Source organism: Bemisia tabaci, chromosome 9 (assembly GCF_918797505.1).
Source record: "Bemisia tabaci chromosome 9, PGI_BMITA_v3".
Taxonomy (NCBI): domain Eukaryota; kingdom Metazoa; phylum Arthropoda; class Insecta; order Hemiptera; family Aleyrodidae; genus Bemisia; species Bemisia tabaci.
In genome coordinates this window covers 38,289,092-38,361,180 of record NC_092801.1, presented here as the reverse complement: position 1 = coordinate 38,361,180, position 72,089 = coordinate 38,289,092, and the positions used below count along the sequence as shown (strand labels likewise).

Sequence of the window (72,089 nt, the reverse complement as noted above, 5' to 3'; positions counted from 1 at the left end):
GGAGCACCACTACAAATGAGACAAACGTGACTAACACAATAAGAAAATAGAGCAAATAGAAAGACGGCGCAGAGATACAACTATTCGTACATGATGGATGTCCGTGTTGCGTGTGCGAAATTGAAGGCGCGATGGCGTGAGGCGTGAACTCCCAACGCTCCGCTCTATGTTGCCAGTGAGATATCACACCTGTTCGGGAGAAATATTAAAAAACAAGGTCAGATTACGTCTCTCCTGGCTTCGTCTGTGTTGCTCACGTAGCCTTTGAAGCTTCCCTACAAATAAAACAAATGGAAACAAACGCGTAATGGAAGTAGAGCAAGGACAGGAACCGGCGTTGATGACGGCGCAAAGATATAACTATACTTATTTGATGGATGTCCGTGTTGCATTTGCAAAATTGAAGGCGCGATGGCGCGAGCTTTAAATTCGCGATGTTCCGCAGCTCCGCTTTATGCTGCTAATGAGGTGTCGTGAGAAAAATTAATAAGAAACAAGGCTCGGTTATTACGTCCCTTCTATTCACGGCTGTGTTGCTCTTACAGCCTTTAAAGCACCGCTAAAAATACAAATAAGACAAACTGAAACAAACACAGTATGGAAATAGAGCAAAGTTAAAACGCATTGATGACGGCGCAGAGATACAACTATTCGTGCATGATGGATGTCCGTGTTGCATCTGTAAAATTGAAGGCGCGATGGCGCTATGCGTGAACTCGCAATGATCCTTTCTATGCTACCAGTGAGGTGTCGCTCAGACTCGAGAGAAAAATTTAAAATGCTCGATTACGTCTCGACTCAGTTGTTCCTCAATTTTTTCTTCTTTTTTCAATTTGAGGTTTGATTCTTTTTTTAATGCGCAAATATGTATAGATCTACATCTACGGCTTGTGTGCACTGCGGTCCCTCACAACTCGCATGCCTAGTTTTTTAAACGATTTAAACATTTATTTGAGGCGACTTTGAAATTCCAATGTCCCAAAGAGAAAGAAAGAGATGGTCACATTTCGGGGATCTTGGATTTTGTCAATGACGTAGGTCGATGCGGACGGTTTTCATCATCGATTTCCTTGGAAATGGTGACGTTTACGGAAAATTCATTCGATATGAAGAGTTCAAAATTATATTTTGAGTTGATCCAAGCAAAAAAAAAAACGGATGTTATAGTCCGCTTTTCATACTTCGGGTTTTGCCGGAATATTGACGCCATGTTGTACCGACCTACGTCAAGGGGCAAACAATCATCAAGATGCAACCACCTCCTTTTTTGCCTCCATCACTGAAAAAAAAAAACACATTGGATGTAGAGTCCAGACTCTGAAAAACATCGACAAGAAAAAATACTCTTGATTCAATCGGATTTTGCTTAAATCAAGAACAAAGCCTCTTAATTTGCGCGGATTTCCTTTGAATTTAAGCTTAAATCTGATTGAATCAAGAGTCTTGTCGATGTTTTCAAGAGTCTGGACTCTAGATCCAATGTGTTTTTTTTCCAGTGATGCCAGTTTGCCACCTCAAAAGTCTAGAAAAATAGAAGGTAAGATAATAGTGAGCTGCAAGAATACTTAGATCCCGTGGCCGGCTCAGCGTTGACTCAGCGTCCAACTTCCAAGGTTCGCGAGGACTTGGAGGTGGACCCAGAAATCTCGGTTGCTAAATCTGATAAAATATTTCCAATTCATGCTGCATGGTGAATGACTACATGAGAATAGAATTCGCGACAAAATGTGTGATATGGCAACCCTGTCTTGAATGCATGATGCGTCTGGTTACGCATAGCCGTGCAGAGAGCGTGGGCGTAAACACGGGTAAAACATGTTTGCCGTGCATTATTGAGTTTCAGTTTGAGTGGATGCAAAATGCGCGCAGGGGAATGCATACTTGCCGGATTTCTGATGATTTTTCGCGGGGTAAACTCGTTGATCAGTGAGATTATAAATTTCAAACACCGAAGAGATACTTAAATACCGGTATCTCACAGAGCAATACTGAGATTGCCAAAGCCGTGTCCCGAACTCGAAGATGTTCCTCCATTCCAAGGATCAAAATTGACACAAAAGATTTTTACAATTTTTTACATCGCACTGGAAAAAAACACCGTGGATCTAGAGTCCAGACTCTCAAAAACATCGACAAGAAAAAATACTCTTGATTTAAGCTTAAATCAAGAACCAAGCCTCTTAATTTGAGCGGATTTCCTTTTGATTTAAGCAAAAATCTGATTGAATCATGAGTACTTTTTCTTGTCAATTTTTCAAGAGTCTGGACTATAGATCCAATGTGTTTTTTTTTTCCAGTGTGGTATGACAGTCCAATTTTCTTCGGAACTACTGCTAATTTTTACTCGTCTTCAGAAGACAAGGCAGAGATGTATTAAATTAAAACTGCTTTGAATTTTCCTGGCGAAAATACAAATTGCAATTCAGAATTTTGCAAAGTTGAAATGTAGCTCCGTTCATTCGCAAAGCAAACAGTTTGCAAACCTCAGCATAACCAAGGCCTCGTTCAATCGTTATTTTTCAGGAACAGTCTCTGAAAAAACAATATTTTTTTCAGATTTAAAATTTTAGTAAGAAAAGTGCGATCAAGGCGTAGATACGCAAAGAAGATATGAGAATCTATTGTTGCTAACACATGAAATCAAAAGTGAAGCAAGGGCAATGCTCCCGATGTTGATCAGTGGCGTGGCGTGAATTGCGATATATCGATTTTTATGCATTTAAACCTATGGAAAAGGATCGATAGACAGGGTGTTCGCAGCATATACCTTAATAATCGATTCTTTACCATAAGTTTCAATGGCATAACAATCGATACATCGCATTTCACGCCACGCCACTGATGTTGATCTATCTTCTTGGAGTGATTTTATGACGCAAGTTGGAGAGAAACTTGGCAAATGTTTTCATTCTATGACTCATGACTTTACATACAGACTCCTTGAGATTTTCAAACGCTCTAATGCTAAATTTGCGTAAATTTCTGGCATAACGATGATGATTTGCGTTCCAGGCTGAAGAAAATGTTGAATGCCACCAACCGCTTGCTTGCTTGGCAGAGAAGATTGGACTCCGGCACTTTGAAAATTGTTCGCCGAGTGTAGCGAGAGCATTTCTAGGATTCAGTGTTTTCAAATCTCCTCTAATATGTACTCTCCTTTCGGTTGAAGAACAATAATGTCTAATTTCGCGCGAATTACTGAATATTATTACGATTTGATGATACTTTCAGTGAAATATTTAAGTATTTTCCCGAACTTTCACGCCGCGCCATTAGAATAGTCTAGTGGTATATCAGTGGCGTGGCGTGGCGGCCAAAAGTAAATTTTCCATGAAAATTTTTTCCAGCACGTTTTCCGCCCCTACTAAAGAAATTGCCCACAAAAACTTTGGAGGATATCCGTGAACTTAGGCCCCCCCCACCTCCCCCAAAAATAAAATATTCATCGTCAAGAAATTGCTCACCTTTTGCTCAATCGTCAAGAAATTGATCACCTTTTGCTCAGGTGGAAAAACGGCTTTTTAGCAATTGCTCACCCTACCTTCCCCTTCCCCAAAATTCAATTCGAAATTCCCCATGGACTCCCAAAAATGCCAGCCCCCCAACATCGTCCGATCGACTTCAAACCGGTTGGAGGGGCCTAGTGGACCCATTTCCTACTGCAAAAACATTCCTGAAAGTCCCAGGTTTTGTATATCCTGTTTCAATTCGTCAGTAGTATATGCTTCACTCTATCGCGAGTAATTTCTCCTGCAACTATCTACTTTTCTTGATTTCTTCCGATTGTTCCTAATGTCGGAAGAGCGGAACTTCTCAAAGGAGGTGTACACTCACGTCTCAAAACCGGCTCTTTGATCTCTCGACGGCACGGAGGAATCAGTACCGAAAACTTGCAAGATAATTCCCCAAGTTCGATTCCGACTGGAGATCAAGTTTTCGCTTCACTGGAGAGCTTAGCCCCCGAAAAAAGAGAAAAAAAATCAAAGGAGCGTCACAGTACTCGAGCAACGGCTCCAGTGGCTTGGCGTGAATTGCGATATATCGATTGTTATACCATTCGAACCTATGGAAAAGGATCGATAAACAGGGTGTTCGCAGCGAACACCTCAATAATCGATTCTTTACCATAGGATTAAATGGCATAACAATCGATACATCGCAATTCACGCCACGCCACTGGACGGCTCTGATTCGAATCCCCGGGATAATCCTCACTTTTTTTTTTCCACCGGACTAATTCCTCTCTCCTATCCGTTTATAAAAAAACCGGAGAGCGTGAAAAAACGGGGGAAAATAAAAAAAAAAAAGGTGGCTGTCGAGTCGTCGTCGGGTCATTCTACGCGGCGACCTTGGGCGAGTCGAATCCCCGGACGGTTTGACAGTGACCGATAAATTATCGTAAACAAACACAAAACCCCCATTTTCCACACTTTTTTCGGCCGCCCTCGCCCCCCCCTCCCCTTCCCGCCCCCACCCGCGCTTAGCCCCTTTCTTCGGAAAGTCATCCGCGGTGTATCCGGTCCATTCAGCCGCTTCTTCATTCAGGATCGTGGGTGTCAGCAGCCCCCCCCCCCCCACCACCATCGTTAATTCAGGAGACACCTGGGTCATAGGTGCGAAGGGGGGGGGGGGTAAGAGGGGTTTACGATACTCGCCGGAGAATCGGAGCAGAGTATCGTAAAATTTCTTTCAAGGTCCGGAAATCGGTGACTCGTCTTTCTGTGATGGGCCTCGAGGTGCCACCGCGCAGCACGGCGCTCAAGGGACCAATAAGGGATTTTTCGGTGGGATTCTCGATACGAAATTTGGGCGGAATGCATTTTTTGCACAAAATCTGGGATTTTGATATTTCCGCACAAAATATTTCCCATACCCATCTGATAACTTTTTTTTTGCCATAAAAATAAGATGGAAAAACTTACGTTGCTAATAAGAGAAAAAAAACACTAGAGAAAGAATTAGAATTAGAGAAATTGTACTGAAATTATACTAGAAATTCACAAGAATTAGAGTTAAAAATTAATTTTTGACCCTAGTTATAATTTTTGGAACTTCTTGGCTTTGTTTTCCCCGCGAAATGGTGTGGACCCAGCACCATTTCTCCACTTTCTATGTGGTATCTTTTTTGCAAAAAGTGAAGCGAACCCCGATTAACAATAGGTTAGTAAAATGTTTCCTTCTAATTTATGTAAATTTTTTGTATGTGGATTAAGCGAAATACTATTCAAATATCTGCGCGGTGTTGCCAAATCGTGCCAAAAACTGTGTTTTGCGGACTGATTTTGTGCGGAAATGTTAATTTAGGTTTCTGTGTGGGAATGGCAAAATCGGAAATTTTGTGCGGAAACGATAACCCACCGAAATATGCGGCTGTAAAATCGATAACGATGTAACTTAATAATGATGTGATGGTGAAGGCTTCCACCACGCGCGCATGCAAGATGGTATTTCCCACGGCTATATTTTCAAAGATGCACATACCAACCACGGTAAATTTCACTCATGAATACTGATTGATAAAAGTGAGAATGAGGTGAAGTTATATCATGGGAACTTTTTCGGTGTGCACGCGTACTTATGTCAGGACTTATATCACGTAAACCTAGACTGGGACCGAATATCTATCGATAAGTTTGTTTAAAAAAAAAAAAAAAAAAAAAAAAAAAAAAAAAAAAACTTTTGTTTGAAACAGCAATAAAAAAAAGAAATGCGCCTGAATCCAGAGGCTTGGCTCTCGATTCAATAAAAAATCCTGTTGAATCAAGAGCATTTTTCTTGGCAAATTCTTTAAGAGTCTTGACTCTGGACCCAAGAAACTTTATTTCCCCAGTGATAACACTAAAGAAAATCCTAATTTCAACATAGAAAAAAGTGGTATGGTGCGGAAACGTCTATATTCCCTGGAAGATATTTTTCCTGTTTTTGTAGATTTTAACCATCAAAAATCCATATTGTCAAGTTATTTAGGAGTCTTGACTCTGGATTCAAGAAACTTTATTTTACCATTGATAATACACTAAATAAAATCATTTTTTCAAGATAGAAAAAAGTGTATAATGCGGAAACGTCTATATTTCCTGCATATATTTTTCTTGTTTTTGTAGATTTTATTCATCAAAAATTCATATTGTCGAGTTTTTTAGGAGTCTTGACTCTGGATTCAAGAAACTTTGTTTTCCCAGTAATAACACTAAAGAAAATCCTATTTTCAACATAGAGAAAAGTGGTATAATGCGGAAACGTCTATATTTCCTGGCAGATATACTTCTTGGTTTTGTAGATTTTATCCCTCAAAAATCCATCTAGTCTACTTAGCGACGTGCGGCGATATATGCCGGCCTCGAATTTGTGAATGAGCGCGGTTGTAAAAAAAAAGAGAAAAAGCAAGCCAGGTGAGTAGAAGAGGAGGAACTCATGAATGGGCCTCGGAGCATACGATCATCACGCATGCGTGGACGGATGTGTTGACACGGAGTGGAAGGGGATTTAACTCTCCCCGTAGCTCCCTTTTACTCTTTATTTATTTTTGTCCCCTCCGATATTTGTCATTTTTTTATACCAATAAAATGTTCGGTTAATCCCCGCCGGTCCACCAAAGCGTGAATTGTCGGATAAAAAATAAGCTTCCGGCTAGAGCTGAGGCACAATCGGTTCTACATCATAAATTCATTTTTGAATTTCGGGAAAATATTCCGATGGCCATTCTGCCGCGGTAAGGAAGAACGTCGTATAAACCTCCGAGAACTGCCAAATTTCCCCGAATAGAACATGTATTCTTGACGAGAGTTTTGCATATTTTTCCTTGGAATTTTCAGATATTTTAGATTCAATTGTGAACAAAATGATCTGAAGAATTGGAAGAAACATATTCAAAATTATCTCAGTTTATTCGTTTTTACTGAAGCAGATATGGCAACGCCTGAATGCTCATACGGCGTTTTTCCCTAGCACGGCAGCATTCGATTTGACGCTGCTGGAGAACTGGTTATTCCGACTAGAAATTCGAATCGGCTTGGACTTAAAAGCGCGCGAGATGCCAATTTTTGTATCTTATTCTGAAATAAAGTAAGGGAAATTAAAATTGTGACCATCGGAAATCTAAACGCCTAGCGGACCGATTATTGAAATTCATAGACACAGCTATAGACAAAGAAGACAAAAGAGCTATGGAGAGATCCTCTTGGTGGTTGCAATGGACAAAGGAAGTAGGTAATAGACTAAGTAACTGCAACCCACGAGGGACCCGATATTTAGTCCATCATTTTCTCCCCCAGTCTATAAGAGCCAACCATTTCAACCTATAGGATAGCTTCATACTACTTACGCCTGATTGTCTATAGCTTTGTCTATCAATTTCAATAATCGGGCCGCAGTTTTCGTATACAGGTCGATAAGCTTGTAAATCGCTAAAAATAAGTCACTGCTGCAAGGCAAGGTGTCCTTCGAAGGAGAGTCAAAATACGTATGAGCCCTCAGTGAAATCTCATAACCTGGACACTGATTTTTTTTTCTTCGTGATGATTATTTACTGTTCTGAGACAAAGAGTTCTTCAGATTTCCTTGTCACTTCAAAAAATTAATTTCATCAGAAAAACTATGGATGAGACCATCAAATTTGAATATGGGTTTTTAAGTTCCATAGTAGAGATTCATTAAAAGTAAGTGCAAGTGGGGAAAATAACGAAACGTTTTAAGAAGTTTGTATAAAACCAAACGGCTAATGCGGTAGATATTCCTTTTTTCACATTTTACAGAAAATATGGATACAAAATTTCGTCCGATCACATTTTCTAAATAGAACCTCAAGATTGACTGTATGACTACCGAATACAGCAAACATGTGCGTAAATACGCGATATACCAGCCTCAGAATAGACATCGAAAAGGTGACAAGCTTCGATATCTATTCCCGATTGCTTATCAAAATCATCCGGTCCACAGACTATGGAGCATGCACCGTCAATTGGACGTATTTCTGCCAAACGGAGCTATGTGCATTATGACGTGAGCCATTTTATGCATGTATTCTTATGGTTCTCAGGGATCATGTCTTAATGCACATAGTTCTGTTTGATTGTAATACGTCCAATTAACGATCACAAACAGGCAACAAAGTTCGTTAGCCATTTCATAGCCTGATGCACTTGTCAGATTTATTCGGTTTCCTGATATCCGTCGGTAGTGCATTCACCTTGACTACTTTAAGTTTCTATTTTGATTGGAAGACCTGACTTTATCAGCTTGATCATTGCCGTTTTCCACCACATACAAACTATCAGTGGTGTAGTTAGGAAAAAACATGTTTTCATGGGGAGGGGGAAGTACAGAAAATCGCGAAAAATGACCCCTTTTCGAGTCAACTGGACCACATTTTGCAATGAGGAATCACAATTTCTGCCTCATCTTAGAAACAACATATATGCTATTGGTTTCCCTATGCAGAAAAATTTCATTATGGAAGAGCCAAAGACAGTGGTTCCCTTTTGCAAAATTTAATCCATATTTCCAGACACCCCCCCCCCCATTCCTGGCTTCGCCACAGCTGACGTGTGATCATTTTCCCTTGCAAAAGTGCAAATGAGGGGCTTGGAGGACAAGGCGCACGGGTGCATCCCTGTGGCGGAAAGAAAGTTCAAACTGACTTTTTGATGCTTAAAAATTGGAATTAAGGAGCGAATTTTCACAAAAAATGCATTAAGACAAGTTTTACTTAAAATCATAATTATCTCATTATTTTCAAAAGCTGCAATCATGCGCTTCGCCTTCCAAGCCCCTCAAATCCGCTCGAAATAAACTTGTTTTGAAACTTCAAATTTAAAAACACGTGACCTAGTCTCACGATTTGACACACCCACGTTAAACTGAAACAAAAAATTAAATTTTCTGTCCGGTATTTTCCCCATCGGAACATTTAAAAATTTAGTCTGAATTTCCAAGGACGGGGGAAGGGGGGGGGGGAGCTCCCATGAAATTATACAATTTTTTTCTTCAATATATTTATCTTCATATTTAGTGGCCTTCACAAAAATATCCGACGTCATTGGGAAGCATGTCCGATGCACCTGACTCTTAAAACAATGCTTTCGGATCGAGACTGGAGATTAATTCGGTTGAGTCATGTACATTAGGGTAGGACCGCACCCCCTCTTCCCCGCTATCACTACCACTACCCCTCCCCCCCTCCTGCCAAGATTTCGTTGGACGACGCTCATCACGAACGAATCAAGACCTGGCTCCAAATTATCTGTTTGTACTAATGAATTATCCCTAAGAACTTCGGGAAAAGGAGTGGGCAGCCGACGACGGTGCGTCCCATCCCCTCCCCCTTCCCCATACAGGATCTTTTCCCACCACCGCGAGAGGATAGGGGATACATCCGTGTTGAAGCCCGAGAGTTGAGAAATTAACAACGAAAAAAGCAATAAAATAAAAAGCGGAATTAAATTAGATGAATTAAAGATGCATTTGATTAAGAAAAACGAGCGCGGTGTGAGGAGCCGTAGCCTCGCGCCATGTTGCCAGATCGCGAGAAATTTTCCGCAGGTGGAAAATTAGCGAAAATTATTGGGAAATTTCGAGCCTTATCCACGATATTGATTTTTCGGAAGAGTTATAAATAGTCTTATCCGGTTTCCGTATAAAAATTAATAGGTTTTTTACGATTCCGGGTTATAGATTTCGAAATGTGGCAACGTGGAGTTCGGGCAGGACGAGGCGCGGCTAGGAAAAAATAAAGAACATGGATGGATAAATAAAGTGTCAAATGTAAGATATCGGCTGCGGGGGGAGGGGGAAGGAATTACGGATTGGAATCACTTAGGTCTATGCCTTGTGGGAGGCTCATGGACATAAAAAAGAAAAAGTATTGGAACATCGCTGCGTTGCCACTCTCACGATTTTCTGTCTCTGAGGAGGAATCAAAGGAGCTAAACAGAAGCCGTTCATTCATCCTCATTCTATAATGGTTATTGCCCACCGATTCAGCTCTTGGTCGTCCTTTTTGACAGAACGCTCAGAAATAAATACATTTTATTGCCGCTGAGTTAAGTCTAATTCTGCACGTATTACCCATGTTGTTGAGTTTGTATTAAATACACGTCCCCAATTAATAGTATTAAAAAAATTGAAGGAGGGTATCAGTTTTTGTCAAAATTAGAAATCTAGCCAGCAATCCCCCAACTTTTCTGAAACGGCATGAAAGATTCATTCGATTTTACAGTAGTTTGTAATCCCATTTCTTGACACTGAGGCGGAGCCGCTATATGAATTGCACCGAGTGTAACTTACTGGACTTTATTAAAAATTAAAAGGAAAGAAATTCATGATGAAAACTGCCACAGAAGTTTCGTGTCTGGTCAGTTTTAGTTTACGATGCAGAATGAAAATTGGGAGTTTTCCAACTCCTACAAAATCGTGTGCTGCTCGTATGATGTGAGAACGCTAAAGGCAGCCTCCTAAATCCTGACCACGTTTGGTCGCTCATCTTCTCCGTTTTCACGGATTTGTATACTCAGTGAAGCAAAAGGTGGGCACTTTTAAGAGTTTGTGCATGTGAGGAACACCTGAGCGCCTTCAATTACTTATGTATGCAATTTGGGCATATTCTGAGCAGGAACAGTTGCAGTCAAACACTGTCATCAAAGTCACCTTGTGATTACAGTGAATTTCTGAATCCTTTACAATATTTCGCTCAGTACTCTGTAGGTAAACCCTACTTCTGTCTCTGACAAAAAAAAAATGTAAAACCATTATAAAAGGAGCGGGCTGACTAACACATGAACCGTTGCAGAGCGATTAAAGAGAAACTTAATACTGAATCGATTTTCAGCGATAAAAAAGGAGCTCGTTGAATACTCCATCACCCAGCACTTTGATCTACGCCTTCATTCATGCTAGGAGTAATAAAATAAGTTCATTCATTTCTGTTACGCTCTTAAGAAAAGAATGCAGACCAGTGGCGTGGCGTGAATTGCGATGTATCGATTGTTCTGCCATTTAAACCTACGGCAAAGAATCGATTATTAAGGTGTTCGCTGCGAACACCCTGTTTATCGATCCTTTTCCATAGGTTTAAATGGCATAACAATCGATATATCGCAAAGCACGCCACGCCACTGATGTAGACGTGAGCGTGATTATAAGAAGCATCTGAACTTTCCGTGTGCTAATGAGTGACATTCTAAAATGGTTTAATGCAGCTAAGGCCTCCACGCTATGCCATGCCTCAGAGATCTGCAAACATTCATCACCGATTTCGCAAACTCGTGTCGTAACCGCGAACTTTTCTTCAGATAGTATCTGAATGCACATCAAATTTTTTGGAAGAAAACATGGTGAATGCATGCGTGTATCATTTGCCGCAAAATACCCGCGGATTTCACACTCAGCCACGGGTGGAGAATGTATTTTTCATACGTAGAAGGAGCGTGGCAGCCACTTCTCTGTGCCCCCCAGAAAAATACCAATTTTAAATGAGTAGTCGTTCACGTAAAAAGGAACTCGTTGCAGTGTCATTATGATAGAGCTATAAAATACAGTTTGCCTTGAGACATTTTTGGATGGGAAAAAAGCCCAATTAGTTTCTTAGAGAATGCATTTGTAGTGTAAACGAAGCATTGAAGGGATTCAGTCATTTTTGATCCTCTGTGCTCCCGACTGCCGCTGCGCTGCGGATCTAGCTGAAGCGATGAGTGCCGGGAGGATCAAAACGCCTTCATATCCGTGCGTATGCAACACAGACATCCGCGGAGCTCGAATAGTTGCTTCCAGGCGTTAGAATGAAATGTACGTTGCATGCTATATTAACTGAAGGCACTTAACCTGTTTTATTTGCATCTTAACTCAATTCCAACGTTACTTGCTGTGCCGATGCGATTCACTCAAACTGATTTTTATCGCGACATTGTTAATTTTCCGACGGTCAAAAAAACTGCATTGTACGAATGAATTACACCCAGTTTCGTTTAATTGCACTTGAAAAAAATCGCCCGACTGAAAATTTTGTATCTGCATGTGGATGAAGCCCCGCTCCCCTTTTCAAATGCCCAAAGTGCGAAACTACGTATCTTCAATTGACACGTCGCAAACTTTCGGTCATTCCTTACTTTTCTTCGAGAAACTTGCGAACTTCCTCTAATTTTTCTCTCTATTAAGGGCCGCTCATGAATTAAATAGCGCTATAAGGGAGGCTCAAGGTAAGCGTTACACCATTTTCTTTTTACGTGTTAAAGGATAGAGCCTCACGTCACAAAACCGTTGCGAGAGGGGCAGGAGCGTCAAAAACGCCGAAAAAATGCGTTTTGGTCTTTCAGTAGATTATTTTGTAAAAATTTCAAAGTATACAATTGAATTACTTCTGTGAGGAAAAATGGAATCGGCGCTGAGATTTCGAAACAGCGCAAGCAGATACGAGGTTTCGCACCTTAGTTATCGATTTATTCGTCTTCAAAATTTTCAGAGGTATACGATCCTTACACTGAAAAAAAATTATCGGCGTCTTTACCGAGGTCCGTTGGTACCTTTACCATCTCACTTTTTTTTACCAATTATTGGTAATTTTACCAAGGCAGACTGGTAAGCTTACCTAAAAACCGGTATTTTTACTTTTTTTCAGGTAAGAATACCACTTTTATTGGTAATCAATTCCCGGTAACTTTGCCATTTTATCTCGGTAATTCTTCCACAGTCGATAAAAAATATTGGCGTGTTTACCAAGGTCCAGTAAAATTACCGAGGAAGTTCATTAATTTTACCGAGATTTCTCTGTAAAATTACCAATTCCATAAATGGTTATTTTACCGAGTAAAAACTGGGATCAAATAGAACCCTGAATTCTTGGTAATTTTACCCTTTTCTTAGTAAACACACCGAGATTTTTTTTCAGTGCATAGCACGGTAGTATGCAGGCTCGTTTTTAAACTCTCCGAACCCTGAATTCTTGGTAATTTTACCCTTTTCTTGGTAAATACACCGAGATTTTTTTATTCAGTGTAGAACTTTAAGGTGTCTAAATACCTATGACTAACCGCGGCTACGATCCTAGCGTATTGCGTAAATCCCCAACACGAGCGGCCTTATCCCGGTTCCCGCGACCGACTCAGAGTTCAAGTTCGTGATCACACGACTTGGCAACCGCGGCCGGACGCCGAAGCGGGGGAGGGCGCGGTGCCCGGGGAGGAGGGGGGGGGGCAGTGCGAGAGGAGCGAAAGACTGATGGGTGTAATGTCCAACGTAGGAAACACCGAAAGAAGATGGCCGTCTCGCTACCAGTGTTACAAGAAAAGGTGCCTCATTCACAAAGAACGGTTCCTCTCTCGCGCCGTCTCACTCCGGCGCGGCCCTCTCTCTCGCTCCGGTCACGGTTGAGGGCCAACCGAAACATGTTTGCCCGCTTTCGCCGAGCCCCCACCCACCGCCGGCCAAACCGCGTAACCCAATGACGATTCCCTATACGTATATGTTGTTTTGAATTAGCGTGAAGGTAAACGCCGGTAAAACGCCCGATCGCGCGACGTGGCGAGAAGCCTCACCGCGGGACTCGAGTCGAGTACGCCAGCCGTGCCCACCGTCGAGTCAGTCCGTTCAGGTCTGAGCTCGTGGAACGTCGCGTCGTCCGCTATATCGCTCTAAACCGATTTCCGAACTTCAAAGCAGTATAATCGATTCGCTTTCCGTGAACGAGTTGGAAAAAAAAAAAAAAAAAAATTCCGCGTTCCCTCTGTGTGTGGAATACCTCTAGTGATTCATGTGCGGTTATCGATCCGGTTTCTGCGTCACGCTACCTATGAGTGCGCTGGATCTGTGGAAATATTTACTCTGATCTTCAAATATTGTGTCGCGGTTAATTGTGTGTGGTGCTTGAATTTTATACGTTGTTAAAGTTCCGTATCGAAAGTTCTCATTTTTTTTCGTCGCCGATTTTTTTTCGGAACGCACGACCGAGAGTCATGCCCTCGTCGGAGTGAAGAAAGTTTACGACCGCGGTTTGTTTTCTCCTCGGCGGGTCAAGCGATAAATTTTATTAACTGTGCGCCCTCGAAATAAACGCGGGTTTTCGGCGAAAAGTTCACTCGCGAGCTCGTAAAACCCCATTCGCGGGATGTAGTGTTTCCCCCGTCGTGTCATATTTTTTGTGCGCGGTAAAAGGTTCCGTGTCCGTGGAGTGTTTTTTCCCTCTTCGGAGTGACTTTCTTGGATTATCGCAGCGCGGGACATCCCATGTCACGGATTTAGGATACGGCGACCTGCACGATGCACTTAGCTTACGTAACCCTCACCGTCCTCTTGGTCGTGCACGAAATCAGGGCCAGCCCCGGATACTGCCCGTCCGTGTGTTCCTGCAAATGGAAGAGCGGGAAAAGAACAGTCGAATGTATCGACAGGGGGTTGATCACCATCCCCGAAGGTATCGAGAGTGAGACGCAAGTCTTAGACATGTCCGGGAACAACCTCCAAATCCTCCCCCGCGACACGTTCATGCGGACGAACTTACTCAACTTGCAGAAGCTCTTCCTGCGGAGTTGCCGGCTCGGTCAGGTCGACGCCCACTCTCTCCGAGGCCTCACGAACCTGGTCGAGTTGGACCTGACCAACAACCTGTTGACCTACGTGCCGTCCTCGACGTTCCAGGACACGCCCTACCTCCGCGAGCTCTCCCTCGCCAAGAACCCCATCCAGAAGATCGACTCCTTCGCCTTCCACCTGGTGCCGAACCTCCTGAAGCTGGACCTCTCCAACTGCCAGATCAAAGTCGTCTCGCCCAAGTCCTTCCAGGAGATCGTCGCCCTGGACACGCTCAAGATGAACGACAACCAGCTGACGTACCTCGGCCCGGACACCATCGGGGACCTCAACAAGCTCCGCCGGATCGAGCTACACAACAACCCGTGGTTCTGCGACTGTTCCCTCCGCTGGATGAAAGTCTGGCTCAACGAGAGGAACGTACCGTACTCTGTTCCGCCGATGTGTGATGGACCAGACCGCGTCCAGAACAAGGCCTTCGCCGAGCTCCATATCGACGACTTCGCCTGCCGCCCGGAGGTCAAGTACGACAACCGCTACGTCGAGGCCGTCGAGCGGGGCAACGCAACCATCTTCTGCCGCGTCCACTCCACCCCCGAGAGCCACATCACCTGGTACAAGGACGGCAAGATCCTCTTCAACGACTCCTACATCTACAACCTCAACCAGAAGTTCGTCATCCTCGAGAACGGCTTCACCGACAAGATCTCCTCGCTTATCATCCGGAACATCGAGGAGTCCGACGCCGGGCAGTATTTCTGCGTCGTCGAGAATCGAGCCGGCAATACCGAAGCCAACTTCACACTCTTCGTCTCGAAGCGACTCATTGGCGCCTCCGCCCTGGGTGACGGGCGCATCAACACCCTCAGCCTCGTTCTCATCATCATGATCGTCCTCATCCTGGGTATCATCGCCTTCCTCATGAGTAAGATCAAACGCCTCCCGAAGGCGACTGAAATCATCAACGAGATCAAGATCAAAAAGGACGATAAAGGTGAGAAAGACAAGGAGTCGAAAGAGGACGACGACGAGACAGACGAAGAGAAGATGTCGCATGACACCATCAGCTACGTGAAAGCCCCGCCGTATACACCAGCCACCCACCCGGCTTACTACGACCAGTACGACCCCAAGCCCTTGAACAAACCACCCCCGCGACCGGTGAGTCTGTCGCAGTCCCAGACGTCCGAGTACCTGTACCCCCCGGGCTTCTGGGAGAACTCCCAGAACGAGTACCTGAAGAACACCGGGCGGCGGTTCGACGACCGGACGCCGATCATCAGCGACGTGCTGAGTGTGAGCGGCCTCTCCGAGGACGACTTCAGCTACCACAACACCCTGGCGGCCGACTACCCGCCCGACTACGGGCTCCCGATCATCCCGCCGGCGACGAACCCGCCGGTCCCGCCGCTACCCGACGCCAAGACCCTGCGGGTGTGGCAGCGTGGTGTTCCGGTCCTCCCGCCGGTCATGAGGCGGCCGCCGTCGGCCATCAGCGAGGAGACCTACCGGGATCGAGAACGAGACGAGCACGGCACCAACGTCTGAGCCTCGCCGCTGTAAAGTATGTATAAAGTGTATCTAGACCGACTCTCCGGAGTCCTTGTTGTTGTATTGTTGTTGGATGTTGGAATTTTAGTTATCGTTTCAGGGACTTCGATTTTTTGTTTGGCGAGCGAAAGCACGTCGGTGCGAGGAACGTACGATTCCTGGACGAGGGATCGTAACTTTATTTCAATGTTGCCAAATTTCATTTCATAAACTTTACTTATTCGGAAACCATTCTGCCGTGCCAAGGAAGAACGCCGTATGAACCTCCAGGCGTTGCCAAATTTTCTTTGATAATATAATAATTCCCTGGTAAACTTATGAATATTTTCTTTCAATTTTTCAGAGAATTTTGCTCGTATTTTTGTTAGTAAGCTCCTGAAAATTTCAAGGAAAAATATTCATAACTTTCCTTAAAAATTAAAATTTCAGCCGAGAAAATTCGGCAACTCTTGACTGTTCATACGGCGCTCTTCCTTAGGACGTCAGTATTGGACATCTTACATTGAAAATTTCAAAGATTTTGTGATCCCCTTAAATATCGTCAAAAATCAGTTTGATTTTGGACATGTCTTGCACGGTCATTGTCGTGTGACTAAATCCTCGACCGGGGGTGGCTACCGCCACTCTTGATAGTTGCGTACGTAGATTTTGCAACATTGGAATGGAGATGCGCTCCTTCGTCTAGGAGCCGATGAGTTGGCCTCCAGCCAGAAGTAGCCGAACTGCATCGGACGATGCCTAATTTCCTCGCATGTTTCATTTTTTTCAAGATAATTAAACAACATTCTGCCTTTAAATTTTCTTCAGTATATTATTTATACTTTTGGAGAAATTCAGAGAAAGTTTCAAGGTGTAACGTTGCTGAATGTTTCAGTTCAAACGTGAAATATGATAAGAAATTAGGTAATGTCCATTGCAGGCAGGCTCACCGCGGTTAAATCCGTCCAATTATGAGTAAATGTACTTAATTCACTGACCACTAAAAATACCCACTATTGATCAATCTCAGCTCCTTGATTTTGAAACGTGCCCTCCTTGACGTACTTAGTTTCAATCATTAGTATCCAACTTCTCAGAGGTCAGAAATTACAAAAGATCTTGAGTTCTCTTTGAGGATCGTCCCTTTAAGCAGCCTCAAAAGCCCTCTCACCTCTCACCAATTTGCTTTCGCCAGTCTTATTTTGTTGCTTGTGTGTCAGCGCCTCAGTCGGAAATCCTCGTATTACTTATCACTGAAAAAAGAGAATTGCAATTTTTACGATTTTTTCCGTTCGTTCAGATTCGACGGTGACTTCCTTCACATTTAAATTTTTAGCTATTTTTCTTTTTCGTTGCCTTTGCAAAACATTTTCTTGCCAGCTTTGATTTCGTCTAGCTGGGACTTTTTGTCTATCTGCAACAAGATTTGACTATCTTGTTTCAGAGGCGCATAAGCATACTTACGAAGTACAAATATTTTTCCTTTTCATTTTTACATTCACAAATTTAATCATTTTTTGCAAACTGTGTAACATCTTTGAAGGTGAACGAATGATTTTCTGGAGCATCCATTTTTTCATTGATTAAATAGCATAAATGTTACTCATTGACGTCCACTAACATCGTTTGACGTTTGACAAATGTAAAATTCCTTAAAAGTAACAATGCTTTTTTGGGGTGCATTTTTCTAAATGTAGTGAGATATTTTGGGGGGATGATGCGCCGAACTTTTGTATCTATTTTTTGTGAAGTTAGCAAGTTAATCTGAAAATATATTATCGATATCTCTTTTATTTGTCTCCAGTTCTAACACACTAAGTAAAAATTCTACAGGAATTTTAAAGGAAAACTTAGTTTCTGAAAAATGTGACCAGGGTTAGAGTATTCTGTAAGCACAGCATATATTCCAGGATGAAAAAGATGCAAAATCATTTTTCTGTAGTTATGAAAAATGGTTCAAAATGGATGACATTTTCGTACGTTATGCCGGGTTGTATTTGATTTTTCGTCATGTAATAATTACGGTAGAAATCATTTTCAATTGATGATATCAAATTTAAGGGCAACGTCTGGCAAAAGAAGTTCGTACGTGTTGGCACTTTTCCGACCAGATTTGAGTGGCTCGAAACGACTGTCGTGAGATTGCATACATCCCTCCTTGAAGGCGATTTTTGCGCCCCTGCCTGAATGGCTCACGAAAGCGAAATGACCCTCTCGTGCTTCAGTGAAGCTCGGTGTCAAAACATGTCGTGCTAGTCTTGAGCGACTAACGATTCGTGCCAATATGTACCACCTCTCTTGCTTCACTTAGTCCCGAATTCGTCTGCTGAAAAATTGTATCGTTAGCCGGCAAACGACCTTAAAAAGTGAGCTTGCATTAAATTAGTCCACTCATTTAGTCATAAAGATGCATCACCCTGTAGTAAACATATAAATCACTTTTTGAACTAATTCTTTTAAGTTAAAATTAGCACCCTAATCGAGGTAGTTACCCTCATCGCATTGAGTGAAGTGCCTTGATGAATTACTCCATTAATGCGTGCGAACTCTTGTTTTTGGCCACTCTTTTTCTGCTTTATTAAGAAAGGCATTTCCATTACTCTCCTCCATCATCATAGTTTTTCTCATTGGCGGATCCAGCAAATTGGCAACATTGTTTTTTATTTTTTTTTTTTTACTACTTCAGAAAGCCAAAAAGGGCTAATACTGTGCTTTTAGTCCCATCCCCCCTCCGTCCCTACAAGCCACATTGGTAAAAAAAACACATTGAATCTAGAGTCCAAACTCTTGAAAACATTGACAAGAAAAAGGACTCTAGATTCAATCAGATTTAAGCTAAAATCAAAAGGAAATCCGCTCAAATTAAGAGGCTTGTTTCTTGATTCAAGCTTAAATCTGATTGAATCAAGAGTATTTTTTCTTGTCGATGTTTTTAAGAGTCTGGACTCTAGATCCAATGTGTTTTTTTTCCAGTGCATTGTTTGAGACCATCAAACTCGGGTCGCCTGGCCAGGAATCGAACCTGGGACCTCCCGATCATAGAGGAAGCGCTACAACCACTACACGGCCGACCTAAACCTATGGAACCTATTTAAGCCTATGAAACCTATTTAAACCTATGGAAATGTATCGATTCTTATAGGGGCCGGGTGCTCCGATAAGAATCGATTATTTCGCATAGGTTTGAATAGAGGAAATCCGGTGTTGCCAAATTGCTGGATCCGCGTCTGGTTTTTCTGCTTTTATAACGTCTACAAGTCGATACTACCAAACTCCTTTTTTACGCATCGAGATGCTCTCATGAATGTAAAACATTTATCTCTTCAAATTTTCATACCGAACGACGCAAGTGCCGGAGAAATTGATTAATTATTAATTGATTAACAATTGATTAATTTGAAAAATGAAGCTGACCCGCTTGACTGATCATGGTCATTGACAAAAGTCCAGCTCACATTTGATTGGATTACATATTGGACGGATTAATCATCGTAACTCCGTCTGATGTTGCCAAATTTCCTTTTAAGTTATACTTTCTTAACAGGAATTCGAGCAACATTCTGACTTGGAATTTTCGGATTATATTCCTTAGAATTTACTTGGGAAAGTTCACAGAAAGTCCCGAACGATATGTTGTTTAGTTCTATGTTCATAAAATAAAACACGAAAGAACATGGAACGCAGTTAGGTTGATTCTGATTTTGCAAAACATCTTAACTCAATTGTGAATTATTTGTAAAGTAACAATATAGAAACTAACAAAAAACCTCGACGGTCAGTTAAGTCGAACGCTGCATTCTGTGGGTCACCCGGTATGACTACTCGTCTAAAATTTACTTTGTTTTGAAGACTTCTTTTCAATGTTTGCTTTGATTCAAGTTTTTATGAATTCAAAGTATCGGGAGAAATTTTTTCTAATTTTAACATGATTTATATCCGAGGAGACAGGGATTCCTCTAAAATTTTCTCAGTGCCTAATAAATATGATACCTATCAAAGGAAATCTCCCATTTTCGAAAATTTAGTGATTATTGTGTAAAAAAATCAAAAGGGAAGGAATCAACGCTCTTTATCATTTCAAGACGGAAAAACCCCTAAAAGCCACCTCTATCTGAATCTTGTCATCGTTAACGGAACGTCCTTGAATCGTTGTCATTTAGGAGCTCGAATTACGAAGCCTTACAAGCTTGTAGTTTGTGACCTGTCTCATTCAGGGTTTTAAGTTGAACTCCATTCACTCGTCCGCATTGCTGCGCGGGGTTTTGCGCGAATCTCAACCTACGAAACATCAATATCGTGTCCTCCTTTGAAAACGCACATAATTATGACACAAAAATCCGTTTTGCTCCATTAAATGCCTTCGCTTCTTATTACTTTTTTTTTTCTTTTTTTTATTTAGACTCGGGGCTGAAAACTAAATGAATTTAGCCAGAATTTGCGTAACTGAAACATTGCCTAATTGTCCATCTTATCGTTTGTTTTTAACAGAAATTGAGCAAAAATCCTACGCGATTTGGTGAGTGTGTTCTTCGTAATCCTGAAAAATTCGAAAGAAAGTTTCAAGGCGCTCTGATTTTTTTTTTTTTTTTTTTTTTTCTGTGAGATGGCGTATAGCTTAAATGGTAGAGTGGCGTCGCTCTTCAAGTGCAGGCAGATACGCGTCACAAATTGAAGTGCTGACACTATGCGTCGCAAATGGAAGTTCTGACACTATGCGTCGCAAATTGAAGTGCTAGCACTGATGGAGGATGGACGGGAAGAGGCGAAGACAAGAAGAGACCAAAATTGCGATGAGACACACTGTCTAATTGCTGATCGATACAAGGGCACACAAAATCATACACTGGTTGAATCCGGGTCGAAGGGATGAGGAGTAGACAAGTGCCGCTCGATCGTCAGTCTCCCCAAGAATAATCCCAGGGCCCAGCTTTGGTGAGCTCCCTGGGTCTAGGGCTCTGATAACCTCCTCCACGCGTCGCAAATTGAAGTGCTGACACTGTGCGTCGCAAATTGAAGTACTGACACTGATGGGGGATGGACGGGAAGAGGCGAAAGCAAAGAGGAGACCAATTGCAAGATGAGACAAAATGTCAATTGGTTGATAAACACAAACAAATGCACAAGATCATATACAAGCTGGATTCAGGTTCGAAGGGATGAGGAACGGGGAGAAAAATGCGGCAACTTGAAATGTAGTTAGGTTCATTAGGTAGACTTATCAGGTCATTCGGTAGAAATCTCACCAAAAAGATACTTAAATTAGGAATTAATGACGGAAGAAAAATAATTAAAAATTAAGAAAAATTAATGACAAAATCATCACATGGAACATTGACACTTAGAATTTTGTGTATACTGAGCGCTTTAAAAATATATATTCGTCGGACGGAGTCTGTTGGTATAGCACAACGCAGAAGAAAGTGGTTTCAAGGCCAGGCGTTCTTTTTTTCTGTTCGTAAAACCTACCCTTAGACCCCCATCGAGGCATTCAGTTATCCCCGAGGAATGCCTTTCAAGGGCGTCACATCTCGGCTCACCTGGCGAGTAGTCAAAGAGCATTGTTGCCGTTTGGTAATTTTTAACCGGGGATTTTTCTTCTTTTTTAGTTATCAATCCTTTTTTTAGTTGACCCTCTATGTTTTCCTGAATGTTATTGAAACATTCCACATGAAAATTGAAGAAGAATCCGTCGCCGAATTCTCGATGTTTACGGACCAAAAAATGAAGAAGAATCCGTCGCCGAATTCTCGATGTTTACCGAGGGACCAACTTAGTAAAAAACTAAGTAGATTTCTCAACAGCACGAGTGTCAACACGAAGATCGTGTCGAACTGCCACTCGTACCGTGTAAGAGAGTAAAATCAGGGGAGACAGCCCAGAAGTCAACTCAATCAACTTAAAATTAAAGTTAAATACCCAACAAAAATTCTATTTTCTTAAAAAAAGATGGCAGCCCTGGATGAAGAGTCTGAAGCAAACTTTTACCGCGCAACTTTTTGAACTTTGTATGGTGGCCGCGGAGTAAATTAAACGCGAAGATATTACGGTTATGAAATTAATAAGATATAATTTAATTCGGAAATAGAATTTATTCAGTTTTGCAGCAACGAGACAAACACGGCGTAAAGCTACGGAGAAGGATCTGAACTGACTGAAACAGGTGCAGTAGGGATGGTCCTTGTGCTGCGTTGTTAGATTAATTTTTGCATATCTCCAACAAAATGTGTGTAAATTAATTTATGAACCTGTTTCTCACCACTTTGTTCGATGATACAATTCGCTGCACCTCTCGCTTACGAAGGAACATCTCGCTTTGAAGCCTCCAGACTCAAAACCTAGAAGGGAGCAAAGCTCCTCCCTTGGTCACATGCTTTCTGTGTGGAGAAATTTGATCTATGAGTTCCTTACAAAATTCTAACCATTCAGTTTCCAAATTTTCTGGTAGTAGCTCATCCTAGTCTAAGACTTCTATCCAAAGTTTGGGTTTCTTTACACTGCAACAACATCATGTCGAGTGCTGATCAGCAACCGCCATCTCATGAGATCCTCTAAAGATCGATAACATCCTCTGCTATTTTATACTACAAGGATCACGTAATGACAACTGAATGTAATGTTGATCAACAATCGTATGATATAGAATTTGAGATAATTACACTCGTTTTTATCTTCATTTGTCTGTCGTTTCCAATTTTCGAAAATCTCCCTTTTAGAATATCTCTGTGCGTTTAGTTTTACTTACTTTGTGTGCGACCGTGGCGAAGAGAGCGTAAATGATTTTTTATCAAAAGGAGAAGCCAAGGGCGTGGAATTCCCGCTATTGCCACGAACTCCCGGTTTCGCAGGTCCCTTCTGCTTAGCCGGCGGAGTTGGAAAACATCTCTTCAAGGGCTGCTGTGGTCTCTCGCGTCTAAAACAATGATTAACGGGTAAATTTAATTTACGCTGTAGGAACTCGTTTTCTGGCAAATTAAATGTTGCAATAATTGCATAAGACATTCCCATTGAACGGGAACCACCAAAAACATAACATAAATAAACAATAAATAAAAAATGAAACTCCCATAGGGGGTTTTTGACGTCCCTCAAATTAATGAAATAATAGTAAAAAAAGAGACGATGGTCATTCAGCGCGAACTGATCGGCGCATCAAAAACGTGCCAAGTTCGTGCCGGTATAAATAGAGTACCACAGAGTGGTGAATATACCTAAATAATATAAACAATGAATAAAAAAATAAATATTTCCCTTGGGGGGGGAGGGGTTGACGACGGGCACGTACCTCAAATAAATAAAATAATAATAAAAAAAGAGAAGAAGCTTAAAATTAGCACAATAAAGTCGATTAAAACCTTACACTCATGTAGTCCTTGCCGGAGATAGACTGACCCCAAACAAATATTCAGGTTGGCGCGAGATAATTTTGAGGGTCCTCAAGGGGCTCCCCTTCAAAATTATCATAATTAAGTCGATTAAATTATCATAATTAAGTCGATTAAAACCTTAAGTGGACGGGTCACTCTTAGCTGACTCCTGTGGTCCCCATGGGCTGGAGTTACTTTTCAACATCACTTACTGCTATAATGATTACAATGATTATACTTATGACACAGCGACAGAGCCACAACTTAAATTAGTAGCTTTGATCGGAAAAAATCGAAATTAACGCCGGGTTGAAGTTTTCAGATACTCATACGCCCAGCGGCGGCAGACGACATGCCCCGTGGCTTGGCAGCGTTTTAAGAGTAATTTTTAAGGGATGCTTTTGCTTTGGGATTCCGGTTGAAGATCATTGCCAGAGGCGGATCCAGAAATTTGGCAACACTGGCCTACGTCCATTTGAACATGTGTAAAATAATTGATTCTTGTCGGAGTACTTGTCCCCTCCAGAATCGATATATTTCCATAGGTTTAAATGGAGGAAAGCCAGTGTTGTCAATTTGCTGGAACTGCCAATGATCATTGCATTTATAGCGAATAAAGTTCTGCCGTCTCAAGAGAAAACGCCGCATAAACATTCGAGAGTTGCCAAATTTCTATCGATAAAACGTTTATTTAGAAGGAAAATTATGAATATTTCTCCATAAAATTTTCAGAAATGTCAGATCAAATTGCAAACAAAATTATCTGAGAAATTGGCAGAGAAATATTCAACAATTTTCCCGAAAATTAGTCATTTTCCAGGGGAAATTCAGCAACGCCTGAAGGCTCATACGGCGTTTTTTCCTAACACGGCAGAGGTATTCACGCTCACTTGAGCAACTTGACGCGTTTTAAACTACCGCACTGAAAAAAACAGTGGTGTGGCGTGAATTGCGATATATCGATTGTCATGCCATTTAAACCTAAGGTAAAGAATACATAAAGGTACCTCTGGTAAAGAATCGATTATTAAAGTGTTCGCTGCGAACACCCTGTTTATCGACCCTTTTGCATAGGTTTAATAGGCATAAGAATCGATTTATCGCAATTCACGCCACGCCACTGAAAAAAAGTAGCTTGGATCAAGCACGATGATTCTTGAATTTGCCGCCAAGAATTTTTTTTTATCTTGCTTTAAGCTGACTTTTTCTTGATACAAGAAAAATAATGTCCGGGTTAAGCAAAAAAGTAGTGTATATCAACCAGAAAAATTCTTGGTTTAAGAAGAAATACTTCTTGGCGGCAAATTCAAGATTCTCTTTTTCCGGTGAGGAGAGGCAACAAGGCCCGGGAGACCGGCGCTACCCCGCGGCGCGGAAGAACATCGTAACTGCCAGCGACTTCCAAAGCGACGTAGGCGGTTTTTACCCGGGGGAGACGAACGTGGGGCCCCTTCTCCAGCCGCGGGCACAGCGTTCCCTTGACCCACGATAGCGCGGCTACGTCACCGCGTTCCATTCATCCATCATCAGACTCGGACTTGAGCATTCGGCTCGGACTCGGAGCAACAGGTCGCCACCTAAGGATTTGCGCGGGATGTCGTAATCCCCGAGGATTCAGCTCGAATAAATGTCACGATAATTTCTTAGCAGCGACTATTTCTGTTAAACAGAGCTATGTGCATTATGACGTGAGCCCTGTTATGCATGTATACTTATGGATCTCAGGGATCATGTATTAATGCACGTAGTTCCGTCTGGCAGAAATACGTCCAACTGAAACTCGACGCCATCATCAGTGCGCCCGTCTTTAGGAATAACGCCATATGCGCCTTCAGGCGTCGCCGTATTTCGATAAAATTCGAATTTTCAAGGAAACTGTTCGATATTTTTCTTTAAATTATTCAGACAATATTGACATCTAGACAACAATAAAAACACACTAAAATACAAAAAAACAAATGGGGATACAAGGCTATAGAGGTAAAATTTTTGAATTTTACACAAGAATTTTCCATACATTTTGGAACGAAAGAACCGGATAATATTTTTTCACATAAAATGCTCGTCTTCACCCGACACCCGCAACTCTAATTACGAGTGAATGGAGAGGTTTTTCGATTCTTTCAACATATTAGTGACATTTTAGTAAAATTTAGAAACAGAGCAGCTGGGACCTTACACCAAAGGGAGCAACTTTTGGGTGGCGATGGCCGATGCCAACGCGAAATTCATTATTTTTTATTCATTCTGAAACATTTTTAATTTAGAGTCTAAATTAAATCCATGCATTCTGAGATTATGCTCACTTTTTCCCGATGAAAAGCTTCAGTATGCAGCCTCCTGCTCCTGCATCATACCTCCTCTAAATTATAAAAGGCATGCCTTACTATTCTGCTTGTTTCCTCTGAGTTACTTCCGATCTCGATTTGCTGATTGGATGTAGATCCATATTTTGTGGACAGAGCTGCAGCTACAGCATACGGAACTTGTGGGTTGCAGTCCGTCTCATTTGTCAGTCTCATTTGGCAGCAGTAGCTTCATCCAGGGAGCCCATTTTCCTACAGCCCTCTGTTTTGCACATGTACATGCTATTTTAGTCATGTGCTTTGCTAAGTCGTTAAGAAGCAACTCCTCAGGCTCGAGAAGAGGTATCCATTTCACAATATAGTTCAGATTAGTGAGCTCTGCATGTCTTAGCAGATTCACTGTAACTCTTGCACGTACTGCGAGAAGATCCCAACAAGTCGAATACGCATATAGTGTTATGAAGTGGAGTCTCCTCAACTGCCAATGTATGTGTATCTACGGAAAGCCTGCTGTGTGGACAATTCATGGCTCCAGAGGGCTGGCGGGTTGGCATTTTATCATCAGTTAATTTTAATTCCCACTCATAAGCTGTTTTCTCATCAATTTTAGTCAAAATCAAGTCGATCAAGGGAACACTCCATTGATCAATCGGAGTGTCTAAGTTTTTCATTGCTCTTAAATTGACTTTAAAAAAATCAACTAAGTTTCCTAACGTCGTTGGGGTATCCTTCTGAAGTTTTGGATAATCACGTAAATTAGCATAGTGCTGACGTAAGGTGCGTCGTGGACGATTAAATGTGTCTTTTAAAAGATCCAGGGCCAATCGGTAGTTGTCATCAGTTGTTTTAAAATTGGTAAGGAAATCCGCAGCTTTACCAGTCATCGCAGTCTTCAAATAGTATAGCTTTTTTACGGCTGTAAGTTTCGGGTTCTGATCATTTAAAGTGGTGAATATGTCGAAGAATGAAGCCCATCCTTCCAGGGACCCATCATAGCTAGGTAGTGTTATAGTTGGCAGTTTAACTGAAATCAAGGAAGTTGATTCATTTTCCGCGGAAGTGGAACTATCGGATTTTGTTCCGTTATCCGGAGATTTGGCAGCATCGCGCTAGTACCTACGTGCACGCACGACGGCTTTGTCAAAAAGGTCAGTGAAAACTTCTCTTTGCTCGATCTCTGTTTCATCGAGCTCTTCAAGTTCATCCTGAATTCCATCAAATTTGAGAACTGTTTTTTGGAGAGATTCCAGGCTCTGCTCCAAAAAATCAGAATTCCAGCATTCGGGTTCTCCTTCCAACCGTCTAGTTTCTTAAAGAATTGGGTGATAGCACCCTGAACATTGCCTCTCTGGCGGCGCAATGTTTTAAGTTTTCTTGTCATTTCTTCTTCACTCATTGTAGAAGAAAAAAATCGCGATAGCGTATAATTAAATGGAGACGGACCAATCATAGCGCAGTAGAGGATCGGCGTTCAGTTTGACTATATACAAATAAATATACTAATAAATATATTAGAATAAATAGGATAAAGTTGACAACAGGGAGAATACATCGGGGTGAATCAATAAATGCGCAGTAGAGTGTTATTATGTAGTCTGAATACATAAAAATATACTGTAGAAAATTGGCTGCAGCTACATTGTAGTGTTGCCAAGTCGTTCGGTGCGAAAATTTCGGAAGAATTCCGGTGTCCGGAATTGACTGGTGCCTCCAACCTCGTTATGTCCAAGGGTGATGAAAGCGACCATTAAACAAATAGTCATGAATTCCTTTGGATTTTTTTCTTTTTTAATTTTTAAAACCCTACCATTTACTTTATTTTGAGCATTGACCAAGTCTCTACCGCGAGCGCCACGCATCGTGTTTCTCCGGTGCAGCAAAACAAGTTAACAAATGGTTTATATATGGTTTATTGTATCAATAACTAATTTTTATTGAAGCAGAAAAAGATTTGCCAAAACAAGAGTGATAGCATCATAATTTACCCACACAACCACAACTCATCTGATTAACATGCATCACACTATACATATGTTGAATTTCATTAATATGCCTTGATTCAATTTTGTCACAAATTGTGCCCTCTAAATGGACGGTGAAACTGCCAAAACGCGTTTCTCGCTTGCGATGTTTCTAAATTCCTGCTTTCTTTTTTTTTCTCTTTTTTTTAAAGATGATTAAGCCAAATGTTGCTTGAAATTTTCACGGAATCTGCCTCATCAGGAGCAGAAAAACCCGGGACGTTTTTAAGAAAGGAAGTTTAGTATTTTACCGTTTAGAAAATGAACCACGAAAGGAAGTTAGCAGCGACGCGTTACGCCTTTTTGAAGTTTCACAGTCGATTTTTTAAAAGTGATGGACAAATTCATCTCCTTACTTTCAATCTTCATCTCAAACCCTGAAACCACTTTTTTATACAGGAATGTAGATCGTTCAATTTTCCATCTAGATGAAATCACTAGCTTTCATGTTTTTGAAGTTACCGATAAAAAATACTTTTATTGTCGCTTCTTATTTTTTACGTAGGTATAGGATTTCCGTGCTACATAGTTCTTTTTAGCATAAATACATCCAAATATCAGTATTGTAACGAGACTCAAGCTGCGCGCGAATGTACACATCATATGAACTAGAGAAGTCTACAATTTTTGTAGCAAACCATACCAAAGAATACTCTCTCTTATTTTATAAAATGTAAGTTTGTATATAAAATAGTTTCTTTTTCAACAAAATTTTCGTGATTCTGTTGGGCCTTAGAATTTTTTCCTTATTGTTAAGTTAGACTTGATTAATGTTCGTGATCATGCGGTTAATCGCATGTTGGTTTCTTTGTTAAACATATGCCACTAATATTTTTAAATTTAATTCAAATTTATTTTTAATACTTTATTAATTGGCAACTTGATTACAATTTTCTGACGGATATGCCAAAAGTATGTAGTGTATGAAAGACAATTTGTGCAGAAAATGACCACTATGTTCAAGTTACGATTACTACTTTCTGATTACTCATACCGTGCCTTAAAAAGAAATTTCCCAAGTGTACTTATCCATTTTTTTTTTTAAAAAAAAAAAGGAACAAAGAGAGACCTGTTTTTCTTGGTCTCCAGGGCATCATCACCAAGTAATGAGGTTTCTTTCAGTTTACATTTATTTTATTTGTAACTAAAAGGGCAAATTAACAGCTATCTGTTAATTTTCCATCTTCTGTTTTGTCTAAAGATGCAATTGATGCGGCGGATCATGTGAAGAGGTGAAATTCAAAACATCGTAAACGACATTGAGTACGTTGCTAAAATACCACTGGCGAGGCGTAATGATCGATAATCAATGTTTTCCCATTTGAAGCTGTGGTAAAGAATCGATTATTAAAGTGTTCGTTGCAAATATCCTGCTTATCGATCCTTTCGCATAGGTTTGAATGGCCGATCGATCGCAGAGCACGCCACGCCACACAATGAATCGAGTCAATAGGAGAGGTCGGACAAAATTTGGAAACTTTAAACGCTTATAACTCCATTTATACAAAACTTTGAGGTTCTGTAAGTGGTTTTACTGGTTTTCTCATGAAATTCTCTTCCAAAACCACCCCTTACGGTTTAAATTTTGACAAAATAAACATCAAAATTTGCAGTTATTTGGTGAAAACTTTCATGTCCGACCTCTCTAATTCACTCGATCCACTGTGCGCCAGTATAAAATGCCGCTGTCTCACTTATTCGATAGGAATCTAGTTGTCCAAGGATAACATTTCACCTCCTCAAATTGAGGTTTAAATTTTGAGGAAATTCTCTCGGTTAAAAGTTCAAGCGATGAAAGCATTAAGATTTTTTTTGCAGGATTGGAATACCCTGCTTAATTTTAGCAATTTCTCATGGCGTTTAGGATGCTTTGAATCCCTCTCTTCGAATTTTCGTTCAGCGCGTTCAAGAATCGTTTTGGCACTTGGGAGCGTTTAATCCGGTGCTCGTATTTTTTTGTCCAGATTCCTGCGATTGGGAGGTCTAATTCCCGAACCCTTTACCAACCCCCCTTCCCCTCAGATCGTGGCCGTACGAGGCCCTTACCCACGGTATTTTCACGCCGGGGAAAAAAAGACAAGAATGTGGCCGTACACAGCTCCCAGCAGCCAACGCGAGGTTGTCAGATAGGTACCAGAAAATCCTCTTTTTCTCATTGAAATTCCTAAACGAGGTGCCAGTTGGCAACTGCCTTCGTAGTATCGCGGAGTTTTTAAAAGTAGCCTATCTGCAACGATTTCCGAACGGAGCGTTTGTCGTTTTACGGGTGTAGTTTGGCTACAATGCCACGGAGAGGGAAGACCTGCGAACAGTTAACAATTTATTCGGCTCCGAATGGTGAATCTGTCGCCACAATTATCAGTACCATTACTGGAGTATAATAGTGAGATTGCATGGTTTGAGCAGGCCATTTTCGGCGATTATAGGCGCTGGGATGTGCTCTGCCGTCATGGACGGTTTGTTCATAGATGGCAAGAAACTTCCTCACGGTGGTGTCAAGTTGAAGAGGAAATATTTAAAATTCGCAATGATTTCCTCCTCCGTTGGATTTGTAACGAATGTTTCCTCATATGTCACCTCGCACGCGTTTAAATCGAAAGGAACTATATCCGTCCTGACATGAGCTCTGTGAAACATGAATTTTCATGGGTCTCAAGTTCATGCCCGAATGGATAAGTCACTTTTTACTTCAATTCTTCATTTCGTCGTTTCTCAGAAGAAGGGGCGCACCACCATTCTGTGATGATATGTTCAACTTAAAACATTATTTCTCTCACATACAAATTTGAAAATGATAGTGCGGGATGGTTACCAAAAATGTCGCCAAGGTTTCATGGTAATCTCTGGAAAAATGTGTGTAATTTTCAACAAAAAAAATTCGAATAGTTTTCGAGTAAAATTACAAATTTTGAACGAAAATTCGGTCATGTTAAAATGGAGTTACGTTATTTCGTCCGAGGATCGATGATACGTTTTATGCCAATGATGAATATTCAAAGTTCGAAACCTGAGTTTTGGTTCAAAAATAGCTAGGAAATGGCCCTACAGTATCCATTCTTAGAATTCAACGTTGTTGCCATCTTTCAATCCCCCTTTTTACTTCAGCAAATGATAATTTTTTTTAAAAAAAATTAAAAATTGGGAAATTTGTGTAGCTTTAAAATTTATCGTAAGCTCTTATCCATTAGTTCTAATCCATTTGACAATAAATTAACTCTGATGTGCCAAATTCACTAAGTTTTGACTCATGGCGCCTATATTTCTGTGAGGAGAAGAGCCAAAATGCCACCCTCAAAAAAATTAGCTATCATTACTATTTTCGTAACGTTGGAATAAGAGCAGGAGCACCTTTGCAATAATCCGTCTTTATAACTCCTTTTCACAAAAGTAACATCAAATTGCAAGAGCGCGCTTATGACGACTTACTTTAATATCCATAAGCCTCTCTTTGTTTCTGAATTGTCTCATTATTTACACACTTGAGTACTAAGGTACTTATTCGTTAGGCATAAAATAAAACGGCGGAGGATCAAAACATACATCTTATTACTTACCTCTGCACCTGTCAATCAAAATTCTTCCCTTTTTCTTTGTGATAATTACTTAAAATTAAAGACGTAATAATTAGTTCCGTCCATCGAATTGGCTGTACCGAGGACTTACGTGTCGAACGGCGCACGGTGGATCGAGGCAATAGGAGAGGTCGGACAAAATTTGGAAACTTCAAACGCTTTTAACTCCGTTTAAACAAAACTCTGAGGTTCTAAAAGTGGTTCCATTGGGTTTTTCATGAAATTTTCTTCCTAAAGCACTCCTTGACATGCAAAATGTGACAAAATAGACACCAATATTTGCAGTTTTCGTCAAAAATTTCGTGTCCGACCTCTCCCACTGACTCGTTCCACTGTGCGGCGTGAGCATTTCCGGTCGTACATCGTGTTCCACGATAGGTCGATCTCTCATATGAACCTATGAAAAGAATCGATTATCAGGATGTTCCAACGAGCATGTCACCAATCGATTTTTTAACGTAGCCTCAAATGGGAAAAATTCGATATCTGATGATTCACGCTTTGTCACCGGTCGTACGCCTCAAGGTTGAGCATGAATCAGAATCATGAATCGACCAACGCTCAAAAAGTTCGACAAGTTTGACCTCGGTATGACCTTTTCAGAACTGTGAATATATCCTGAACTGTAGTACTTAGTTTAGCGTTTTTGGTTCCTACGTAGTTTACTCCTTCAAACTTCTCTGTTTAGTCTTAGTTCTCAACAAATTCCGTGTAAATTCTTGTAAACTTCTTTTTGTATCGAAATGTGTTATTGTTATTGAGAAATTCTTTTTATTGTATAAATCTTTTGTAAACTGAATTTTGCTACCATTTTTGTTAATAAAAATTGAATTGTTAAACCATGTCCTTTTCTTTAACCTGAAGCTCAAATTCAGAAGTCATTCGCATATTTCATATATACATATACAAGTATATTTCTTCTCATATCATAAAAACATATTATATTGTTGGTGGGTTTAGCTCTAAAAAACTGGCAAAATTACCACAGTACGATATCTAACAATACGTATGATAATAAAAAAAACTCTCAACATTTTAAAATACTCTCCCAATGAAGGGATTAAAATCCTCGATAGTAATATTCACTTTACTGCCGTATGTACTATGTTGCCATGCTAAGGAAGAATGCCGTATGAACATTCGAGAGTTGCCAAATATCCCCGAATGAAACATGTATTTTTGAGTTATGCGATGCATATTTCTCCTTGAAATTTTCAGATACAGATATTTTAGATTAAATTCTGTCCAAAATTGTCTGGAAATTTTAGAAAAAAATATTCACAAGTTCTCCTGTAAATTTGGTTTTTATCGAAGGAAATTTGGCAATGTCTGAAGGCTCATACGACGTTTTTCCTTAGGTAGGCACTATAGAAAAACGTTGAATGAGTATTCGAAGATTCTTTTTCTTCCGATGAAATATTCTTATTCGAGAGAAGTTGGAAATGTTTTTCTCAAAACTTTTTGAAGTATTTTCCTCGCGATATCATATAGTGCTCCTGAAAATGGCAAGGAAAAATATTACACCTTTTCAGGAAAAGAAACATTTTGTTTTATGAAATTTGGCAACTTCTAATACTGAGGTCCTATCCAAAGTGAACTAGAATCAAGAAAAAATCCGTAGGTATATTTTTTTGATTGTCATATGCACTATATTATCACCACAAAGTTAATATATTAGTAAAAGTAGAGGGAGAGGTTAACTATATTTGTGAAAGGAGGATTGAATATATTAATCATTTAAAAAAAGAAACACAGTCAAAAGCGCTGGCAAGTTATTTTCAAAATTTTATAACACTGGTACGTCAACTCTGGGTTAGGTTTGTCCAAAAACTGCCCAGTAATTAATGAAATAGGTGCGGCGTATTTTGACTCAGAACTTTCACATCTTGTCATGTCAAGTAGCGTGAGATAGCGCATAATTGTCCTCACTTGAAGCGGTAGCCAACAATTAAGTTTCTAATAAAATAGTTTCGCACTCTTATTAGTGATATTAAAGGAGGAAAAAATTAAAATATTACCTCTGTGATTCGCTTACTCTTGGAATTGGGTCATGTACTGAAAGTGAACCATTTTGAAACCGCCACAATGAAAGGTTTGAGTTTATTTCCTCTTAAAGTCAGTAAACACTGAGGAACTACTAATCAGATTACTTAATACACTAAGATTATAGTTACTCAAAACATTCTGAAAATAAACATGGAAAGATCCGTAACACCAGTGAAAAGAGACTCAAACACTATACACGTATAATTGTGAATTTTTAACATACATCCTACTTATTGCCTCTCGGTTTCCATAATTATGAACTTTCCCTGGTAAACATTTGCGATAAGAGCTGCGTTTCAAAATACCATAGGAATTCTTATAGCCGGATAAAGAAGGCTACAGAAAATCATATAGCGGGCTGTAGAATGCGGAGAAAATCGTACGGCCGGGATATACGAAGCGATAAAAAATTATGCAGCCGGGCTACAGTTCTTATCGCTGGGCTTTACACTTTATCGCCTGGCTGTTGCTTTTTCGCCATCGATTATAAAAGGCTATAAGAAATTGTGTAGAAATTCGTGTGCTTTGGAAATCATTAAGTTTGATACGGAACCACCTTAAATTAATATTTACAAAACACACATTATATTTTCCTTTAATACATATTTTTTTTCATCAATTTAAATGAAAATAATTCATACAGGATGTGCAAACATTTCAAAATCATGAGTTGAAAAACGCTGATTCGGCAAGATTAAATATTAGAGCCTAACACAAAGCGGAGCGGCGACGCACTAGCGCCTACAAACCTATCAGGGATACTTCACGCATTGCGTAACGCGTGAAGTATCCCTGTTAGGTTTGTAGGCGCCAATGCGTGTTTCGCGTTGGCTGCCCGCCTGCCACGGCGCTTGAAGCAACTATTTCACACCAGAGGTATTGCACAGTGTCATACGAAGCTGAAGGCGCTCTAATATATTAGTAATGGCAGGCATCCATCAAAAGTACGGAGCTTTCCTCGCAAAATAAATCAAGATACTACGGCCCAAAAAGAGAGCAGTATTCCAAAAACTCACTAAGTCCTAGCATCCGTAATTAGTAACGTTTATAGCATACACTTTATCGCCTGGCTGTTGCTTATTCGCCATCGGCTATAAAAGGATATAAGAAATTGTGTAGCCGGCTATAGAAGCTATTGGAAATCTTACAGCCGGCTGTAGGTCTATGGTATTTTGGAACACAGATTCTACTGCCAATTTTTACCAGGGTTACCACCTCAGTAGGGTTCTCCTCTTATTCCTATCTTCTTGTATGTATGCAGACTTCTGTAACGACATCAGAGGCAGATCCAGCAATTTGGCAACACTGGATTTCCTCCATTTAAACCTATGCTAAATAATCGATTCTTGTCAAAGCACCCTGTCTCTCCAAGAATCGATACATTTCCATAGGTTTAAATGTGGGGGATTCCGGTGTTGCCAAATTGCTAGATCCGCAAATGAACGACTTAAAGAACTTTTATCAGTTTGAAACAACAGAACAAGAGGGAATCAATTTTAACCTGAATTGTCTCTCGCTGATACTGCGCACCGTACAGTGAAACTTAGTAGAAAATACAGAACAAAGTTTTTTATAGCGAATATCATATTCTATGGACAATTTAAAGTCTTAAGAGTAACGAATAACGCCAGAGGCGTGAAACGTTCCAGGGGATCGGACCGCAAAGCGGCCAAGGGGCGTATTGCAATTATCGCATGTATGTAATGAAATTTCATTACTTTTTAAGTGGGGTAATTTTCAAATTGATTTTACTTCAGCTATTGAGGATGTTCATCCATTTCGGAGATTCTGGAGTAGGTATCAACGGAAGCCGAACCAAGACAGAGGATAATGTCCTAAGCGAGGTAAGTACACCTACTTCAGCCACGCAGAGACGTTCTTCACTGGAAAAAAAACATCTTGGATCTAGAGTCCAGACTCTTGAAAACATTGACAAGAAAAAATACTCTTGATTCAATTTGATTTTTGCTTGAATCAAAACGAAATCCGCTTAAATTAAGAGGCTTGGTTCTTGGTTTAAGCTAGATTCTGAATGAATCAAGAGTGCTTTTTCTTGTCGATGTTTTTAAGAGTCTGGACTCTAGATCCAATGTGTTTTTTTCCCAGTGTTCTGCAATTGAAAGAATGCAAACATTTGCGCACTCCAAATATATCCGTAGAAGTGATCATTTCATTCAGTTGAGTGATTCAGGTGAAACTCATTAATGGTAATGAGTCAACTGCCAATTAAAACTCTTTGTCAAGAGGGATTCAATTAAATATTGTTCCTTAAGTCCTCGTCCAATGTTTGTAACACGAACGGGAAGAAAATAAAATGAATCAAAAAAGTAAAGCTTTAATTTAATCTCCCAAAACTTTTTATATTACTACTGCTCATTTTATTAGTGATATCAGAAACCCATGAAAAACTCAAGAGGAGCTTTCGTAACTCCTTATCGCATGCTTCCTGACAAAAGACTTTAACGCAAGGGTGGAAAGCGAATCCTGGTTCCTTTCAAGGTAATAGGTTCAAGATTCATGTGACACTGTGAAGGCCTAAAACACGGGAACCAATCAGAAATGGATTCGCATTGTCTTTACTCTCAGTATAAAGGGACTCTACTGAAAAACCACCTGAAGCAGGGAAAACATTCCAAGCAGGACCAGAATCAGAATTTATTTGCAACTCTTTGGGCAACACTGCGCCCCACAAGGTGGTTTGTTGTGGCGCTTCGTTAAAACAGGTCCTACGACAAATTCCGCTGAGTTATCTGAATTCATCAACCTTCACGCGACCAAATAAATTTACGCTGTTGCCAATTCGTCCCAAAAATTTTAAAAAAACTCATAAAGAATGGGAAAACGCCATGGTAATCATAATTTTTTTGGAGAAGACGACGCCGAGTTCGGTGAGGTCGACTCAATTATTATCAATCAGTGAAGGGTTAAAAGGCGGCGAGATTCCTTGATAGCAGAGGGTTGCGGTATGCTGCCGCGTTAAGGAAGAACGCCGTATGAACATTCGAGAGTTGCCAAATTTCCTTCGATAAAACGTTTATTTTTGAGGCAAGTTATGAATATTTTGCCTTGAAATTTTCAGGGACTTCAGGTGAAATTGGGAACAAAATTATCTGAAAAATTGGAAGGGAAATATTCACATGTTTACCAGGAAATTCATGTTTTATCAAAGTATATTTGGCAACGCCGCAAGGTTCATAAGGCTTTTTTCCATAGAACGGCAGTATGAAGGCCCCAATGTAAGGGGCGTGGGATCACCGCGGTGGCCTTAAGTTGCCAAATTGTGCAGCTTTTTTAAAATGTATCCTGTATTGGCGGGCCCATTACGGCAACAGGAGGACTGCCGATGACTGGGAGGCGAGTTTTTCCCATAAAAATGTCCTCACCAGGAGTTTATTATGCATGACCGGCCGCAGCGACGTCTGGAGTCTGGAGTCGGTGTCCCGATCCCTGAACGACGACTACGACGGCGATGCGACAACGTGACGTCGAGGAAAAGTCTCAGGCCGCCGCGTGGTGGATCGAGTCAATCAGAAAGGTCGGACACACAGTTTTTGACTAAAACTGCAAATTTTAATGTTTATTTCGTCACATTTTAAATTTTGAGGGGTACTGCTAGAAGGAAATGTTACAAGGAAACTCCATAGAGCTCCATGACCTGACCTCTGAAATTACGAACATGACCGTATGCTCTCCCTATATCGTCGTTTCTCTGGCGTAAGGGCGTGCCTCGATTTCCGCATGAGCCCCAAAAAGCATGAACTTATATGTAAAATAGGGCTCAAGTGGAAATCGAGATACGCCCATACGTCAAAGGAGCGACGATATGAGTACGCCGGGTAAAATGAAGATACTTTCAAATGAGATGTGGAAATTCAAAACATAGTAAGCGTCATCAAGAGTTGCAAAAGATTGTGCATGGTTTTCTCTGCTATAGAAAACCTAAAATCCTTCGCTTCGTGGACTTTTAATTGATGGAGTTTTTGTATTATTTTCATGAAAATAATTGTCAAATTTTATAGGGATTGGGTTCTTGATCAGGAGAGAAATGCACGGTCTCAGTAGCACCTGATGGCACCCATCAAGTTTTGAATGTCCACTCTTCTAGATGAAAATCCGCCCAAAATCACGATGAGTTCGTTGAAAAAGAGTGAAATCCAAACCGTCAGATGAATCTACTCCGGAAATTAACAAACATTAAAATGCCGCACAAATTTTGCAACTTCTAATTTGGTATAGGTTGAGACTAATAGACTAACTAACAGCAATCCACGATAGACTCTATATGTAGTCCATCATTTTCCCTTAGTCTATAAGAATCACCCGTTTCAAATAGTAGCATCACGCCATTCCTTTTGCCTTCTTTGTCTACCGTTTTATCGATCAATTTCAATAATCGGTCCGCAGATTTTGAATTTACACTCTTTAAAAATAGTGACTTAATCTTAGCAACATCTGCGGTCTGAATATTGATATTGATGGGCAAAGAGATAGGAAAGGAGGGCAAAAGGAAAATGGAGAAATACAATTGGTTGAATTGGTTGGTTCTAATAGACTTAAAAGGATATGATGTACCTACTAACTATAGGGACTATCGTGGATTGCCGTAAGCTATTCTATTACTTATCCCCTCTATCCAGTGCAACCATCCGCTGCCACCAATGAAATGACTCCATTTTCCGTTTGTCTATTGCTTTCTCTTTCAATTGTCCGCAGATTTTGAATTTCCATTCCTCTAATGGTGACCTAATTCTGCCTAAACATTTTCGTTTTAATCGGGGGTGAGTTGTAGCGTGGCAACGTCAACCAGTGGCGTCAACGGAAGAGAGATAGGATCTCGAGTCCCGAAGTCACCAGCCACTCCAACCAGGACGAAATTCCGACCATGGTTGTGGCATGGTCGAGGGATCGGCCAGAAGTTTAAAATACCACCTCGCACCCTTATCCTTTCCTCTCTTCACCCCCATCGACGCGACGCAGTCGGTCGCGCTCCAGTGGACCATGGGTGGCATCACAGTTGTCAAATGTACGTAAATACAACCCGTTCCCACCACACAAGGGTGCAAAATTTGTGTATTTATCCCTGAAGCTTTACAACTTTGGGACACGGTTGCCGTTTTATGATGACGATCACAAAGCGCCCCCACAAAAGGGTCAAATAAATGTAGAATCTGACAAGCTTTCGCGCCCTACAACGGACGAAGCCGGGGTGAGAAAACTGTTATCAAGATTTTAAGTGGCACCGAAGTTGGTAGTTTAATTCGTCCTCGTTACATTAACACCTCGAGATAATTGGTATATTATGATCAAGAGGAAACGATCGCATGCGGATATTCAGGAATCCCCTGTTTTTATCTAATTGGGTGTCAATTCCGTAGTACAGGTCACTTTGTAAAGGACGCATGTGAGGACTTATATGTAACAATACCGGATGTGAAAAATTACCTTTTCGAAACACATTCAAAAAAATATTTTGGCGTCGAGAACATTTTGAGAAAATACTTGAGATGTGATCTTCGAGATCTGTACATTATGCCAGAGCCGAACATATTAAATTTTTGTGTGAACAAAACAGTTTTTTAAGCGTGTTTCGAAAAGGTAATTTTTCACATCCGCTATTGTTACATGTAAGGTCTCATATCTGTTTGGGATAAATTTGGCTAAAATCGTAGCGCATAGCGCCTCTGACGCGACGTAAGGGCGTATCTGGCTTTCCACTCAAACCCTGTTTTCCATACACCTGCATGCTTTCCAGGGCTCACACGGAAACCAGTGGCGTGGCGTGCTTTGCGAGATATCGACTGATCTGCCGTTTAAATCAATGGAAAAGGATCGATATACAGGGTGTTTGTAACGATCACCTTAATAGTCGATTCTTTACCACGGTTTCAAATAGGGAAATATCGATAATCGATCATCACGCCTCCAGGGCTGGATTTACCTACTTGCTGCCCATGGGCCGCCTGTATTTTGCCGCCCCCTTCTCATTCGCTTTGAAATATCAATAAAAACCATCAAGTGAACGTGCCGGAGGGAGAGGGATGCATAAGACGCGTTTACCTACTCTTGTTGGATACATTTTTTGCGAAAGCCCTGTCAACACTACTAGCAAAATTTCACTGAGCTTTGCGCGAAAGTTAAGTTCCGTAAACCTATCTGTATGTAGACAAGGTCCTCCAGTCATAAGAAATGAACCAAAAAAATATGAAAGAACAAACATAAATGTGGTTTAATAATTTTAACTTCCGCCGCTGCGCCGCGCAGATCGCACCGTGTTTGGCGCAATGCGTGAAGTATTCCTGCAGTCTTGTAGGCGCTAACGTGTTACATGCCGACCGCCGCGCCGCGGGTTTCTCCTTTTCATCTCAAGTCTTCGTCATCATTCCTCTCTGTGTTAAGCTCCAGGCCAAATTGCGTGTTTAGTTCCTTTCTTAACTCGACTAATTAAAGATGCTGTCTCTAGTATCACCGAAAAACGTCAAAATTAGAAATTACTATACTCTCAGGAAACCAATGTAGGAAAGAGAGAGCAATTGTTTTGTTTCAGTTTATTCTTAAGACGCGCTCGCCCAACAATCAGGGTTGAATTCCTCTTCTTGTTTAATAATTTGTCGATCGAAGCGATGTCGATCGAATCGCGTCTATCGATTCAAGTCTTAATTTCTCGCTCGAATCTATACCCTCCAAAATGTTTCCGCTCTTCGGGATGGGCTCTCAGAAATGGGCAGGGCCGCACGTGTTGCTCGAGTAACATTGAAAACATGTCAATTCGATCGGCAATAAAAACGGGAAAGTCATGTGGTCGAGGTGTCTCTAAAATAAGGAACACGTGCACTTTTCGATGAATCCCAGAACGCTAGCACCATTGTGTACATCGAGGCTCACCTCAAAGTGGACATGTTCTTTTTTGGAAACAACTCGTTCATGTTTGTTTTTCGAGAGGTCTCGTTCTCTTCATTGCCGAGTTCACTTGCTCGACAAACCGACTGTTAACGGGCGAACTAACGAAAAGCAGAGTTTATTTCCCTGAACGGATGCGTCTGTGTTCGAACTTCGAACGGCGGCGCATTCGGCCACGTCGAGTTGGGGCTGCCAAGTTAACTTCCAAAAAGTCAAAAAATGCAGTTATTTATTGAAAAATGAACTAAATTCCTGTTGAAAGTATGTTTGGTCTCTGCACTGAAAAAAAACTCTCGGCGTTTTTACCACGGTCCGTTGGTGCATTTACCATCTCACTTTTTTTACCAATTATTGGTTATTTTACCAACACAGACTGGTAAGCTTACCTAAAAACCGGTATTTTTACTGTTTTTTCAGGTAAGAATACCACTTTTATTGGTAATCAATTCCAGGTAACTTTGCCATTTTATCTCGGTAATCCTACCACAGTCGATAAAAAATATTGGCGTTTTCACGAAGGTCCTGTAAAATTACCCAGAAAGTTCAATAATTTTACTGACATTTCTCCGTAAAATTACCAATTCCAAACATGGTAATTTTAGCAAGAAAAAACTGGGATTAAATCGAACCCTGAATTCTTGGTAATTTTACCCTTTTCTTAGTAAATACACCGAGATTTGTTTTTCAGTGCGCAATCGCACAAGAATGTGATTAGGACGGTATCTCATAAAAAGTCGCGGGTAGTCCAGATTTTATGATTCATTACTTTCATTTGTATCTATTTTTTTACTTTATTAGGAGATCAGAACAGTCAATGCAATAGAGACATAAGAGACATCTCCGCTAACTAAGATAGCGAAGATCATATATCGGATCAAATAAATATGTATTAGGATTAATCCCCTCTAGTCATAGAAAACCCCGATGAAAAAAGAAAGAGACAAAACATTTTTGGAATCCGTATTCAACTCCTGCGTTGATACAAAATTCCTCCGTCTTATCGGAATCAAATGGACACCGATTAGAAAATGAATGCTATCTACATGGCAAACTCGCGGTAGATCACATTCTTCCTTTGGAAACGGTTCACATTGCAGAGATACACTCACTGCAAAAAAATCCCGATGACAGTTGGTAATTCTTTCTTTTTCATCTCCATGTAAATCAAGCATCATTGCAAATTGATTTGGTGAAGTCAGTTTTGCTCAATATTTCCCTGTACCTAGGTGTCAATCATCCAATTTTAAGTTTCTGTGGCTTAAAGTGTCATTCCCCGTGACGGCCAAAGTTAATTGAACTGCATTTTGCAATTTGGAAATATAAATTTTGGCTCATCTGAAAAAACACTCATGTGCATAGGGAAACTAATAGCACATACGTTGTTTTTAAACCGGGCTAGAATTTATAGTTCTGAAGTGCAAAATGCAGTCCAATTACGATATGACGAGGATGGCCTTGTATCAATTAGCACGCATTTCATCTGCTTTTGGTAATCCGCCGATTTATGGCATACAATCTATTGGATCGTATTTGATACATCAACCAGGTGAGATTGTATCGATATCGATTGGCTCAACATGTAAACATAACCGCAAAAGTCAATTGAGTAATCTGAGGGAATGGGATTCTCGTGATGGATCTTTGATTCCTATGAACATAAAATGGCAATAAAAGTGAAATTGTCAGGAGTTTTCTCATTTTCAGCTTGTTCTACTTAAATCATAAAATTTTTGTTTGAGGTGTTGTTCTATGTCTCTATATGTGTGAATCTATTGTTTTGAACCAAATGATACATCGAACCACATTTGAATATATGATCAGGATACGATCTATAAACTGACGCGAGGAGGAACAAGCGTGATTCATGACGAACTTGGCAACTCCCACTTGGGACTACTCACCGGAAATTCGATAAGTTATGCGGCCGGATTGGATCATAAACTCAAGGGCTTGAGCTGGATCCGGTATTGCTTTAAATCAATTGCAATCGACAAAAAAAGGAGTCGATAGAGATGAGCCTACTCCCCCTCCCCTCCTCCTTCTTCCGATTGCCCCACCTTCCAAACGTCTAACACAGACTTTCGTAATGCAGTGTTTTACGGCAAATACAGTAAGCACAGTCAGACGTTGTCAAATCCCCTCTCCCCGGTAGAATCTTCTTTTTTTTTCATATTTGAAGTAATGTGCATTGCCTGGAATTTTCTAGAGTACCTTTGTAGACAGAGTCTGGCCATTCGAATCTTTTTCCCACAGGAAAACTGATTTTGATTGGTTAACGAGTTTTTAGGCTTCATGATGCTTATCGTCGTCTCCCGCACGAAGAAACGTAACTCCAATCCAGGGTTGCCAAATTGACTCCAACAATTAATTTATTTTACAAAAATGTAAGTGTGCAATTTTTATCCAAATTTGTCTGATTTTTGCATGAAATCGGAAGAAAAATCAGTGAAATTCTCAGTTAGAAATGCCCAAGATTTTTCTACTTAAAATGTAATTTACGAAGGGAAATTTGACAACATTGAAATGTAGTTACGTTCTTTCGTGAGGAAAACGACGTTATGATGCCTTTATTTTTGCCATAAGGATCCATTTAATTCCAACACTTCAAACACGTATTTCTCAAAATAGCAAAAACTGCACTTATGCACCTTGTCCTCCAAGCCTCTCATTTATTTTGTAGTTGTGCTTCAAGAACCACGTAAACAACACAGCTGAAGAGAAGAGAGACGAAATCCGGACTCGTTTTTCTATTCTCTCGCGAATTAAAACGACACACTTTTCTAGCAACATAGAGCGGAGTACTGCGAGTTCACGCCTCGCGCCATCGCGCCTTCAATTTTGCACATGCAACACGGACATCCATCAAGTACGAATAGTTGTATCTCTGCGCCGTCAACATCGCGCGTCCTTTCCCTTGCATTAGTCCCATATACTGGTTGGTCCCATTCGTTTCATTTGTGGTGGTGGTTCAAAGGCTACGTGAGCAACACATCCGAAGAATGGAGGAACGTAATACAGCCTGGTTTTTTAACTTCTCCTCCAAAAAGGAGCGATACCTCGCTAGCTAGCGACATAGAGCGAAGCATTTCGAGTTTACGCTTCGCGCCATCGCGCCTTCAATTTCACATCCGCAACACGGACGACCATCAAGTACGAATAGTTGTATCTCTGCGCCGTCAACATAGCACCTCCTTCCCCTTGCATTATTCCCATTTTCTGATTGTTTCCATTCGTTTCATTTGGACTGCATTTTGCAATTTGGAACCATAAATTCTGGCTCGGTTTAAAAACAACGTGTGTGTCATTAGTTTCCCTATGAAAATAAGTGTTCTTTCAGATGAGCCAGAATTTATGGTTCCGAATTGCAAAATGCAGTTCATTTGTAGTGGTGGTTCAAAGGCTATGTGAGCAACATAGCGGAAGATTGGAAAAACGTAATACGGCGTTTTAAACTTTGAATACAAATGACACACCACCACCTGCATAGAACGCTATCAGGCGACATTTTCATCTCAAACACATGTATTTTAACAGATTTGGTTGACGAGTTTTTAGGCTTCATGATGCTCTTACGGCCGTAAATAAACAAACAAGATGGCGACTCACCGTAACATTGATAAGAAGCTAAACTTCGGAAAAATTTCAATTATACGACAGTACCAATTGAAACTAGCATATTCACGAATAACACATGAATGGAAACACAATTCAATCGCCTTTTGCCTTTATCATCGGAGAATGTAAGGTGTGCATAACTTCAAACTTGCTTGCTGATAACAGTCATCTTGTTTGTTTATTTACGGCCGTAAGAACATCGTGTCAGCCTATTTTCTTGCAACCAATGAAAACCGGCACAGAAATGGCCATACTCTGTCTATAAAGGTACTCTAGAATTTTCGCCCTCAGAATAACTAACCCCGTCATGGGATAATACCAAAACTTATAGAAAATCCTCCTCAATGAAAAGCCCATGAGGTGGACGCATCTAGGTTTCTTTCTTTCTTTTACAATAAAGAATACCATGGAAAACCTTTGCAACACCTAATGGTGCTTACTAGATTTTGGATACCCGTTTTTCATTTTTTCCTTTATCGAGGACACGTGTGGGTCTAACTCGCGTTAATGAGGACCATCAACCGGTAAAATTGCGTAATTTAGACACTCTTGACTCCGCCATCCCCGGAAACAAAGACATGTTTTATTTCCAAACGATTATCCGAGCGCCGCGCCGCACGGTGGATCGAGTCAATTAGAGTTATCGGACATGAAATTTTTGACTAAAACTGCAAATTTTGATGATAATTTCGTCACATTTGCAACTTTAATGAGTGCTTTTGGCTGAAAATTTCATGAGGAAATCAATGGAGCCGCTTTTAGAACCTTAAAGTTTTGTATAAACGGAGTTATAAGCGTTTAAAATTTCCAAATTTTGTCCGAACTTTTCCATAGACTCGATCCATTGTGCGCCGTCGGCGATAGAAACGGAAGATAATTTTTACGGATGGCCGGAAACTGGACGACAGATTTCTCCTACCCTGCGGGAGCGGACGAAAAGGTGACTCGCGACTACCAGTCAAAAACCGCTCAACTGCGAATGGAAGCACAATGCAGATAAGAGGTTTTTGCGCGAAGCGGTGTTGTGCCTGATGAGGCTCCTGGTATGCTCAGGTGATAATTAGCCTTCATTTCGCGCGGAGGTTCTGTGTGAGGAACAATGGGATCGTGGGCAGATGATCCCATCACAGTGAGCTGCCCGCGTGTCTTGGTGAATTTGAGGGCGCTCAACTGAATCATTAAGGATCCGGCCTTTTCCTTGCCAAACTGAGCAAACAGCAATGCAACATGATAATTAGGTCGCCTTCCGGCTGAAGTATCACAGGCGCCATGTGACGTTTCAAAAGTTCCGCCGTCATTTAATTTCTTTTTTGCAAAGAAATTGTTTAACGAAGCTGTCCGAAAATGTCCCTGAATTTTCTTTATGCCGCCGATAAAATTCAGAAAACTTGTTCCAAAAGAACAATTTCTCTGTAAAATGAAATGGTGAAAAAACATGGTTAGGTTAGGTTAGGACATGGAAATTAACTCCGGCCGTGGAAGCCGTACTTACGGGCTGAGCCATACTTATGCGTTCCGGACTCACAGGCCGAAAGTTCCGCGTTCGACTACAGCAGTTCGCGTCAACAGTCGAAACTACGGCTCCAGCACCCGGAATGTTCGATCCCAGCCCAGAACTGACGGCACAGACCGTAACTTGTTTTTCAGTGATAGATTTCGGGGGGTACCAGGTCTCCGCGCTTCCCTAGCTGCGCTCATTGGTTGCAGCACTTTAAACTTTCAAACACGTTTTTCTTGAAATTAACCTCAGGTCCTTTTAACGAGGACCGCCTCATTTTTTCTCACACTGAAAAAAAACTCCGGTCGTGGAAACCGTATACTTATACACGGGCTATTAAGACATACCGTCCGCGTTCCAGGCTCAGGGGCCGGAAATTCCGGGTGTAGAACCCGGAGCAGTCGAAGCTACGGCTTCAGCACTCGGAACTTTCGGCCTCTGAGCCCGGAACGGACGGTATGTCTATATAGCCCGTAACTTTTTTTTTCGGCGCAGTGTCACTCACTCTCCCATACCATTCATTATAAAATACTAAATGTTCTCAGTAATTTCGGCAACGTGGCTAGTTGTGGGGTCACGGGCGCCAGGGCGGGGGCGGAGGCGGTGGGTGAGGAGTAATTTCCGGGATACGGTTGCCACTGCTGCCGGTGGGATTCGCCGCCGCTGAAAATTCCCGCATTCTGATTGCTTTGCTTAGGCTCACACCCTCCTCTAATCACTTGCGTCATGTCCCATGCAGATGCTAGTACCTTGGTTGGTGCGCATACTTGCATAATAAACCGATCTACCCCGCATGTCGTACTGACACAAATCATCTCATCTTGTGACACGTATCTCCATTGAATATGATTACTCATAGCATAGGTAGATCGAAGGGGGGAGGGAGGCCCCCCACGCTCGCCCCCGGAGGTGGGCGGAAAAGGAGGGGAATAAGGAGAAAGAAAAAAGAAAAAGGAGAAAGAAGAAAGAAAAAGGCGAAAGAAGAAAGAAGAAAGAAAAAGCAGAAAGAAGAAAGAAAAAACAGAAAAAAGAAAGAAAAAGCAGAAAGAAGAAAGAAAAAGCAGAAAAAAGAAAGAAAAAGCAGAAAGAAGAAAGAAAAAGCAGAAAGAAGAAAGAAAAAGGAGTAGTAGTAGTAAGATAAGTTTATTTTAAAGCGGTGCTTAGATTTTCCGCTCGTACTTTTTTGGTTTTGATCAAATTTCAAAATTACGATAAGAGCACCGCCTCCCGAGTCTGCTTCTTATTCCCTGGGGGAAACGGGGGGGGGGGGGCTTTGAAAGTATTAACCAATCCAGAGAGCGGGATTGATGACATGGCCACATATCAATTCTCTCCTTTCCGGAGAGTCCCACAGTTATACGCCAATACATTCAGAATCGATTTTCGAGATCAAATTAAGACTTTGAACTGAATAGAACTGAATAGGAATTCAGGTCAGAAACAACGTATGAACGATTAGTTTTCCTATGCACATAACTGTTTTTACGGGTAAGCCAAAAATTTTAGTTCCTAATCCCAACACGCGGTTCAATCGACGTGCAGACCAAGAAAAAGGTGTTTTCATAGAAAATCTTGCATTATTTCACCATTTTTATTGGAATCTGGCGACATAGGCGCATTAATGATTAGGTTAGAGGTGCGGTTGTCGCGACGAATTCTAATGACTCCCATAGAGAAGCTGCGCCTCTTTGTCATCCACTCATGACTGACGTAGGTCGCCTAGCTACCGTCACAGGAAATGGGATTGTCCGCTAATTCAGGCAAAGCTCACTCCACTTCATCCGCGCAGATAGGGCGAGTTGCTCCTCATTATGTGAAATTTAAATATTTAATCAACAGAGAAGGCAGAGACATGGAATGTCCCAATGCAAGTGCATGTATTTTATCCCGCTTTCTGCCTCCAGGTTTACAAGAATATACGGAAAAATTGAGACGATTGAGGGAGCATTGCGAGTTTACGCCTCGCGTCATCGCGCCTTCAATTTTGCAAATGCAACACGGACATCCATCAAGCACGAATAGTTGTATCCTTGCGCCGTTAACATTGCGCGCCGTTTCCCTCGCTTTATTTCTACATTCTTTTCATTTCCATTTATCATATTTGAGGGGCTTAGAGGACAAGGTGCACGTGGGTGTGGTTTTTGAAAAAAAAATTGGGATATTAATGATTTCAAGTTAAACTAGTCTCAATGCATATTCTTTGAAAAATTCGCTCTCCGATTCCAATTTTCAAGCATCAAAACGTCAGTTTGAAACTTTCTTTCTGCCGTAAGGATCCATGTAATTCCGAAACTTCAAACACGTATTCCTTGAATAGCAAAAACTGCAATTATGCTACGTTTTTCTATTTTCTCGCGAATTTGAACGACACACTTTAATAGCAACATAGAGCGGAGTACTGCGAGTTTACGCCACACGCCATCGCGCCTTCAATTTTGCGCACGCAACACGGACATCCATCACGTACGAATAGTTGTATCTCTGCGCCGTCAACATCGCACCTCCTTTCCCTTGCATTATTCCCATATTCTTGTTGGTCCCATTCGTTTTATTTGTGGTGGTGGTTCAAAGGCTACGTGAGTAACACAGCCGAAGATTGGAGGAACGTAATACAGCCTTGTTTTTTTTTAACTTTTCCTCCAAAAAGGAGCGATACCTCGCTATGTGAGCAACATAGCGGAAGATTGGAAAAACGTAATACAGCGTCCAGCCTCGTTTTCAACTTTTCTTTTGAATACAAATGACACAACACCAGCAGCATAGAACGCTATCAGGCGACTTTTTCATTTCAAACACATGTATTTTACCAGATTAGGTCATGTGATCACATCTCCTCTGATAATTGTTCATTTTAGAAACCAAGGATATTCTCATGCTCACTTCACTCAGTAGTTCCATCTTAAACATGACTTTCACAAAATTTCAGATTTCTGCAAATTCTCAATCGGGTAGTTCACTTTGCGAAAGTATCTTGACACTCGTCAAACTTAGATCTCTCTTATCAATGATTATGCATCCAAACCAGCCAAGCTCCTCTTTTGAGGACTTTTAATATTAACTCATTTTCTGACGCTCAACACAATATAACGCGACCGTCAGTGAAATTTGTCGGTGGAACAATCGAGAAAACGCGACGACAGACCCATTGTTTGAATTAGAAGGTGGGCGTGTGCTTTTCCCGAATATCAGATTAGCAAACAAGGCCCGAGCGGTGTAAATTGAACATTTTAAGTCATTGCTTTTCGATCCGGTGATTAAATTACGCGTTATCACACTCCCGTGGGGCGATTTTTATAGGCTTCATTTCACAACTGCGCATCTTGTTTCCATAAACGACAGCTGTGCACGTCAGAAATGAGTCATTACACCTTACTGTTGTGCTAAGGAAAAACGCTGTGTAAGCCTTCAGACGTTGTAGAATGTTCTTTGATAAATTGGGAATTTTCGAGAAAATTTATAGATATTTCATTTTAAAATATTTAGAGAATTTTGTTTGTATTTTGATCTGAAAAATCTGAAAATTTCAAGAGAAAATATGCAAAACTTTCTCCAAAAATAAATATTGTCTGAAAGAAAATCTGGCAACATTCGAATGTCCATTCGGCGTTTTTGCTTAACATGGCAGCGTAATCCCTTAATGCTTTATTCTCTTCCCACAAGATAATAAATCGAGAATTCCATGCACGGACTAATTAAAATGGGAAATTACAGCTCCAAAAATCTTAACAATGGAACCAGTCGGATTGAAATTAGTCGCACAAAATTGATGGCGAAAAAAAGATAAAACTGGTTTACGTATTTCTAAAATTTCCGATAAAATTTTATAATCTATTAAAATATGTATTGCATTCTGTAAAGACAGAACTTGAGTCCTTATCACAGCATGATTCCCCTCTCTTCACGAAGATTAAAAACAGTTTAGGTCCGGCTAAATTCAATGGCAGAGCTCAAAACGCTAATTTAAGTCACCAAGACCGCACGCATTCTTAGGTCTCTTTTTATAATTCAAAACTTTCAAATTTCGTCATTTTAAATTCATCAACTACTCTGAAAAAATTTAGCTGTGATAGATCTTATGATATGAAACAATTTTCACTTGATGTAATGGAAATGTGTTTTAACCGTTGTATGAGACCTTTTAAAATACACATTTGAGGATTTTAATCATAAAAACGCATTGGAACACTATTGAAATATCTTCTTTTTGAAAAGTATTTTTCAAATATTTTGATGATAAATTTTAAAATCCTTAAGAAAAATGTTTGATAACTCACTTATTATATGCTTAAAGACCTGCGGTTTTCTTCTTTGTTTGAAAAGAAAATTTAATATTCTGTAAAATAACTTAAAAATATTAAATTATTGCTACTATTGTATTTTTTGTCTTTTTCTGGTTGCAACTGATTATTCCCTGAATATTTCAAAAAACATTATTCTACATTATGAAAGGAAAATCACACAAGATTTTGTGCAGTAACGATGATTAGTTCTTCTTCAATGACCCGATGTAAGAACAACGTTAAAAACTCATGTACGCCTTTTCCCACCGTTCAAGTGCGCATGAGCTCTCAACTGAAAGATCTATATTTATCAAGCCCTACATGTTAGTTCGTAAAATTCGAGACTGTGCAAAGAAGTATCTTGCTCCATGTTATGTACAAGCACAGAAAATACCCATAAAAAGAAACCCAATGTTACGTGACATCAGTATTCAACAGACCACCGCTGAACCTCAATCTGTTCTGCCGTGCTTACGAAGAACGCCGTATGAGTATTTGGACGTTGCCGCATTTCTCCCCATAGATATTCATTTTACAGAGAATGTATGAATACTTTCCCTTGAAGTTTCCAGAGACAGTGAATCAAATGAGCTACCAGATAAGGTCTGAACTAGAATTAAAAGTTTTATGTCTCCTCTTTAAAATCTTACGCAGAAAATAATTCACGCAACGAACAATTCACAAGAATGAACGGGATATCAACAAGAATTTTTAACACAGTTAAATAGAAATTAAATCGTACAATGACGTCATTTGTATATTGCCATTTAACCAGCGTTAATTCATGCTCTAGGTACAGAAAGAGTAGGTACCTGTCAGTTTTCAGGTCTCAAACAGAATCTCCGCTAATATTTCATCCATTATGATCGAAGCAGATGCATGTGATTTATCGAAACTTTTCCCGTATATCCTTCATGATTTTACCTCTCAACGAGAAATAAAAAAAAAAAAAAAAAAAATCCCCAAATTGGTATATTCCTTTGGCGGTTCTGATATAACGCAAATTAGAATTGGCCTCTCTGCCCTGCGCCACAATGATGGATATACGTATATCTTTTTCATGCAGGATTTGATATCAACGCAGTTTTTCCGTTCACTGGAAAAAAAGTCTCTTGGATTCACAGTCCAGACTCTTGGAACATTTGACAAGAAAAATGACTCTTGATTCAGTCGATTTTTTGCTTGAATCGAGAGCCATGTCTAGGGTATTACCTTTGGATTCTAATACAAATCCGATAGAATCAAGGGTAATTTTTCTTGTCAATTTTTTCAAGAGTCTGGACTCTAGATCCACGAAACTTCAAGTTCTGTGATTTGTTTTTCTCGTGAAATTTTGAGGAGAAAATGTTTAAGTCTTTCATTTGGACTACATTTTGCAATTTGAACCTATAGATTCTAGCCGGGTTTAAAAACAACGTATGTGCCACTAGTTTCCCTATGCACATAAGTGTTTTTCCAGAAGAGCCAGAATTTATAAATCCAAATTGCAAAATGCAGTCCATTTATTCAAAGGTAAAATAAATGAACTCGTAAGAAAATATATATTTTATCAGAAATTTGGCAACGTCCAAATACTCTTACGACGCTTTTCCTTAGCACTGCAGAGTTTCTACGGTCGAAAGTGCCAGCCGCGCTAGAATATAAATCGAACATCCACATCGGGACATCCATGAACATGAGGCTGGCAGTTAGTAAGCCCATTGACGAGCTGATGTTCCGAGTACCTGCAACTTATCACTGATTATTCCGCTGACATAATCAGAATCGGACAATTCAATGGTCGAGCTCATTCATGAGGACGTATTTCTGTCAAACGGAACTATGTGCATTACGACATGAGCCCTGAGACCCATGGAAATATATGCATATCAGGGCTCACATCATAATGCACATAGTTCCGTTTGGTAGAAATACGTCCATGATTCACCCGCTGCTGTCACTAGATGGAGGCTGGACTAATCATTTTGCGGAGAATGGAGCTATAGAGGAAATCGCAGCCATTGTTTCCGATCGCCCCAGCGCTGCCATCCTCCAGGTGAAAAATTGCCGAATCGATATGTTCAGTATGAATTATTTGGTCAATTGGCATCACTGAAAATTATGGTCTTGTGGATGTTGCACTGACAATCACCTGACCGTCGCATCAGTGCATCGGTATCAATGCCACTGATACTGTTGGTTAGGTGAGAGACAGGCGGGTGTGCATACTGCATCAGTGGGGATTTTGCAGGTTAGCAATGTTGTTTTTTCTCCATTTAAATCCATTGAAATATATCGATTCTTCGAATCGATTGTTTTACATGCATTCAAATGGAGGATAAACAACGTTACCCATTTCCATGGATCGCCAGTAGGATGCATCATGTAAAGACTGCAAAACTTTCTATGAAACAAAGTAAGAGATTTCCCTCTTTTAAATCCCATACAGTACCGCCCCCCCCCCCCCTTCGGAGAAAAACGCAGAAAATCTATAAAAATCAGTAGAAATAGTCTGCATTGTTAAGAAAATGATCAATTTCCTTTACTGAGTTTTAAAGATATAGAAGACAAAGAATACTCTCGTCTCAGTGGATTTTTGCATGACTCGAGAGCCGCGACTCTAATTTAAGCAGATTCATTTTGATTCAAGCAAAAATCAGTTTGAATAAAGGTTATTTTTCTTGCCACTCTTTTTAAGAGTCTGGACACTGGATCCAGTAGACTTTTTCCAGCAACTGCCGAACCACCAGTTTCAACCAATAGGATCTCTCCATTTTGCATTTGTTTTCTTTGTCTATCGCTTTGTTTATCAATTTCAATAATCAGCTCACTGGTTGTTTAATTTTGTGACACCCTGTATAGAGAGAGCAAGCAGAAAGTCGGTACGTTCCGCAAGGAGGTAGGTTCGTTAGAGATCCCATTCCCGTTCTAGTGGCATGACAATGACATGCATTGCGATACATCGATCGATCCGCCTTTTAAATCTATGGAAAAGGATCGATACACCGGATGTTCGCGACGAACACCTTTATAATCGATTCTTACCATAGCTTTAAATGAGGAAATATCGATAATCGAGCACCTCGCTTCGCCCCTGTCCTGCTGGTCGCGGGTTCTTCGGGAGACCCTTGAGATGGTCCTCGATGCGAAATATTTTTCCTGATCACTGATTGCTGATCTCAAGAGGGGCAGCCCTGACGGATAATTGGAACTGACAGCGATGACTCTGCTGTTGAGCCTACCGGACCTCACTTGAGTCGCTAATCGGCTGAGAATTCGCCAGCTCCCAATCGAACCGTGGAACTTAAATAGATGAGTGGGAATTCGGAGCACTTTAAGGGGGTGTTCGTGAAGTGCGCGCGTATTCTGCCGTGATAGCGAAGAGAGCAGTAAGTGCAAACGTGAAGTTTTGAGAAAACGGGCTCAGAAGCGTCTGACCAGAAAATTTCATTAAAAGAAGCCTCCGTTCTTTGTCAAATTGCCACTAACCGTCCAAAAGACTCATAGAAATCGTTCGGATGATTAAAAATCGACCGATTTCATTTCAGTTACATAAAAGGGTATTTTTCATTTTGATGCTAGGTTATTGTTAGGCAAGACAGCCGTAAGTGCTATCTTCTGCATGCTTTCGTGGTTGAGTATTGGACACACGACAAACACGTCTTCAGGTTAGAAATTGGCAGAAGAAGGCGACAGTTTACTTGTAAGCACTGTTTTCGTTGGCTTTCCGGGGGAATAATGTCACTTACTGCTGTTTTGCCTGAAACTGTCTCATTTTTTGTGCACGTACGGCTTTTTCATATGTTTCGTTTTTACACAATTAAGATGCATTTTGTGTTTTAGCCATTTCAGTGAATCCATCTAGAAGAGATTAGACGAATTTTGAAGGAAACTCGATTTTGAAATTTTGACACTTATACTCTCTTCGCTACCACAGTAGTATTCTCATGATCACTTCTCGATGCACGAAAGCCTCGGCGCAAACAATCAAGGAAGATGAGAACTGCTCAACTCGGCCCGCTTGAATAATGGCGCCAAACATAGTGCGGTCGGCATGAACCGAATATTGGCGCCTACAAGACTGTGAGAATACTTCACGCATTGCACAAAACACAGCACGGTCGGCTCGGTCGGCTCGGTCGGCATGGAGCGCATATTAGCGCCTACAAGACCATGTGAATACTTCACGCATTGCGCCAAACACAGTGCGGTCAGCGTGACACGCATATTAGCTCCTATAATATACAAGACTCGTGTGCTTTTACGCAGTGCGTCTACACCAAGTTGCGCGCTGTATTGTTGAATATTCGTAACCTATCGGTATCAGACCTACCATCCGCGGTGTGCACAATTTCTCACCGGTATATACCGGGTGTGACACTGTGACAAACACCAGTGTACATAAAATTAAAATAAATAAATGAAGAAAAAAATGAAAAGATAGTGTTAAAAATAGTGGTTTTTCTTCTCCTGCATATAAGAGAACCTCGTCTTCATACCCTAACGCCAACACAGCTTTACTCTTTGTTCTTCAATTTGAGGTGAGTGAGTAAAAATCTAAATACCTGTCATAACAACTATCAACTATAATAACCGGGAAGGGCTGGTCCTCACAAGGTCGGTATGTTCGATTTCATTTGTGGTTTTATTTGAAATTATCTCGATTTTTCCAGAAACTGCATTTATGCGCGTTGTCCTCAAATCTACTCGAAGAAAACTTACTTTGAAACTTCAAATTTAAAGACACATCAACCGAGTTTTAAACCGAGTCTCACGATTTAGACACCTTCGAGACATAACAAATTATATTTTCTGTTTGTTATTTTCTCTTTCAGGATATTTTGAAATTTTGCCTGAATATCCAGTGACGGAGAGGAACTCCCATCAAATTTTACAATTTTTTTTTAATTTATATCTTCATATTTATTGACGTTAACAAACATGTCGGACGTCTTCGGGAAGTATGTCCGACGCATCCAATGCACATGCGAGCTGACTGTTGAAATTAATAGACAAAGTGATTGACAAATAAGACAAAAGGGATATTCAGGGATCCTAATCTACCGTGCTAAGGAAAAACGCCGTATGAACATTCGAGAATTGCCAAATTCCATTCGATAAAATGTTTCTTTGGACGTATTTCTATCAAACGGAGCTAAGCGCCCTCGGGGGAGAGAGGGAGAGGGGGGCTTGGATTGGCGGGTGTTGTGGAACGCGATGCTCGTTCCGTCTTACACTCGCAATGCTTTTCCATGGCGCATAGTTCCGTTTGACAGAACGCAGTATCTGGGATTCTAAAATCCTCAAAAGGAACTCAATTTGGCGCTTAGTTCCGTTTAACAGAAATACGTCAATTTTTGAAGAAAGCTATGGATATTTTTCTTTGGAATGTTCAGGAAATTTATGTGAAATTATCAAAAATGAAACAAAATTATCTGAAAAATTAGAGGAAAAATATTCATAAGTCTATCAGTAAATTCGTTTTTTAAATGGAAATTTGGCAACGCCTGAAGATTCATACGGCGTTATTCCTCAGCACGGCAGTATTGGAATTGGTGGAAGGAAATAATCTGGGTTGGAAAATGGCAACGGCGCAAGGTCGAAGCGGCGGCGGCGAAACTGTCGCTGGCTCACGATTCTTACCTATTTTTGCGCGTCGACGGAATTCGCAATTTGAGCGAGACTGCAATTTGCGTTCGGCAGAAAGTAATTACCGATCGAACCCGATCATTTTTCCGTAATTTCGCTTGCTCCGGGCTCGGGGCTGGGGTTCGCTCCCCCGCAACGGCCCATAGCCCACCCGCACCCCGCCACCCCTCCCCTCTCGTCTGCATCACCCACGATCACTGCTGTGCTTAGGAAAAACAAAGTATGAGCATCCAGGAGTTGTCTAATGCCCCCTGATAAAACAGTAATTTTTTAAGATAAGAGGACGTTCAAGTATTACGTAAGGTATTTTTGCCAACTTTTTGACCCCCCTCCCCCTTTAAGGCACCCGTAAGAAATCTCTAACCCCCCCCCCCCCCTTTGAATTACGTATGTTTGCCGGGACCCCCCCCCCCCTCCCCCATTTTTCAGGGAAAAAAATGGAGAGATTTTGGTAAAATAACTGGAATAAATTTAAGGCGTTTGTGAAGGTATTTTGATGAAATTCGGCAAAATAAAAGAAGCAAGAAATTGGAATTTAAGTGTCAGGGTGTTTACCTCAACAACCCGAATTCCTTTAAAAAAGCAAACTTGGGGACTATGAGTGGAAAAACAACTGTGGTCGTCTGGTTTTCGCTATTGCCGCGGGGAAACAATGAAAATACACAACTGAAAACCCAAACAAAAACGCCGCGGGCACCGCGATAATTTTCCTCCCACAACTTTCAGTTTTATCCGAACTCAATCGACCACACCTGGGAAAACACCTCTCTCAACTGATTAAACAGTTTTTTTTTCCAGCGCTATTGCAACATTTAACCTTAAATACTCGATCCATGCTTTTCTCCTTCTCTGACAGTAGTGGATCATTGAATACAATACGAGATTGAACACTACGACGTGTTAAAAAATAAATGCTAAGCACAATGGAGACATAAAAAATTACAATTAAAGTACCTAAGTGAGATCGCACGGCAAAAACTCAAGAATTCTACTGAATCTCCAAATTATTTACTTGATTTGAGTGTGAAAATGTCTAATATAAGCCCTGATTATTTCAAATTTGGCACTTGGAAAGTTCGATTTTAGAAACTTATCCTACTCCAGCGGTCGAATGAGCATTATATCAAATAATGACATCATTTTACCGATGTCAAATTCCTTAGATGTCCGTGCAGGGTTCTTTACAAATCGACGTTTTCCAGACGAAACAACGCACCTTCATTTCAGCGTCGAAGAGTCCCCCCAACAATTTTATTTTTAAAAGAAATGTCGAAAATCTTTAAATGAAATTTTCCCCACTTCTTCTTCCGATTTCAACCAAAAATTAACGGAATTTAGAACTAAAATTGCATGAACATTATCCATTTATCTTATAAAAAATTGATACGTCTCAATCAATTTTGTAGTCTTGGATTGGAGTTATGCTTCCTCACGTGGAAAGCGACGAAATAAGGCGTTTTAAAGTGGAAGGCAAACTTTTGTAAGCTTCAAAACTCTTTATTTTTGCTGAGCGATAAGTTTTCTTCCTGAGGTCGAATCTCATAAGTTCGATTTTGGGATTACTTTTTTTTGCGAGTAGAAAAGTTTGAATTTAAACTGACATACATTGATTCTAACTTATCAAGTATAAACACAAATTCCTCAAACATTGGCTGATTATAAACTTTCTCTGTAAAATTTATGTGTTAGTCGCGAAATTAAGGTGTTGGGTGCAGAGAAGGCATCCATGGGTTACGGTGTTTCAGAACCTTTCAGAAATTAAAATATCGGGTGAGTTTTCTGAAATTTAACATGTTTAGCATCGTAAAATTACAGTGAATATTCAGCAGAAGTTACAACACATTACGCACATTATGAAACGTTAGCGAAGATTTTGAGACGCCGCAACCAAGAAATGTCCTCTCCAAGCCCAGCGTTTCAATTTCAGTTCTGACTTTGCAGCATACGTTGATACAAAAGAGCTGGCAACACCGCAAGAGATGTGCGTCGCCTAATTTTCACAAATGAAACTCTCATTACTCCCAAGCGATTTTTGCGCCTCGCGCTTTTTATTGTCCGCGCCGTGTAATTACGGGAGTTTTTACGAGCTTCATTGTTTCAAACATGACGAATGGCGGTCATGAGAAATTATGAGCGAGATTACAGCTCAAACAGAGGAGAGAGTAAGTGATATCTGTGTGGACAACGGAGAAGAATTGGGCGTACTTCTGCCAAACGGAACCATGTCCATTAATACATGAGCCCTGAGACCCCTAAGAATATATGCATAGCAGGGCTCACGTCGGAATGCATATAGTTCCGTTTGGCAGAAATACGTTCATTGGAAACGGGAATCGAGCATTGTTCCGATAATGCTACAAACCAGTAAAGCGCCTCGCCTGAAAATTTTTCTCTTGGGCTTCGTATGGGGAACAGTTACCTCCAGTGGCGTGGCGTGCTTCGCGATATATCGATTGATCTGCCATTTAAACCTATGGAAAAGGATCGATAAACAAGGTGTTCGTAGCGAACACCTTAATAATCGAATAGCTTCAGATGGGAAAATATCAAAAATCGATCATTTACTCTTCACCAATTCACCACTGTCACGCACTACAGCAACACTTCATTTTTACATTTTTCGATTACTCATGGCATAAAAAACATACTTATAGAAGAAATTGCTTCATTAGTGCGTTCGTGCCCAAAAATTATTACAAATTTATGGAAGGAAGTACTTGAGCGATTTTCGCCCAAAATGTTTTTGCTTTTTGCGCGAGAGCGGAAGATAAGTCAGTGAAATTTTCATCTAAAAATGCTAACAATTCTTCTGATGGAGGTGAAATTTGCGAGGGGATATTCGGCCACATTGAAATGCAGTTAGGTTCTTTCCTGAGGGCAACAACGACTTATCACTTGATGAAGACATGTCGCTTTTCCCGGACGACGTCAAAATTTTTCTCTCGAGAGACGCATCATTTCATCTCATCAATTGGATTCAAATTGAATCAGTGACAACGAAAACACACCAACGCGGAAACACGGAAATTCTCAACTTCCATTAGAGACAGTTAAATTATATAAAGGTCATTGAAGTTAGCGCATCTGTTCACTGGAAAAAAACACATTGGATCTAGAATCTAAACTCTTGAAAACATTGACAAGAGAAAATACTCTTGATTCAATCGGATTTTTGCTTGAATCAAAACGAAATCCACTTAAATTAAGAGGCTTGGTTCTTGATTTAAGCTTAAATCTGATTGAATCAAGAGTATTTTTTCTTGTCGATGTTTTTAAGAGTCTGCTCTCTAGATCCAATGTGTTTTTTTTTTCCAGTGGACATTTGACACGTACTTTTTATGACGACATCGCATATGACGATATATCGTCCTTAGAGACGGACTTTCCTCGAAATTTGGGCTAGGCTATCGACTGCAACGCCCGGAGCATTGCCCAGCGAGACGATGCACTTGTAATGCTCTCTGTTCAAGACTATCGATACGTATGTAAATCGAGAGAAGAAAATTAGTTGGATTTTGTATGGCACGTTTTAAATGAGAAAAAGCCATTCATTTTGCGCAAAGACTCCATCTTAGTAACTAGTTATTTTCATTTTTTTATTTTTTTATTTCCCGCCTTGTGACAGGTCTTCGACCGTCGTGCATCGGCACAAACAACCAAGACAGATGAGAACTGCTCAACTCCGACCGTTTGAATAATGACGCTCAACACAGTGCGGTCGGAGTGTTACCCGTAACGCTTATTAGCGCCTACAAGACTGCGGGAATACTACACGCATTGCGCAAAACAGCCAGTCGCCTCGGTCGGCGTAGAGTGAACATTAGCTAGCGCCTACAAGACCGTGTACATACTACACGCATTGCGCCAAACAGCCGATCGGCATCGGCTCGGTCGGCGTGGAGTGCACATTCACTGGGAAAAAAAACACATTGGATCTAGAGTCCAGACTCTTGAAAACATTGACAAGAAAAAGGACTCTTGAATCAATCAGATTTAAGCTTAAATCAAAAGGAAATCCGCTCAAATTAAGAGGCTTGGTCCTTGATTTAAGCTTAAATCTGATTGAATCAAGAGTATTTTTTCTTGTCGATGTTTTTAAGAGTCTGGACTCTAGATCCAATGTGTGTTTTTTTTTTTCCAGTGCAGTTTTGTGTGTGTCTTGATTATTTTAATTTCAACGTGTTGGTGTGTTTTCGTTCTCACTGATTCTTCATCGGCAACGTCGCTTTGAGAGTATCTATGAAGTTGTAATGGGCATATTAACTAACGTTAGCAGCCGGCTAAACGGCCGGGAGAAAATTCTGACGATCATGGTCGCCCGGGATTTCGGTTGGCATCTCGTTGTCTCGTGTGGTTCCAGCCCTGAAAGATTAATACTAACTATGCTGTGACATTCCTCTACCTGCCATTGTAAACACCGATCCATTTCGGTCACTCGCCGATGGACCAAAGAGACGCGGCCCCCCCCCCTCCCCTCCCCCCCTCCCCCCACAAAGGCCCCCGCCTCATTTTTACAAGATAAATCGGATGTCTCAATCGGATCCTCCGAAATCTTTCTGGGAACGAGGTCGATTCATTCATGTCACTCCCTTGCGAGGATGCCAAACTTATATGATTATTGTGGTTTGCTTTTCAAGAGCTTGGATCAGAGCCGAATTTAAGCTTTTTGTGCCATGTGCATTTTTGAGCCATTTCCTGAAAAATCCCTCTTCCAAAAAAAAAAAACAGATTAGTTGCACATCACTTCAAGACGGGCAAAATGGAATCTCGTTCACTGCAAAAAAACACGTTGGATCTAGGGTCCAGACTCTTAAAAACATCGACAAGAAAAAATACTCTTGATTCAATCGGATTTTTGCTTAAATCAAGAAACAAGCCTCCTAATTTGAGCGGATTTCCTTTTGCTTTAAGCAAAAATCTGATTGAATCAAGAGTATTTTTTCTTGTCAATGTTTTCAAGAGTCTGGACTCTCGATTCAATGTGTTTTTTTTCCAGTGCTGTCTTCTTCGTGTTGGTAGAGATATCATACCCGTAATTCTAATAATTTACTGTAAAAAAAATGGTGTTCTTCCATTTGAACAATGTTGATTTTTATTATTATGCCACAGACGGTTCTGAAGCTTACCTGGCCGCATTTCATGATTTTTTCTGCAAGAACCAAGTAGAGCTGCCATGAAACAAATTGATGCAGGAAAATCTTGATTTCGAAATTTTGGAAAAAAATATAACATTTTGTAAGCATGACCCAGATTGTTTTTTAAAAAAAAAAAAATTCGTGATAAAGTTAAGAATTCTTCCATTTGAGTAAAGCATGTTTTTCCCCCAGATCAGTTAAATCTAAAGATCTACCCGGCCACTCTCCATGATCCTCACGGCTATCAATATGAGATATCTCTTAGATGAGGCCGTTCTATTCAGTTTGAATTGCTAACTAAAATTGAATCTCTCAGTTCCAAAATTATCCAACTCGGGTTTTTTTTACGCAGTTAATTTTTTCGCATGTGAACTATCCTTTTCTGGATGTTGTGCAGTTTTTGTTGGCTCCTGAAACGAGATGCTCCGCTTCCTGCTTTTGTTGGCTCCGTTTCCAAGATGAGTTATTTTCGAACTTTTTTTTTTTTTTTTTTTTTTTTTTTTTTTTTGTAGTTTTTCCGGGAGAAAAAGTGGCGAATCTTTGCGAAGATATGACAATTTAAGCAACTTACTTCACCGGCTGTGGTAAACCAAAGTCGGGGATTTCGATTTCCATCCGTTTCGCACTACTACCCCAACATGGGGTAGGTTTCGGCCAGATGGTCCTCTAGTTGGTTAAACTATCATATGTTGGTTTGGCTCTCAATTTAAGTAGAATGCTTTGATCAGAAGCTGGCTAAGGAGATCGGGGACCGAGATCGAGCCGACCAACTAAACCAAACTCACGGCTGCATGTCTGCCGGATAACGCCGGAATCATCCCCATTGAGGGATATTTCTCCGGCTGCAATTATTTTCGAACTGAGATATTCAATTTAGCGTAACAAAAGTTGCACAGCGCCTTAGGAGCGCTTTCGGGGGTCACGTAGCAGCAAGGGGGTGTTGGGTACCCCTCACCGAGAAAGAAGAGAATGCACAGAGCACGAGAGTCAGCACCTCAGCACATGTGGCGGATGACGATATGGATTGCATTTTGCAAAAAGGAACAAAGAGCAATCGAATGTTGCTCGGATTGTGCAACTTGCATTCCTCGCAGAAAAATTACTGAAATCCTGCAAAAAAATCCAATTTACAAGGTGATTTTCATCTTGAAATTATAGTTTATCGGGAGTAAGATAAACTTGTTCAGATGATCAGTTTATATTTGCGAGGTAAAAAAAAATGGCACAATCTGAGCAACATTGGAATACTCTTGGTTCCTTTTTGCAAAATGCAATCCATATTGCTTTACCCCTCCAATCCGCACTTGGGCACAGCCCACGCTACGACTGTCCTCAGCACATTCTTTCTGTACTTTCGTAAATGCCGCCTTGAGTTACTAGGCGACATGTTTCCCTACACTCCACCAATTCGGCGGAATCTATGGCAAAGTTGACTTTATTTTTCTCCTTGTTGGTATCTGGCAATGTATTAGATTATAAATATTACTTTTCACAGAGCTGCCATTTCCCGGAAGAGCTTTTCCGGAATCTTCTGAATCCCCGGAATTTTCAGCTGTTTCCGGAATTCCCTCGATAATTGCGGTTTTTCGCCAGTTTGACCATTTATTTGATCAAGTTTGACGGTCTACGGAACTGAATTCGGGTGTAATTCGGAATTTTCCCCGGAAGTTTTGAAAAAATCGAAATTTTTCTCGATACTTTGGAAAATCGGAATATCTTTCCGGAAATCGGAATAATTTCGGAATCTTTCTGATAAAATAAAATGGCAGCACTGTCTTTTCAAGTATGCTTATTAGCCTGGTAAACCTATTTGTCGTTAATTTATCGTATTTCGTCATTACTTTTCGTTTAAATCATTTTTTCCCTCTCTTAAGTAATTTTTTTCATCATCCAACGGGCAACATGGGAGGGTGGTCCGTGAATGGGAGTAAAAGGCCGTGTAATCAAAGGCCGAGCGAAGTCCGTGAATGCAATCAGAGGGAATTATGGGCGGTAAATTTGGCGTGACTAATCGCCGGGGATTACAGGGCTTTTCGGGGCCCTCCCTTTTGATCGGGACGCGACGAGGCGATGGGTCCCGCCGCCACCGTTGAGGTCCCCCGGATGTCACCGATCATCGCTCCAGCCTCCGTCTCGCCCTCCTTAATCGCCCGTGAACATGATCCTCCTTTGACCTTGGAGACAAGGCCTCGTCCGTCCCTGTCTTCGCCAATCAAAATGTCGTCTTATCATGGTGACACGGAAAAAATTAAATTGCTGATTTGACAATTCAATTGCTAAAAACAGTGACTGCAATATTTCAACGTAGATTTCACAACAAAAAAATGTTACTTTAACCACTATTGTAAGCTAATTTCACCACGAGGGTGGTTAAAGTAGCATTTTTTGTTGTAAAATTTTCATTGAAGCATTGCATTCACTGTTTTTAGCAATTGAATTGATGAATCAGCAATTTAATTTTTTCTGTGCGATGTCGCAGGCAAATAGTGAAATCGGGCATTTTGTCAAATGCCTGGGCAGATGGTTAAATTTTGACGGTCTATAAAATTTTATGAATTTATGGCGGAGAGATCGCGAGTTTTCAATATTTCGGGAAAAATAACTCATCAAACCTACGAACTCTTTTTTTCTCTTCCTCCTCAATTGCTTCGCATATTTTCAAATGTTGAAATACCGAAAATTCTGTATTTTATGACATGCTGACAATTTCAAGATGAATGGCTGCTCAGAAGCTAAAAATTGCTTAAAATACTATTGTGTGATGCAAATTTTTACTTAGAATTTTTCTCACATGAGCAATGAATTATTTAGAGTAAAATTAGGAAAATAATAAAACTTTCCAACCAAGTTAGAATATTTGACTGTTTGCCTAGGCATTTGACAAAATGCCTGATTTTACTATTTGCCTGCGACAGTGATAACGATGAGGAAATATTGACAAAAATTGGGTTAAACAGCTTAGCAGTCCTACGTAAGTGCTATCTTCTGCATGCTTTCGCGGTTGCGTTCAGTGTTCTGCCTTCCCCAGGCGCCATGCGCCAAATGCGCCTAGGAATCGGGCCCCAGGAATCGCCTAAAAATTGGGGAGCTGGGCCATCATGGCGCCTAAAAAATTTAACAGATTGACCTCGCAATCGGAAGGTAGCGGTAGCGATAAAGCGCTCTCTATACGCGCTGCGAACGGTGCGCTTTGAACACATGACAAACGCATTTTCAGATTACAAATTGGCAGAAGAGGACGGCACTTTACTTGGAAGCACTGTTTTCTTTGGTTTCTGAACAGGGCCGGATTTACCTACTTGCCGCTCAAGGGCCGCCTGTATTTTGCCGCCCCCTTCTCATTCGTTTTGAAACATCAATAAAAACCATCAAGTAAACGTGCCGGAGGGGAGGGGTGCATAAGGCGCGTTTACTCGTGTTGGACACATTTTTTGAGAAAGCCCTGTCAACACTATTAGCAAAAGTTCATGGAACTTTGCGCGAAAGTTAAGTTCCGTAAACCTATCTCTGTGTCGTCAAAGCCTTCCATTTATCAGAAATGAACGAAAAAATTATGAAAGAACAAGCATAAATGTGGATTAATGATTTTAACCTCGACCACCGCGCCGCGCACACCACACTGTGTTCGGCGCAATGCGTGAAGTATTTCTACAGTGTTGGAGGCGCTGTGCGTTTCACGCCGACCGCTGCTGAACGCAGTGTGTTTGACGCAATGCGTGAAGTATTCTCGCAGGCTTGTAGGCGCTATGCGTTTCACGCTGACCGCAGTGACCGCACTGTGTTTGATAAAATGCGTGAAGTATTCATGCAGTCTTGTAGGCGCTAATATGTGTTACATGCCGACCGCCGCGCCGAGGGCTTCTTCTTTTCTTCTCAAGTCCTCGTCATCATTTCTTTCTAAGCCGCGCCGTTCCAGGCCAAATTGCGTGTTTGGTTTCTCTCTTAACTCGACCTTATTAAAGGTGCTGTCTCTTGTATTACTGAAATACGACAAAATTAGAAGTTTCTCTCTTAACTTGACTAATTAAAGGTGCTGTCTCTTGTATTACTGAAAAACGACAAAATAAGAAATAACTATACTCTCAGGAAATGAGAGATTTTGTGGCCTTTTGTCGTTTGTAATTTTTTTTTTTTCTATATCCGACTAGAGGGCTCCGCCCCCTGGCCGCTCCGCGGCCCAACCCCTCGTAGATTCTGTCAATTCATGATGAAAATATCACACAATTTTTTTTAATTCCCATTATTCTTGTAATTTTTATTAATACTGCTGAAGTTCTGTTAGATACTTATTCATTCAAAACATCATCATCAATTTAGCTACAAATTTACTTCAATTAAGTTTGGAATTTTAAGATAAGGTGAATAATCTGTTTGAAACGGTTTATATGGGATAAAACATGATGGATGGAAAGTAAACATGATGGCCTTTTTTGTGTGTACGTCCGTGTCATTCCGCATTCTCATTGGTCTTTCATTAACCAATCAGAAAACGTCATTGAAAATCCCCGGGAAATTTAAGTGTATTCTTCCGTAAATCATTCGATATTAATGATAGGTAGACACGGATAAAAATGGGATGTATTTCTTCTAATTAACCAGGATAAAATGGAGGAATATTACCTATACAGGATAGTCCTGGAAAAACGGGATGTACCTCTATTAATAAACTGGGATGAAGGGAAGGATATCGATCTTCGTGTATCGCTCTTCGATATATCGTTTGATTTAAAGGAGTATTGATTGGGATAAAAGGTGATTTCTTCTCATTAACCAGTATAAAAGGTAGTAATATTACCTATACAGGATAGTCTTGGAAATAATGGGATGTACCTTTATTAATAAACCGGATGAAGGGAAGGATATCGATCTTCGTGTATCGCTCTTCGATATATCGTTTGTTCTAAAGCAGTATTGACTGGGATAAACGGGATTTCTTCATAATAACGGGATAAAAGGGAGGAATTTTACCTATACAGGATAGTCATGGATAAAACGGGATGTAACTATGTCGAGAAACCGGGATAACAGGAAGGATATCGATCTTCGATACATCGTTTGTTCTAAAGCAGTTTTGACTGGGATAAAACGGGATTTCTTCATAATAACCGGGATAAAAGGGAGGAATTTTACCTATACAGGATAGTCATGGATAAAACGGGATGTAACAATGTTAAGAAACCGGGTTAACAGGTCGGGCTTCTCCGATTTTATCCCGGTCGTGATCTAGGGATTTTATCGTCAAAAAATGGGAAAATTGGGGAGAGGAACGGGCAGCCTCGCCGTATTGTGATTATCGATACATGCGATTATCAGTTTGATGTGTTTTTTGTGTTTGTTGTGTGTTTAGTGTCACAAAAAACACATCAAATGCATCATGAAACACAGCAAACACATCCAACACATCATGAAACACAATCAAACACATCAAACACATCATGAAACACAGCAAGCACATCATGAAACACATAAAACACATCAAACACAACAAACACATCATGAAACACAATCAAACACATCAAACACAGCAAACACATCATGAAAAACAGCAAACACATCAAACACATCATGAAACACAATCAAACACAACAAACACACCATGAAACACAATCAAACAAATCAAACACATCAAACTGACAATCGCATGTATCGACAATTTTACCTAAACAGGATAGTCATGGATAATCCGTTGTACCCAGTCAATACTGCTTTAGAAGAAACGATGTATCGAAGATCGATACACAAAGATCGATATCCTTCCTGTTATCCCGGTTTCTTTATGTAGGTACATCCCGTTTGTTTCCAAGACTATCCTGTATAGGTAATATTCCTACCTTTTATACTGGTTAATGAGAAGAAATCACCTTTTACACCAGTCAATACTCCTTTAAATGAAACGATATATCGAATATCGATAAAACACATCAAACACATCAAACTGATAATCGCATGTATCCATAATCGCAACACGGCGATGCTGCGGTTGCTTAGCAACCGCGGACCCGTTCCTCTCCTCAATTTTCCCATTTTTTGACGATAAAATCCCTAAATCACGACCGGGATAAATCGGAGTAGCCCGACCTGTTATCCCGGTTTCTTAACATTGTTACATCCCGTTTTATCCATGACTATCCTGTATAGGTAAAATTCCTCCCTTTTATCCCGGTTATTATGAAGAAATCCCGTTTTATCCCAGTCAAAACTGCTTTAGAACAAACGATGTATCGAAGATCGATATCCTTCCTGTTATCCCGGTTTCTCGACATAGTTACATCCCGTTTTATCCATGACTATCCTGTATAGGTAAAATTCCTCCCTTTTATCCCGGTTATTATGAAGAAATCCCGTTTATCCCAGTCAATACTGCTTTAGAACAAATGATGTATCGAAGATCGATACACGAAGATCGATATCCTTCCTGTTATCCCGGTTTATTAATAAAGGTACATCCCGTTATTTCTAAGACTATCCTGTATAGGTAATATTACTACCTTTTATACTGGTTAATGAGAAGAAATCACCTTTTATCCCAGTCAATATTCCTTTTAATCAAACGATATATCGAAGAGCGATACATAAAGATCGATATCCTTCCCTTCATCCCAGTTTATTAATAGAGGTACATCCCGTTTTTCCAGGACTATCCTGTATAGGTAATATTCCTCCATTTTATCCTGGCTAATTAGAAGAAATACATCCTATTTTTATCCGTGTCTACCTATCATTAATATCGAATGATTTACGGAAGAATACCTTTTTAATTTCCCGGGGATTTTCAATGACGTTTTCTGATTGGTTAATGAAAGACCAATGAGAATGCGAAATGACACGGACGTACACACAAAAAAGGCCTTTTTTTTTTTACTATAGTAAGATTATTTTTATACCTACATTTAAAGACATTGCAAAATTTGCCGCCCCCTAAATCCGACCCTGTCTCTGGAGGAATAATGTCACTTACTGCTGTTTTGCCTGAAACTACGTCATTTTTAGCGCACTTTTACGGCTTTTTCACACGACTCGTTTATACAATTAAGATGAATTTTTCTGTTTCAGCTATTTCAGTGATTTCATCTAAAATAGATTAGACGAATTTTGAAGGAAACTCGACTTCGAAGAGACACTTATTGCTCTCTTCGCTATCGCGGCAGTATAAGCGGAAAGCCTCGAACGCATTTCATAACAGGTTGGATGTTTTTTTCACGGTCAGAAGTCGATCTCAGCTTCGAGCGAAATCAACAGGACGACCGGGATCGGTAAAATTAGACGCCACAGATCGTTCCTGCTTTCCTCGAAGTAAAATGAAACCGACGGAGAGCTAGATTACAGAAAATCAGAAGAGCGAGGTGTCCACAGACTGAGCTTTGCACCCATGGAAGGGGGAGGGGTGCTGATGAGGGGATGGCGTTTACGAGTCGTCCGCAAGTACCTACAGGCTACAGGATGTTGCACCGTGCAATCGATGATCGACTGGCAATAGATCCGTCGAAGGTGGATTTCGGGTTTTCCATGTTTTGTTATGAGAGATGTTCAGCAGCGACGGTAGATGGCGCGAGTATCACACTTTTGTGTCATGCCTCGGGTCATATCCATGACGGCGTTTTAATGCCGTCTTGGATTTTGCGGCATGTCAAGTTGGGATCACTGCAGAATGTGATCTGCTGATGAGACTTATAAAGTCCCAAATCGGTATAGATCTCTCGACGTGACACCAACCTTATATTCCAATGCAAACTGAGCTGAACTTTCCCCCCCCCCCCCCCTCAGTTTAGTACTGGTACGCATAAGAGTTCAAAAAATTTAACATTGACTCTAATTTCAATTTTTGAAATTTCTTGGATTTGTTTGCCCCGCGAAATGGTGTGGACCCAGCACCATTTCTCCACCTTGTTTCATTAGATCATATTAAGGGACATTTTTGTCAAATTTGACGATCCTCGGAACTAAATATGTTTCCGAAAATCGGAATTATTTCGAAATCTTTTGATAAAACAAAATGGCAGCGCTAGATGCTTTTCCCGACTTGTTGTCCGTTCCCATTTGACAGCCCCCTCTCGTAACACCCTGTATATGGAAGCGAGTGGAAGAGGAGGAGGGGGAGTAGGTAGCCGGGTTTTTGCGGCGTCGATACGGTTAAGCTACTCATTTGCGGTCTATCTCCAGATTCAGACTCGGCTTCAGAAACCGCGATCTGCCGTGAAGTAGTGGCGCGAAGGTGCCAATTGTCAGAATTTCCTTCGTAATTGACCAATGACAATAGCACGTTTAGCGTAGATCACGATGGCGAGACGTGTCTCCCGATATATCGATAGATCTGCCATTTAGACCCATGGAAAAGGATCGATAGACAGGGTGTTCGCAACGAACACCTTAATAATCGATTCTTTACCATAGCTTCAAATGGGAAAATTTCGATAATCGCTCATTCACGCCTCGCTACTAGTAGATCCGGCATCAAAGCGGTACGTGCGGTTACTATCTCCCGATCCCTGGGAAAATAACCGTGTTTTAGGTTATTTTTGCAACGTAAAATTTAAGATGGATTCTCCGGAAGGTTGAGGTCGTTAATTTTTACACAAGGTAACTTTCCTCATTAACAAATGCACTGAAAAAAATAATATGCTGTTTTAGCACCTAAGATGTCAAAAATGTGTCTGGAGATCGCAAGGCCTTTACTGCCCTAGCCGTTAACTTTACATCCCGTGTATGCAAATGCAACTGCGTTGGCAATCAAGGCTGCATCTTAGGATCACCAGACACATTTTTGACATCCTAAGTGGTAAATCAGCGTACCATTTTTTTCAGTGATGTGTCGTATCGGGCCTTTATATCTTATTTCTGCTGCTTTAGCGAGAAATTATAAAAATAGCTCGCAGCCCCCAGAATAAAACATTCGACATAGACATTTCGTCAATCCTACGAGAAAAAATTGTCAACAACAACAACTAAGGTCTTTTCCGGGATTATCGGACAAATGAAACTTTCAGGTGGTATGAGGGTGGATCTCGTCCCCATGGGTGCAGAAAATGTGAAATAGCCCCCGAAACGTGGAGGGAGGGAAAGTTTTGAAGGGTCATTAGTCGAAAGTCAACGAAACCCAGAAAAAAAGGTCATTTTTTTATAGATTGATGAGAAAGTGTGTGGAAAAGCGATGAAACAAATGTGGAAAGCCCGCAGCTGGGCGAGTAAAAATGTGGAAACTTGGAATATTCTGCACCCCTGCTCGTCCCTTAATCACTCTAAGAGTCACCTTATAATGCACTTGACTCTTCGCTCTTGATGTTTAAGTGCATAATAATGTCATTTGGTTCGTCTCTGAGCCCTCCAACCTGGCGCCTCTGCAACCTGTTTTTCCTGTAACAGGAAACAGACGGAAATGTGAACGCGCAGTCTTCCACTCCTCCCCCTCACTCTCGTTTCTGACATGCCAAGTTAAAACCTCATAACTTCGATGATACTCCTATGTAAATATGCTGTTTTACTCAGTAGGGCTACATTCTGCGCACAAGTTCATTGTGGCAAGTCCCGTGCCCTTTCTTTCACTCCGTTGTGGAGCGTCAACAGCCGTGGCGACATGCGACGTCAAGCGATCCTGGCGTGTGTGGCTCTTGAGAGCATCTGCTAAACAGATACTTCCCGCTACATTTGACGTTGCCAAGCTTCAAAAAAATGTTTCGGATACCATCGATCGGAAGTCATATACAAGAAATTTTAGCCAATAGGTCCCGGGTTCGAATCCCGGTGATGGCGACAAATTTTTGAGGAACTTACGAGTGAATCGGCAGATACAGACTCCGCTTGGCCATAATCCTTGAAAATTTGAAAGCCTGGAGCATGGATGTGTACTAACCGTAACCCGATGCTCATTCAAGGTTGCAGAATCATCAAATGGATTGAACATCTTTAATAAGGTTACAAAAAAACAACAAAAAAATAAGGGGAGTTGGACATAGATTTTCGAAAAAATTTTAGAATTTCGTTTTTTGGGTTCTTTTTTGCGTATTCACGCGCGCTAAACAAGACCAGACACACTTATTTCTGATACTATTCCGGGTGGTAGGAGCTTATCAGAGAGTAAAAGTAGATGCGTATTACCATTAAATCAGCTATTAACTGTTTTCTTTTATCAAAGATTGAAATCAAGTTGTCTGCAAGTCAGTTTTTTTTTTTCCATACAAAAAGGACCTTTTCTTAGGTGCGCTATGGGTCTTTTTTCAAAAACTTCTTTTTGATTTATTCCTCCCATTTTCTTGCACACTTTAGCATTGGGGTTTTCAAAAATATTGACTTTTATAATTTCAAGTCTCTGTAAATGTCAATTTAATGACATTTTTTTTGTTAATATTCAGAAAATTTGTCAGAAATTGAATTTCGAAGATAAACAAAACCCCTGCGTTAAAGTGTTCAGGAATATGTTGTAAGCTCACAATAAAAAATCGCCTTCATTAAGCGAGAAATCCACCCCACGGCATCGAAGTTCGATAAGTTTCTTCCATCAAAATCGTATCTCTTTTCTAAAAATTATTGTTGCTTAATCAGCTTATTGGAGGCTTCTCTAATTTTGTCCCATCATAATTTACACTTACATCTGGCAAAGCCTTTTCAGGCTTCAGTTCAACCCCTAGGCAAAATCCACCGAATTGTCGTGACTTAAGGCACCTCGCACATGTCTGCGTCTGCGGAGGGTGGCCAAGGTTGCCAGGTTTATATGATAAAATGTGAATATTTTACATGCTTTAACCGAGGAAACTGTCGAAAATCAGCACAATCTGACAACAGCGAAGGTGGCTGATACAGCACTTACGAGGCCACACGTTCTCTCGTTCCGAGCTGATATTTTTAACTTTTGTTAGTTTTTTTTTTTTTATATTTGTAACTTAACGTGACAGAGGGTAAATGGGGTTGGGGTTGGGGCTGGGGTCTGTCGGGGTGGCTCACAAAGTGACCCATCAAGTGCGGGCGGGGCGCGCCCCCTTTTTCAAATTTCGAAGACACCCCGGAAGGGTCTTACTCTTGATTTACGAGGTGAGCTATACCAGATGGCTGGTCTTACTTGCAGCGCTGTAAGAAGTTGGTGTCGGTAATTTTATCTTTGGGATATTTTTGAGCCAATTATATGAGGGACATGAAATTTTTCACGGAAAGATTTGACACAAACTAAAATAGGAAACGAAAAATTAATTATTCCATTTTCAATCATGAAATAATATTGCGAAGAAGAAAGGAAAAGTTGAAGTAAGCCTCTGTTGCTGAATTCCTAAAAAATAGTTAAATTTATGAAATTAAATGTTCAAGTTGGCAATGACGCACATGTGGTACCTCCCGCAAGATGTATCCTATTTTTCGGCGTGGCTTTCGGTTAATAGCAACCTTGATGTCTCACCCTCTTGGGTGTCAAGCCTCCCTTTCGACTGATACAAAATCCAGACTTCACGTCCACAGAATAAACTTTAGCGTTAACAATTAAAGATCTTCCGCTGAAAAAGGTGACTCCAGTTGTTTAGAGAGTCGCTTTAGGAGCAGGTCATATAAACATTTAATAAACAAACCCGCAGTAGAAAATTGGTTACGTTTTATAATTTTAACACTAAATTTTTAGACTCTACAATTCTTAGTGTAAAAAAAAAAAAAAAATGCACGTCAAGTAATAACAAAGGCGGATCCAAGAGAGGGGGGTGTA

General features: G+C 40.7%; 1 protein-coding gene across 1 annotated transcript; it reads left to right on the top strand.

Annotated features, from left to right (window-relative positions):
- Positions 1–13,297: 13,297 nt before the first annotated feature.
- On the top strand, positions 13,298–32,152 carry LOC109034283 (uncharacterized). The gene has a single exon (XM_072304698.1). The coding sequence runs from the start codon at positions 14,251–14,253 to the stop codon at positions 16,066–16,068; it is 1,818 nt and encodes a 605-aa protein (XP_072160799.1). The 5' UTR covers positions 13,298–14,250; the 3' UTR covers positions 16,069–32,152.
- Positions 32,153–72,089: the final 39,937 nt, after the last annotated feature.

Excerpts from the sequence above, each read along its gene's own strand:
- LOC109034283 (XM_072304698.1), top strand. The coding sequence starts at position 14,251 with ATGCACTTAGCTTACGTAACCCTCACCGTCCTCTTGGTCGTGCACGAA.